The following is a 72,089-nucleotide window of genomic DNA, read 5'->3' as shown; positions in this document are numbered from 1 at the left end:
TATATTTCCCTCATCGCTGAAACATGCACTGGTCACACCCATCCTCAAAAAACCTTCCCTTGATCCGACCTCCCCATCCAACTACCCCCCTATTTCCCTCCTCCCTCTTGCATCAAAGCTTCTTGAAAAACTAGTTTATGCACGCCTATCCCATTTCCTTACAATAAACGTCCCCATCACTCCACAGAGACAGCAATTGTTAAGGTTACCAAAAGTCCTACTTACAGCAAAATCAAAAGGCCACTTCTCTCTTCTTATCCTCCTTGATCTGTCCGCAGCCTTTGACACTGTTGACCACCCTCTTTTGCTCCAAACCCTCCAATCCTTCGGCATCTGTGACACAGCCCTCTCGTGGCTCTCTTCCTACCTGTCAAACTGTACCTTTAGTGTAGCCTTCTCTGGGGCCTCCTCTGCCCCATCACCACTTTCTGTCAGAGTACCGCAAGGCTCTGTCCTCGGTCCCCTTCTCTTCTCAATCTACACGTCATCACTAGGTTCCCTAATAAAGTCCCACGGTTTACAATATCATTTGTATGCCGACGACACCCAAATCTTCTTCCCTGCACCAGACCTATCTCCTTCCTTGCTAACCCGTGTCACTAACTGTCTTTCTCACATCTCTAACTGGATGTCCTCTCACTACCTCAAGCTAAATCTCTCCAAAACCGAGCTCCTTATTTTCCCCCTTCCTCAAAACTCTCCACCCCCAATCTCTCTATAACTGTCGACAACTCCATCATTACCCCTACCCCGCACGCCCGATGTCTCTTGGTCACATTTGACTCAGATCTTTCTTTCACTCCTCACATTTAGTCCTTGGCTAAAGCCTGCCACTTCCACCTTAAAAACATCTCTAAAATTAGACACTTCCTTACACAAGACACAACTAAGATTTTAATCCACTCTCTCATTCTTTCCCGCCTTGATTACTGCAACTCTGTCCTCTCTGGTCTCCCCACCTGCCGCCTAGCTCCTTTATAATCCATAATGAATGCCTCTGCCAGACTCATCTTCCTTACTCGTCACTCTTCATCTGCTGCACCTCTCTGCCAATCCCTTTACTGGCTTCCTCTTGCCTCTAGGATCAAACACAAAATTCTCATTCTGACATACAAAGCCCTCAACTGCACTGCTCCCCCCTACATCTCAGACCTTGTCCCCAGATACTCTCCCTCCCGTCCCCTTCGCTCTGCTCACGACCTCCTACTCTCCTCCTCTCTTTTCACCTCATCACACTCCCGTTTACAGGACTTCTCCAGACTGGCTCCCATCTTGCGGAACTCTCTGCCTCGCTCCACAAGACTCTCCCCTAGTTTTGAAAGCTTCAAGTGCTCCCTAAAGACTGCATACAACCTATACTAACCTTTCCTAATACCAGTTCCTCTCCTCCATTGCTATCCCCTGAACTCCCTTAGCATGTAAGCCTAAGAGTCCAGCTGTTTGTAGATCACCTTCTTAAGAGCTGACTACAACAGTGCAACTCATGGCAGGGCCCTCTACCCATTTGATCCCTATAATTGTTTTGTTGTACTCCCCCTTTGTTTATAGCGCTGCGGAATCTGTTGGCGTTCTACAAATAACCGATAATAATAATAAATAATAAAAGTTTGTGGTTTCACTAAGCTTGTGGATATTTTAATAATCCAAAAAAGGATCACTTCATTTAAAAGAATTACAACATTCAGTTGTCATTTAGTGGTTATTGCATTTGTTTTGATCTTTAATAATAGGCAGCATAGCCTTAGGTTTTAAATATTAAGCTGCTATAAGTTATTAGAGTGTATAATACATATATACATATTGACTGGCCAGTCACATAGTATTATATACCTATTGAATCTAATTGAAGATATAGATGTTTATGCTTTATGTTTTATGTTCTATCATCTGTGCATTAATTGCATGTGGCATATAATTAAGTTTTGAATTTTTAAACTAATATTTTGACATATTAAAATAACCTAAATTAAGAATATCTCCTTTTTATTGTTATTTTTATTTTAATTTTTTCTTATTGGATTTTGTGTTGTCCATTTTAAGACTTATTGATAGCTATTTTGGCTAACAATTTAGGCGCAACCACACTAACTTTGTCTCCCAACTAGTTACAGAAAGACCCATTTACATATATGTTGATATAGCTTTTATTGAGTTTTCTGAGAAAGAAAATATACATAGCTTGATCATAACAAAACCAACATTGTTGCAATTAATGATTCTTGATTGTCATCTCCTGTTCACGAAGAAAGTTGAAAAGGACAATTACAAAATACATCCATCACTTGGTCTATACTGTATATATTCATATATAATTACAATCTGCTGCCCATCGCTGCTCAACTTACCTTCTTTGCTGCACTAGTTCCCATACTGTATCTCACAGCATGAGAACAAGGCTCCCAGCTCGTGAGAGCAAAGCTTCTAACTTGGAGTACAAATGCACATTAGCTAATAAGCTTTATCACCAAGTATGTTAAGGATTCCTTAGCCCAAGAAAATTCAAAGTTTGCCTTTATCATCTTTTTGGTGTGAGGGGAGAGAGTCAAGAGCAAAGCTTCACATTTATTCATATTTATTTTATATCCTGATATGTAGGCGAAGTCTTGGAGAATTTAGGAGAGATATTATAAGTAGTGATGTCCCGAACTGTTCGCCTGCGAACGGTTCACAGCGAACATAGGTTGTTCGCGTTCGCGTTTGTGGGCGAACACATGGCGATGTTCGATCCGCCCCTATGTGTCATCATTGTGGAAACTTTGACCCTTTATGTCACAGCCGCCTGACACATTAGAGCCAATCAACATCAGACACTCCCTCACAGACACTCCCAGCTACTCGGAATCCGCCATTTTAGACTCATAACGACCTTGCTTTTTTAATGAGAGGACGTGTTGTGTTTTTGCTCCTGACATTAATAGGAAAAACATAGCTAGGCTAGTGTATTTACAGTCCAGAAGGACTCCACTCATCTCTGCTGCAAGCACAGCACCCCAAAAAGCCCTTTTTAGGGCTATATTTCATGCCGTTTTTTTTTTTGTTTGTTTTTTTTTTATTAGCATTTGCCTGGCTTTCAGCTGTGTGTTTAAGGCTCACAGCATATGCTGTGACTACTGCCACCACTGGTATCTCCCTAACAACATTAGTTTAAATTTAACTAACCCAAAAATATAATTATTTTTCTAGTGTAATTTTTTTCATTTTCTATCAGGCCAGTGTCACACAGCATATACTCTGGTTCATTGCTCTGTGCCAGCCAGCAGCCAGCAGTGTTAATATCCGTTTATAACATTATTTTTAATTTAAAAAAAAAACACAAAAAAATATTTTTCTAGTGTAATCTAATTACATTTACTATCATGCCTGTGTCTGTCAGGCTCACTCAGCATTAATATACCTCTTTTTTTTCAGTCTTTTGGTTAATTGGTCTGTGCCAAGCAGCCACCCAGCACTCATATCTATTTTTCTTTCACCTTAATTTTAATATAAAAAAAAAAAAAAGTTTAAATTTGTTTGCTAGTGTAATCAAATCTAATTTTCTATCCGGCCTGTGTATTTTGCTGACATAGAGAGCCTACTGTGTTTACTTGCTGCCCTCCCTAGTCTATGAGCCACGACTCATATGTGTTTAACCTTTTTTTAATTTCCCCCGCCAAAAAATAATTTTAATCATTTTTCTAGTGTAATATAATAGTATTTTCTATCAGGCGTGTGTGTATCCGACATACATAGCCTACTGTTTTTAATAGCTGCCCTTCCAAGGCTATCATCCACGACTCATATGTATGTGCTTAACCTTTTTCTTAAAATTTACAAAAAAAAGTCTTTAAATCATTATGCTAGTGTAATCTAATTGTATTTCTATCAGGCCTGTGTCTAACTGTCTATCTGACTTACACAGCATACTGTTGTTATAATTGCTGCCCTACGTAGCAGCCAGCCAGTGCGACCACTCATAGAGTCATATGTGCATTGCACTTCTTAACATAATTTTAATATTAAAATCTAAAATTTTAAAATATTTTGCTAGTGTAATGTAACTTAATTTTCTATCAGTCCTGTGTTTTTGTCACTTACACAGCATACTGTGTTAAATTACTGCCCTACCTACCATCCACGACTCATATCTGCCAGCCTGTCTGCCAGGCCCAAGTAGCCAATTAGTGGCACCAATCACAATTCTTGTAACAGTAATAAAAAAAAAAAAAACATAATTTTTTGGACTGCAAATATTCAGTCTCCTAGGGCCATTGAATTTCATTTACCTCCTGCCTGCCACTGCCAGCCTTTTGTGCCAGGCCGTCTAGCCAACTATTTACACCAATCATAATTGTTGTCACAGTCAGACAGTATAGTTATTAATTTAAATAAAAAATTTTTTTAGTGTTGATCTTAACCCTCAGTTTGCTCGTGCCTTTGAATTGCACTTTTCTACAGCCTTCCAAGCCTGTGTGCCAGGCCTACTTCAAAAATATTTACACCAATCATATTTGTTGTGACAGTATTCTAATAATTACAAATTAAAAATTTTGGTAATAGTTGCTGTGATTTGAATCGTCAGTTTGCTGGTGCCATTGAAACGCACTTTCCTCCTGCCTTGCAGCCTGCTGTGAGCCAGGCCCCCACCTAGCCAATTGTTGTCAGCAATCATATTTCTGTTAACAGTATTGCAAAAATTGTCAATCATCACTGTTTAGACTGTCAGTAATCAGTCTCCTAGTGTCCTTGAATTGCATCTCCCTCCTGCCTGCCATCCTTTTGTGCCAGGCCGTCTTGCCAACTATTTACACCAATCCTAATTTTTTGTCACAGTATAGTTACTAATTAAAATTAAAAAAATCTTTATTGTTGATGATCTTAACCCTCAGTTTGCTCGTGCCTTTGAATTGCAGTTTTCTACAGCCTTCCAAGCCTGTGTGCCAGGCCTACTTAAAAAATATTTACACCAATTATATTTGTTGTGACAGTATTCTAATAATTAAAAATTAAAATTTTTGTTAATAGTTGCTGTGATTTGAATCGTCAGTTTGCTGGTGCCAATGAAACGCACTTTCCTCCTGCCTTGCAGCCTGCTGTGAGCCAGGCCCCCACCTAGCCAATTGTTGTCAGCAATCATAATTCTGTTAACAGTATTGCAAAAATTGTCAATCATCACTGTTTAGACTGTCAGTAATCAGTCTCCTAGTGTCCTTGAATTGCATCTCCCTCCTGCCTGCCATCCTTTTGTGCCAGGCTGTCTTGCCAACTATTTACACCAATCCAAATTTTTTGTCACAGTATAGTTACTAATTAAAATTAAAAAAATCTTTATTGTTGATGATCTTAACCCTCAGTTTGCTCGTGCCTTTGAATTGCAGTTTTCTACAGCCTTCCAAGCCTGTGTGCCAGGCCTACTTAAAAAATATTTACACCAATCATATTTGTTGTGACAGTATTCTAATAATTAAAAATTAAATTTTTTGTTAATAGTTGCTGTGATTTGAATCGTCAGTTTGCTGGTGCCAATGAAACGCACTTTCCTCCTGCCTTGCAGCCTGCTGTGAGCCAGGCCCCCACCTAGCCAATTGTTGTCAGCAATCATATTTCTGTTAACAGTATTGCAAAAATTGTCGATCATCACTGTTTAGACTGTCAGTAATCAGTCTCCTAGTGTCCTTGAATTGCATCTCCCTCCTGCCTGCCATCCTTTTGTGCCAGGCCGTCTTGCCAACTATTTACACCAATCCTAATTTTTTGTCACAGTATAGTTACTAATTAAAATTAAAAAAATCTTTATTGTTGATGATCTTAACCCTCAGTTTGCTCGTGCCTTTGAATTGCAGTTTTCTACAGCCTTCCAAGCCTGTGTGCCAGGCCTACTTAAAAAATATTTACACTAATCATATTTGTTGTGACAGTATTCTAATAATTAAAAATTAAAATTTTTGTTAATAGTTGCTGTGATTTGAATCGTCAGTTTGCTGGTGCCATTGAAACGCACTTTCCTCCTGCCTTGCAGCCTGCTGTGAGCCAGGCCCCCACCTAGCCAATTGTTGTCAGCAATCATATTTCTGTTAACAGTATTGCAAAAATTGTCAATCATCACTGTTTAGACTGTCAGTAATCAGTCTCCTAGTGTCCTTAAATTGCATCTCCCTCCTGCCTGCCATCCTTTTGTGCCAGGCCGTCTTGCCAACTATTTACACCAATCCTAATTTTTTGTCACAGTATAGTTACTAATTAAAATTAAAAAAATCTTTATTGTTGATGATCTTAACCCTCAGTTTGCTCGTGCCTTTGAATTGCACTTTTCTACAGCCTTCCAAGCCTGTGTGCCAGGCCTACTTAAAAAATATTTACACCAATCATATTTGTTGTGACAGTATTCTAATAATTAAAAATTAAAATTTTTGGTAATAGTTGCTGTGATTTGAAACCTCAGTTTGCTGGTGCCATTGAATAGCACTTTCCTCCTGCCTTGCAGCCTGCTGTGAGCCAGGCCCACCTAGCCAATTGTTGTCAGCAATCATATTTCTTTTAACAGTATTGCAAAAATTGTCAATCATCACTGTTTTGACTGTCATTAATCAGTCTCCTAGTGTCCTTGAATTGCATCTCCCTCCTGCCTGCCCTCCTTTTGTGCCAGGCCGCCTTGCCAACTATTTACACCAATCCTAATTGTTGTCACAGTATAGTTACTAATTTAAATAAAAAAAATCTTGATGGTTGATCTTAATCCTCATTTTGCTTGTGCCATTGAATTGCACTTTTCTACTGCCTGCCAGCCTGTGTGCCAGGCCCAACTATCCAATTAGTGCTAGCAATCATATTTCTTTTAACAGTATTGCAAAATTTGTCAATCAACACTGTTTTGACTGTCAATCTGCAGTCTACTAGTGCCCTTGAATTGCATTTTCCTCCTGCCTGCCTGCCTGTGTGCCAGTCCCAACTAGCCAATTAGTGCCACCACTCATATTTATTGTAACAGGATTGGAATTTTTGTTAATCATAACTGTTTTGACTGTGATTCTTCAGTCTCCTAGTGCCATTGAATTGCAGTTTCCTTTCTCCCAGCGTGTGTGCCAGACAGGCTCATTTGCCAAATAGTGCCAAACAATCATATTTGTTGCCACAGTACTAGTAATATTTCAAAAAATTAACAATTTGTGATTTTTAAAACATCTGTCTTTTTTGTTGTTGTCAGTCTCACAGCGTATACTGTGCCCACTTTCACAGTGCCACCACTCAATTGGTGTAATAGTATTGTTAGTGTCCATTTAAAAAAAAATGACAGGCAGAGGCAGGCCACCCCGCAGGTTCCGTGGTCGTGGTCGTGGTGCTGTGATTCCTTTAGACCCTACAAATAAGCACATTGTTCAGACGCCTGGTGCCAGGGGGGATGCAAAAACTTCTGAGGAGGACCTAGTTGAATGGCTAACACAGGAAACCCAATCTTCTTCAGCTTCCGCTGCTAGTCCTCCTAACCTTGACGCACCATCTAAGTCCAGCTGTGCTTTGGGCAGGTCTCAAGTGACCAGTGACACTCCGCCGCCTGTCGCCACTACCAACACTAGCACCACAGCCGCTTCACTTGATCTGTCACAGGAGTTATTGACACATCATTTTGAAGAAATGAGTGATGCGCAACCATCATTGACAGAGGATGTAGATAATAGTGATCAGTCTCAGTCAGGCAGCATTACCGACATGGAGGTACGGTGTGATGATGATGGTGATGTTGTACCCGCTGCTGCTTCCTTTCTTGATGTTTCAGATACAAGTGAAGCGGTTGATGATGATGTGTCGGTGGATGTCACGTGGGTGCCTGCTAGAAGAGAAGAAGAAGAGGGGGAAAGTTCAGATGGGGAGACAGAGAGGAGGAGGAGGAGACGATTTGGAAGCACGGGGAGGTCGTCTCAAGGAGCTAGTGGCAAGGTCAGACAGCATGCATCGTCACCAGGGGTCAGCCAGACAGCCCGCCGACGCCCATCAACGCATGCTGTTGCCACCACCAGAATGCCGTCATCGCAGAGCTCAGCAGTGTGTGTCTGCCTCTGACAACAGCGATGCCATTTGCAACCTGTGCCAAAAGAAACTGAGTCGTGGGAAGTCCAACAGCCACCTAGGTACAACTGCTTTGCAAAGGCACATGGTCTCCCATCACAAAGGCCGATGGGAAGAACACATGAGTAGAAGCAGCACACAAAGTGAAAGCCGCCCTCCTCCTCCTGCTCCAGCATCTTCAGCCACGTCAACCAGTGCTGTCCTCCTTGCCCCCTCTCAACCATCCTCCACTCAGTCTCTCTTACGTAGCAGTTCCTGGTCATCTGCCCACAGTCAGGTGTCTGTCAAGGACATGTTTGAGCGTAAGAAGCCAATTTCTCCAAGTCACCCCCTTGCCCGGCGTCTGACAGCTGGCTTGTCTGAACTCTTAGCCCGCCAGCTTTTACCATACAAGCTGGTGGAGTCTGATGCTTTCAAAAAATTTGTATCTATTGGGACACCGCAGTGGAAGGTACCTGGCAGAAATTTCTTTTCACAAAAGGCAATCCCAAACCTGTACTCTGTTGTGAGAAAGGAAGTTATGGCATGTCTGGCACACAGCGTTGGGGCAAGGGTCCATATGACCACGGATAGCTGGTCTGCAAAGCATGGTCAGGGCAGGTATATCACCTACACTGCGCATTGGGTAAACCTGCTGACTTCTGACAAGCATGGAATGCGTGGCTCTGCAGAAGAGTCGGTGACACCGCTACGACTTGCAGGCAGGCCTGCTGCTACCTCCTCTACTCCTCCTACTCCATCCTCTTCCATAACCTCTTCCTCGGCTGAGTACTCTTCAACTTCTGCATCTTGCTCCACATCTATGGCACACCCCCAGCTCCCCAGGTACTATGCTACATCCCGGGTACGGCAGTGTCACGCCATCTTGGGGTTGACTTGCCTGAAAGCGGAGAGTCACACCGCACCAGCACTCCTGACCGCCCTGAACGCACAGGTGGATCAGTGGCTGACTCCGCACCAACTGGAGATTGGCAAGGTTGTTTCTGACAATGGAAGTAATTTGGTGGCGGCATTGAAATTGGGCAAGTTGACACATGTGCCGTGCATGGCACATGTGTGTAATCTGATTGTACAACGATTTGTCCATAAGTACCCAGGCTTACAGGACGTCCTGAAGCAGGCCAGGAAGGTGTGTGGCCATTTCAGGCGTTCCTACACGGCCATGGCGCACTTGTCTGGTATCCAGCGTCGAAACAACCTGCCAGTGCGACAGCCCGACACGGTGGAATTCAACACTCCTAATGTTTGACCGCCTGCTCCAACAAGAAAAAGCTGTTAATGTGTATTTGTATGGCCGGGGTGCTAGGCCAGCGTCTGGGGAGCTGGGGATATTTTTGCCAAATTACTGGACGCTCATGCGCAATGCCTGTAGGCTCATGCGTCCTTTTGAGGAGGTGACAAACCTTGTCAGTCGCACCAAAGGCACCATCAGCGACATCATACCATTTGTTTTCTTCCTGGAGCGTGCCCTGCGAAGAGTGCTGGATCAGGCAGTAGATGAGCGTGAAGAGGAAGAGGAAGAGTTGTGGTGTCCATCACCCCCACAAACAGCCGAATCAGCATTGCTTGCTGGACCTGCGGCAACGCAGGAAGAGGATTGTGAGGAAAAGGAGTCAGAGGAGGAATGTGGCTTTGGGGAGGATGAGGAGGAGGAAGACCGAGCACAACAGTCATCCCAGGGTGCTAGTTGTTGTCACCTCTCTGGTACCCGTGGTTTTGTACGTGGCTGGGGGGAAGAAGATACCATCAGTGAGATCAGTGAGGAGGAGGAACGCGACATGATTAGCTCAGCATCCAACCTTGTTCAAATGGGTTCTTTCATGCTGTCGTGCCTGTTGAGGGACCCTTGTATAAAAAAGCTGAAGGAGAACGACCTGTACTGGGTGTCCACGCTCCTCGACCCCCGGTATAAGCATAAAGTGCCTGAAATGTTACCAAATTCCCGCAAGTCGGAAAGGATGGAGCATTTTCATAATAAATTAAAAACTATGCTTTATACAGCGTATAAGGGTGATATCACAGCACCACGGGAATGTAACAGGGGAAGAGATTAAATTAATCCTCCTCCTCCCACGACCACGGCGGCAAGGACCGGGCACTTTCCTGACGTCTTGTTGATGGAGGACATGCATACCTTTTTAACTCCCATGCACCATCAGAGCCTTTCGGGATCCAGCCTTAGAGAAAGACTCAACCGATAGGTAGCAGACTACCTAGCTTTAACTGCGGATCTCGACACTCTCAGGAGCGATGGACCCCTTGACTACTGGGTGTGCAGGCTGGACTTGTGGCCTGAGCTATCCCAATTTGCAATGGAACTTCTGGCCTGCCTTGCTTCAAGTGTCCTGTCCGAAAGGACTTTTAGTGCAGCAGGAGGTTTTGTCACTGAGAAGAGAAGTCGCCTAGGTCAAAAAAGCCTTGACTATCTCACTTTTATAAAAATGAATGAGGGCTGGATCCCGAAGGGACTGACATTGGGCGATACATTTGAATAAAAAACTACTGATGATGATATGAGCTGCCTTGGGCTACAACTGGTACACAGGCTGGCCTTTTTTTTTTGGTTATAAAGACTGAGGACTTGCTTGACTTATCCGCCAACAACTAGTGTTCAAGCCACAAGCTTTTAGGGCACTTTATAAATGTTTTACAAACATCGATTTTTCTGGCCGCTGCTACAGCAGTTGCTCCAACAATACCCCAATGTTTCAGTCATTTGTACATTCCTAATTTTTCTGGCCTCTGCTGCATCTCTGTGGGTACAAAACTCAAATAAAAAAAATAAGGCACATAACACTACGAATTGTACAACTTTACACACCACTCATATCCGGTGGACCATTCAATTGAACGCAAAATGCAACAAATTTGAAAGAGTAGGACCGACCAAGCATCTTTATCCGTCTCTTGGTTGATCTAAATTATCTCCGTGTTCCATCTATGACATACCTGTACTCTATTGTGCAAAAGGGTGGCATATGTTTTGTTTCATGCTGTTGTGCCCGTTGCGGGTCGTGGCCCATGATATAAAAAGGCTGAAGGAGAACGACCTGTAGTAATGGTTGCCCCATCCAGTTTTTATAAAAATGTTCCTGGTTCCTCTCAATTATCTTTGGGTTTCTAAAATGGATGCCATACCTGTACTCGCTTGTGCAAAAGGATGGCATATGTGGTGGTGTTTCCTGCAGTTGTTTCTGTTGAGGGTGCTGGACCCTCTTATAAAAAAGCTGAAGGTGAACGACCTGGAGTGGGAGTCCAAGCATGGTTTTTGGTGCTATTTCACTTTTACAAACAATTATCTGTGGGTTTCACAAATCAATGCCGTACCAGTACTCTATTGTTCCAAAGTATGCCATATGTTCTCTTTCCTGCTGGTATTTTGTTTGAGGGTCCTGGACACTCTTATAAAAAGGCCTAAGGTGAAAGAGGTGTACTGGGTGTCCACTCATTTTTATTTTCTATTTCTCATTTGACCTAAATTATCTCTGGTTTTGTAAAATCAATGCCGTACCTGTACTCTATTGTTCAAAAGGATGCCATATGTCCTCTTTCCTGCTGGTGTTTTTTTTGAGTGTCCAGGACCATATTATAAAAAGGCCTAAGGAGAAAGAGGTGTACTGGTTGGCCACTCATTTTTATATTTCTATTTAACAATTAACCAAAATGATCTCTGGGTTTGTAAAATCAATGCTGTACCTGTACTCTATTGTTCAAAAGGATGCCATACGTCCTCTTTCCTGCTGGTGTTTTTTTTGAGGGTCCAGGACCCTCTTATAAAAAGGCCTAAGGAGAAAGAGGTGTACTGGCTGTCCATCGAATCATTTTTTTTATTCAAATTTACATTTTAATTTTTTTTTATGGGTTTCTAAAATCTATGCCTTTCCTGTACTCTATTGTTCAAAAGTATGCCATATGTCCTCTTTCCTGCTGGTTTTTTGTTTGAGGGTCCTGGACCCTCTTATAAAAAGGCATTATGGATAAAGAATTGTACCTGGTGTCCATCCAATCTTTTTTTTTTATTCAAATTCACGGTTGCAACAAATTATCCCCGGGTTTCTAAAATCAATGCCTTTCCTATAATCTTTTTTTCACAAAGGATGCCATATGTCCTCTTTCCTACTGCTGGTTTTGTTGAGTGTCCTGGAGCGTCTGCTAAAAAGGCCGAAGGATAAAGAAGTGTACTGGGTGTCTATTCAATGTTTTTTTAGATTTCACAGTTGTAACTTATTTTTTCTGTCTTTCAAAAATCAATGCCTTTCCTGTAATCTATTTTTCAAAAGGATGCCATATGTCCTCTTTCATGCTGTTCTTTCTGTTGAGGCTCCGGGAGACTCTTTTAAAAAGGCCTAAGGATAAAGAAGTGTACTGGGTGTCCAATCAATGATTTTTTTCTATTTCCCGGGTCATATAACTGATCTCTGTGTTTCTAACATCAATGCCTTTCCTGTAATCTAATTTTCAAAAGTATGCCATATGTCCTCTTTCCTGCTGGTGTTTTTTTTGAGGGTCCAGGACACTCTTATAAAAAGGCCTAAGGAGAAAGTGGTGTACTGGGTGTCCATCGAATCATTTTTTTGATTCAAATTTACATTTGCAAAAAATTATCTATGGGTTTCTAAAATCAATGCCTTTCCTGTACTCTTACTGTATTGTTCAAAAGTATGCCATATGTCCTCTTTCCTGCTGGTTTTTTGTTTGAGGGTCCTGGACCCTCTTATAAAAAGGCATTATGGATAAAGAATTGTACCTGGTGTCCATCCAATCTTTTTTTTTAATTCAAATTCACGGTTGCAACAAATTATCCCCGGGTTTCTAAAATCAATGCCTTTCCTATAATCTTTTTTCACAAAGGATGCCATATGTCCTCTTTCCTACTGCTGGTTTTGTTGAGTGTCCTGGAGCCTCTGCTCAAAAGGCCGAAGGATAAAGAAGTGTACTGGGTGTCTATTCAATGTTTTTTTAGATTTCCTGTTTGTAACAATTTTTTTCTGTCTTTCTAAAATCAATGCCTTTCCTGTAATCTATTTTTCAAAAGGATGCCATATGTCCTCTTTCATGCTGTTCTTTCTGTTGAGGCTCCGGGACACTCTTCTAAAAAGGCCTAAGGATAAATAAGTGTACTGGGTGTATAATCTATGTTTTTTTAGATTTCACGGTTGCAACTAATGATCTCTGTGTTTCTAAAATCAATGCCTTTCCTGTAATCTAATTTTCTAAAGTATGCCATATGTCCTCTTTCATGCTGCTGGTTTTGTGGAGGGTCCTGGAGCCTCTGCTAAAAAGGCCTAAGGATAAATAAGTGTACTTGGTGTGTAATCAAAGTTTTTTGTGATTTCACGGTTGCAACTAATGATCTCTGTGTTTCTAAAATCAATGCCTTTCCTGTAATCTAATTTTCTAAAGGATGCCATATGTCCTCTTTCATGCTGCTGGTTTTGTGGAGGGTCCTGGAGCCTCTGCTAAAAAGGCCTAAGGATAAATAAGTGTACTTGGTGTATAATCGAAAGTTTTTTGTGATTTCACGGTTGCAACTAATGATCTCTGTGTTTCTAAAATCAATGCCTTTCCTATAATCATTTTTTTCAAAAGGATGCCATATGTCCTCTTTCCTGCTGCTGGTTTTGTCGAGGGTCCTGGAGCCTCTGCTGCGCATAATAAAGAAAAAAAAATTAATTTAACTTGACTTAATAACTGAAGCATGACTTCAGGAGTCAGGTGTGGTCGTAGGTAGTGGTTGTTGTTAGCAGATTATTTTTATTGCAAATTGCAATTGCCACAGCGTACATAAAATGTGCGTCACTAGTCCAAATTTAAAAAAAAAAAATTTCATTCAGGATTAGTTTGGGGTACGGCGCAATATTGGAAACGCAAAAAACAGGTCTCCGTACCCGTTGATATAAGGGGTGACTACTACTGCTTTTACCAGGCTCCTCTTGGATAGCCCCAGAAAGTGTGACTATGAATCCCAAAAAGAAAATTAAATTAAGGTTGAAAACTAACTCCAAAGTAACTTGTAAGACCTGGAGCTCCTCAAACACACGTCCTACCTTAACAGCTATAGGCTCCACAACCCACAAATCTTAACTTTTTCATGCCAATTGATATTGCCACAGCTGGAACAACAGTAAATAACATGTGCGTCACCACAGTCTCCGAAGCTGTTGTCGGATGTATACAAAAACACTGATAAAGTATTCCTTTAGGAGCGCAAAGAGATGGCTACCGGAACACCAGGAACTTCACAAGAGTGGCTGTATTGTGTTTCTGGTGATGTTTGAGACATCTGGGTAGTGTACAGGGAGGGCAAAAATCGTCTCCATCTCTGTGCACCAAAGGACATGACGTCCTTGTCATCCATAAGCACATGAAATTGCTGGCATTTTTGTTGCTTCAAGAAGTTCATTTTTTGTGGTGATAGATAGTACTGAATTAAATAAACTTTGGTTTCCTACCATACTCAAGACAATCTTGTATTTCAAAATTCGTACTTGCTGTGGGAAACAGTGGCCTGTCCATACCAGGAAGATGATTTAGACAGAAGTAACTAGCTCTGCTTGCAGGTGACACATGTTTATCGTAAATCATCAAAGGGGTTGCGTGCAGAATATGGCTGATGGCCCCTTATTCACATGTTTGTCCAGAGCCACAACATTTGCAAACAGCCAGAAGAAAGGTCGTTTCTCACCAGCCTAAGTTGAGCTTCATTTCACAAATGCTGATATTCAAAAAAATAGACAAACAGTGCCTTAAATAACACATTTGCGATATGGATTCACCAGAGCAAGGTCATTGCAAGTACTAAGTTCCCACGATAACAAAATTAAAATGCCACAACTATGCAATCTTCACCTTCAGATTATTATTGTCACACTCCATTGTACTCCTATGCCCAGCTCCCTGCTCTTGTTTTTGTTGAGGGTCCTGGAGCCTCTGATGAAAAGGCCTATGGATAATAAAGTGTACTGGGTGTCTGTTCAATTTTTTTTTTGATTTCCCGGTTGCAAGTAATTATCTCAGTGTTTCTAAAATCAATGCCTTTCCTGTAATCTATAATTCAAAAAGATTGACATATGTCCTCTTTCATGCTGTTGTTTCAGTTGCGGCTCCGGGACCCTCGTATTAACAAGGCCTGAGGATAAATAAGTGTAACCGGTGTCTAATGAATGTTTTTTTCTATTACACGGGTCATATAAATGATCTGTGGGTTTCTAAAATCAATGCCTTTCCTGTAATCTTTTATTCAAAAGTATGACATATCTCCTCTTTCATGCTGTTGTTTCGGTTGAGGCTCCGGGACCATCGTATTAAAAAGGCCTGAGCATAAATAAGTGTCACGGGTGTGTAATCAATTTTTTTTTCTAATTTCACGGTTGCAAATAATGATCTGTGGGTTTCTAAAATCAATGCCTTTCCTGTAATCTTTTATTCAAAAGGATGACATATCTCCTCTTTCATGCTGTTGTTTCGGTTGAGGCTCCGGGACCATCGTATTAAAAAGGCCTGAGCATAAATAAGTGTCACGGGTGTGTAATCAATTTTTTTTTCTAATTTCACGGTTGCAAATAATGATCTGTGGATTTCTAAAATCAATGCCTTTCCTGTAATCTTTTATTCAAAAGGATGACATATCTCCTCTTTCATGCTGTTGTTTCGGTTGAGGCTCCGGGACCCTCGTATTAAAAAGGCCTGAGCATAAATAAGTGTGACGGGTGTGTAATCAATTTTTTTTCTAAATTCACGGTTGCAAATAATGATCTGTGGGTTTCTAAAATCAATGCCTTTACTGTAATCTTTTATTCAAAAGGATGACATATCTCCTCTTTCATGCTGTTGTTTCGGTTGAGCCTCCGGGACCCTCGTATTAAAAAGGCCTGAGCATAAATAAGTGTCACGGCTGTCTAATCAATGTTTTTGTGTAATTTCATGGTTGCAAATAATGATCTGTGGCTTTCTAAAATCAATGCCTTTCCTGTAATCTTTTATTCAAAAGTATGACATATCTCCTCTTTCATGCTGTTGTTTCGGTTGAGGCTCCGGGACCCTCGTATTAAAAAGGCCTGAGCATAAATAAGTGTCACGGCTGTGTAATCAATTTTTTTTTCTAAATTCACGGTTGCAAATAATGATCTGTGGGTTTCTAAAATCAATGCCTTTACTGTAATCTTTTATTCAAAAGGATGACATATCTCCTCTTTCATGCTGTTGTTTCGGTTGAGGCTCCGGGACCCTCGTATTAAAAAGGCCTGAGCATAAATAAGTGTCACGGCTGTCTAATCAATGTTTTTGTCTAATTTCACGGTTGCAAATAATGATCTGTGGCTTTCTAAAATCAATGCCTTTCCTGTAATCTTTTATTCAAAAGGATGACATATCTCCTCTTTCATGCTGTTGTTTCGGTTGAGGCTCCGGGACCCTCGTATTAAAAAGGCCTGAGCATAAATAAGTGTCACGGCTGTGTAATCAATTTTTTTTTCTAAATTCACGGTTGCAAATAATGATCTGTGGGTTTCTAAAATCAATGCCTTTACTGTAATCTTTTATTCAAAAGGATGACATATCTCCTCTTTCATGCTGTTGTTTCGGTTGAGGCTCCAAGACCCTCGTATTAAGAAGGCCTGAGCATAAATAAGTGTGACGGGTGTGTAATCAATTTTTTTTTCTAAATTCACGGTTGCAAATAATGATCTGTGGGTTTCTAAAATCAATGCCTTTCCTGTAATCTTTTATTCAAAAGGATGACATATCTCCTCTTTCATGCTGTTGTTTCGGTTGAGGCTCCGGGACCCTCGTATTAAAAAGGCCTGAGCATAAATAAGTGTCACGGCTGTGTAATCAATTTTTTTTTCTAAATTCACGGTTGCAAATAATGATCTGTGGGTTTCTAAAATCAATGCCTTTACTGTAATCTTTTATTCAAAAGGATGACAGTACTACCAAAATACAGCCAATGAAGGGCCTTAGGAAGACTGAGCCAAGGTTGGATTGTAGTATTTGGTTAGGCTAATCATGATGGCCATGTAGACCACCACCACCGAGAGTCCTGGAAGTAACAGGGATGATGAGATGAAAGAGCTAAGAATAGTAGAACTTGAAACAACAGAGTTAGCCATGGGTGTTAGTGCAAAACCGCTTGGCTTTTTTTTGGCTTTGGGTGCGGCTATTCATGCAGGCCATATAGAGCTGACAACATTCGGTGTCGTATCAGCTATTAAACTAATAAGAACAGTACTACCAAAATACAGCCAATGAAGGGCCTTAGGAAGACTGGGCCAAGGTTGGATTGTAGTATTTGGTTAGGCTAATCATGATGGCCATGCAGCCACCACCACCGAGAGTCCTGGAAGTAACAGGGATGATGAGATGAAAGAGCTAAGAATAGTAGAACTTGAAACAACAGAGTTAGCCATGGGTGTTAGTGCAAAACCGCTTGGCTTTTTTTTGGCTTTGGGTGCGGCTATTCATGCAGGCCATATAGAGCTGACAACATTCGGTGTCGTATCAGCTATTAAACTAATAAGAACAGTACTACCAAAATACAGCCAATGAAGGGCCTTAGGAAGACTGGGCCAAGGTTGGATTGTAGTATTTGGTTAGGCTAATCATAATGGCCATGTAGACCACCACCACCGAGAGTCCTGGAAGTAACAGGGATGATGAGATGAAAGAGCTAAGAATAGTAGAACTTGAAACAACAGAGTTAGCCATGGGTTTTAGTGCAAAACCGCTTGGCTTTTTTTTGGCTTTGGGTGCGGCTATTCATGCAGGCCATATAGAGCTGACAACATTTGGTGTCATATCAGCTATTAAACTAATAAGAACAGTACTACCAAAATACAGCCAATGAAGGGCCTTAGGAAGACAGGGCCAAGGTTGGATTGTAGTATTTGGTTAGGCTAATCATGATGGCCATGTAGACCACCACCACCGAGAGTCCTGGAAGTAACAGGGATGATGAGATGAAAGAGCTAAGAATAGTAGAACTTGAAACAACAGAGTTAGCCATGGGTGTTAGTACAAAACCGCTTGGCTTTTTTTTGGCTTTGGGTGCGGCTATTCATGCAGGCCATATAGAGCTGACAACATTCGGTGTCGTATCAGCTATTAAACTAATAAGAACAGTACTAGCAAAATACAGCCAATGAAGGGCCTTAGGAAGACTGAGCCAAGGTTGGATTGTAGTATTTGGTTAGGCTAATCATGATGGCCATGTAGACCACCACCACCGAGAGTCCTGGAAGTAACAGGGATGATGAGATGAAAGTGCTAAGAATAGTACTACTTGAAACAACAGAGTTAGCCATGGGTGTTAATCCTAGACCGCTTGGATTTATTTTTGTATTGGGTGCAGCTAATCATGCAGGCCATATAGAGCTGACAACATTCAGTGTTGTATCAGCTATAAAAATAATAAGAACTGTACTACCAAAATACAGCCAATGAAGGGCCTTAGGAAGACTGGGCCAAGGTTGGATTGTAGTATTTGGTTAGGCTAATCATGATGGCCATGTAGACCACCACCACCGAGAGTCCTGGAAGTAACAGGGATGATGAGATGAAAGAGCTAAGAATAGTAGAACTTGAAACAACAGAGTTAGCCATGGGTGTTAGTGCAAAACCGCTTGGCTTTTTTTTGGCTTTGGGTGCGGCTATTCATGCAGGCCATATAGAGCTGACAACATTCGGTGTCGTATCAGCTATTAAACTAATAAGAACAGTACTACCAAAATACAGCCAATGAAGGGCCTTAGGAAGACTGAGCCAAGGTTGGATTGTAGTATTTGGTTAGGCTAATCATGATGGCCATGTAGACCACCATAGTAATAAGAACAGTACTAGCAAAATACAGCCAATGAAGGGCCTTAGGAAGACTGAGCCAAGGTTGGATTGTAGTATTTGGTTAGGCTAATCATGATGGCCATGTAGACCACCACCACTGAGAGTCCTGGAAGTAACAGGGATGATGAGATGAAAGTGCTAAGAATAGTACTACTTGAAACAACAGAGTTAGCCATGGGTGTTAATCCAAGACCGCTTGGATTTATTTTTGTACTGGGTGCAGCTAATCATGCAGGCCATATAGAGCTGACAACATTCGGTGTTGTATCAGCTATAAAAATAATAAGAACTGTACTATCAAAATACAGACAATGAAGGGCCTATGAAGACTGAGCAAAGGTTGGATTGTAGTATTTTGTTCGGCTAATCATGATGGCCATGTAGACCGCCCGTAACAGGGATGAAAGTGCTAAGAATAGTACTAATTGAAACAACAGAGTTAGCCATGGGTGTTAGTCTAAGACCACTCGGCTTTTTTTTGGGTTTGGGTGCAGCTAATCATGAAGGACAGATAGACCTGCCACCATTTGGTGTTGTAACAGGTATGAAAATGCAAAGAACAGTACTACATAACACAACCTACTTACCATGGGTCCCAGAACATATGTTTGGTTGTTATATTTTGTAAGGGTAATCATGCAGGCCATATAGACCTCCACCGATAGGGTGAGTATGAGTAACAGCTATTAAAATGCGAAGGACATTACTAATTAACACAACATAGTTACCATGGGTCGCAGACCAAGAGCAGACGTCTTATTATTATATTTTGTATGGGTAATCATCCAGGCCGTATAGACCTCACCAAATAGGGGGAGTTACAGAGATTAAAGTGCTAAGAATGGTAGTACTTAAAACACAACCTCGTTAAAATAGGTAGCAGACCACATGTCTTATTATTATAATTTTTCAGGGTAATCTGGCAGGCCATAGAGAACTCCCACGATAGGGGGGGGGGGGGAACAGGGATTAAAGTGCTAAGAAAAGTACTAATTGACACAAGCTAGTTGGGTCCAAGAACGCATGTTTGATTATTAGAATTTATTAGGGTAATTATATATCTAACAAATATATCTATTTCTCTTCTATCGATTCTATCTAACTATCAATCTATGTATATCTATCTATCCTATCTATCACTATCAATCTATCTTCTGTCCGGGATGTTTTGAGACAGCCACTTTGGGAATGTTAGTTGATTTAGACCCATTATGGCTTAAAAGCAGACTCTGCATCAACTATGTAATTTTCCATGGGAGTTTTGCCAGGGATCCCCCTCCAGCATGCAACAGTCCAGGTGTTAGGACCCTTGAAACAACTTTTCCATCACTATTGTGGCCAGAAAGAGTCCTTGTAGGTTTTAAAGTTCGCCTGCCTATTGAATTCAATGGCGGTTCGCGCGGTTCGCGCGTTCGCGAACAATACCGGAAGTTCGAGTCCGCGGTTCGCGAACAGAAAATTTTAGGTTCGCGACATCACTAATTATAAGTTTTGTCAGAGTCAATAACTTATTTTATATTCCAAGCCACATACTTTAAGACCCAAAATATCTGGAGAATTCCTGATATAAGATGCCAAGGGCTTAATACATATAGTAAAAAGCAAGGCGGACAATGGGCAGCCTTATTGGGTACCATTCAATATGTCTATGATTTTTAATTGGTGGCCCACCGCTTGAACTCTCACTGTTTAATATGCTGGGATGTAACTAAATGCAGTTTATCCACTATACACATATTACATTAAAATTTCCCAAAATCTTATCACACTAAATACTTGGCAAATCTCACACCAGATTGTATTGGTTATTTTAATAGTTTTTAATCTGTTTTTTTTTTTAAACTATAGAAATTATAATTTAATAATTGATTTCAACACACAAGTAATATCTCACATTAATGGTGTACATAACAGTGTCTATTTAATAAAGTTTTTATAAAAAATAGCACACATTTCATTTGTATATTACTTTTTTGTGCCATTTAATATTTTAAAGTTTAAAACAAATGCATATAACATACCATAGAGAAAATATTTTTAAAAAAACACAATTACCAAACCATTAAACAATTTTATTGAATGAGGATAGAAGTTCCATGCGTCTGGTACAGTGAACACTTGAAAAAAAAAATCACTGCTATTGCTTAGAAATATGGATTGGGTGTTTTCAATTTGATTAATTTAGAATGTAAGCATGATAACTTAACGGGACAGTCTACACCAGAATTTTTATTGTTGTAAAAGATAGATAATCCCTTTATTACCCATTTCCCAGTTTTGCATAACCAACACAGTTATAATAATATACTTTTAACCTCTGTGATTATCTTGTATCTAAGCCTCTGCAAACTGCTCCTTTTTTCAGTTCTTTTGACAGACTGGCAGTCTAGCCTATCAGTGCCTGCTCCCAGATAACTTCTCATGCACGAGCACAGTGTTATCTATATGAAATACGTGAACTAACACCCTTTAGTGGTGAAAAACTGTTAAAATGCAATCTGAAAGAGGTGGGCTTCAAGGTCTAAGAAATTAGCATATGAACCTCCTAGGTTAAGCTTTCAACTAAGAATACCAAGAGAACAAAGCAAAATTGGTGATAAAAGTAAATTGGAAAATTGTTTAAAATTACATGCTCTATCTGAATCATGAAAGTTTATTTTGGCCTAGCCTGTCCCTTTAATTTAACACAAATGAAAAAGGGTCATTTTTGATCATTTTGAATGCCAAACATTCACTCATTTGTCACGGGTAATGATAGACGGACTTAAATCCCATGAAGTCAACAAGTTGACGCTTTGATAAATGGAGCCAAATGCATTTTCAATTTTCTAAGGTTACACAAACAAATGTGTCTCTTTTCCTACAACATTTTATGCAGTCCTATGTAGTATGCTATTTAAAAAAAATAATTTTACTAAAATTCATTTTATATTTTAATACAGTTTTAATATTTTGTAGTCATATAAGGTAATATAGCAATTTATAATGATGACATAGTCCTATGAGGTATTTTAACACTTCTAACATTACACTATGTTTGACTTTGATGCCAGTTATGACATTTTTATGTATAATATTAAGGGGGGGGGCCAGATTATGAATGGAGAGCTAACAGATACTCATTTCCTCGCATCGGGTTCACGCTCATATTACAAGTTGAAAGTAAATGCGATCGATTAAGTGCAATCACGATTTATGCTCGAATGATCCAATCAGCCAATAGGATTTTTTCTACCTTAATTTCGATTGGCTGATAGAATTCTATCAGCCAATCGGAATCTAAGGGATGCCATCTTGGATGACGTGACTTAAAGTGATATTCATTCGGAAGTAGACGTCGTTTGAAGAGGATGCTCCGCGCCGGATGTCTTGAAGATGGAGCCGCTCCGCATCGGAAGGATGAAGAAAGAAGATGCCGTCTGGAAGAAGACTTCTGCCCATCTGGAGGACCACTTCTGCCCGTCTGGAGGACCACTTCTGCCCGTCTGGAGGACCACTTCTGCCGGCTTCGTTGAGAACATCTTGCCCTTGGATGAAGACTTGTCCCGGTAAGTGAATCTTCGGGGGTTAGTGTTAGGATTTTTTAAGGGTGTTTTGGGTTGGTTTATTTTTTAGGTTAGGGACTTTGGGCCTGCAAAAGAGCTAAATGCCCTTTTAAGGGCAATGCCCATCCAAATGCCCTTTTCAGGGCAATGGGGAGCTTAGGTTTTTTTAGTTAGCTTTTTATTTGGAGGGTTGTTTGTGTGGGTGGTGGGTTTTACTGTTGGGGAGGTTGTTTGTATTTTTTTTTACAGGTAAAAGAGCTGATTTCTTTGGGGCAATGCCCAGCAAAAGGCCCTTTTAAAGGCTATTGATAGTTTAGTTTAGGCTAGGGTTTTTATTTTATTTTTTTTTGGGGGGGGGGGGTATTTTGATAGGGCTATTAGATTAGGTGTAATTAGTTTAAAGATCTGTAATTTATTTTCTGTAATTTAGTGTTTGTTTTTTTAGTGATTTAGCTAATTTAATTTAATTTATTTAATTGTATTTAATTTAGTTAATTTATTTAATTGTAGTGTAGAGTTTTGGTTTTGTGGAGGGTCCTGGAGCCTCTGCTAAAAAGGCCTAAGGATAAATAAGTGTACTTGGTGTATAATCAAAGTTTTTTGTGATTTCACGGTTGCAACTAATGATCTCTGTGTTTCTAAAATCAATGCCTCTTTCATGCTGCTGGTTTTGTGGAGGGTCCTGGAGCCTCTGCTAAAAAGGCCTAAGGATAAATAAGTGTACTTGGTGTATAATCGAAAGTTTTTTGTGATTTCACGGTTGCAACTAATGATCTCTGTGTTTCTAAAATCAATGCCTTTCCTATAATCATTTTTTTCAAAAGGATGCCATATGTCCTCTTTCCTGCTGCTGGTTTTGTCGAGGGTCCTGGAGCCTCTGCTGCGCATAATAAAGAAAAAAAAATTAATTTAACTTGACTTAATAACTGAAGCATGACTTCAGGAGTCAGGTGTGGTCGTAGGTAGTGGTTGTTGTTAGCAGATTATTTTTATTGCAAATTGCAATTGCCACAGCGTGCATAAAATGTGCGTCACTAGTCCAAATTTAAAAAAAAAAATTTCATTCAGGATTAGTTTGGGGTGCGGCGCAATATTGGAAACGCAAAAAACAGGTCTCCGTACCCGTTGATATAAGGGGTGACTACTACTGCTTTTACCAGGCTCCTCTTGGATAGCCCCAGAAAGTTTGACTATGAATCCCAAAAAGAAAATTAAATTAAGGTTGAAAACTAACTCCAAAGTAACTTGTAAGACCTGGAGCTCCTCAAACACACGTCCTACCTTAACAGCTATAGGCTCCACAACCCACAAATCTTAACTTTTTCATGCCAATTGATATTGCCACAGCTGGAACAACAGTAAATAACATGTGCGTCACCACAGTCTCCGAAGCTGTTGTCGGATGTATACAAAAACACTGATAAAGTATTCCTTTAGGAGCGCAAAGAGATGGCTACCGGAACACCAGGAACTTCACAAGAGTGGCTGTATTGTGTTTCTGGTGATGTTTGAGACATCTGGGTAGTGTACAGGGAGGGCAAAAATCGTCTCCATCTCTGTGCACCAAAGGACATGACGTCCTTGTCATCCATAAGCACATGAAATTGCTGGCATTTTTGTTGCTTCAAGAAGTTCATTTTTTGTGGTGATAGATAGTGCTGAATTAAATAAACTTTGGTTTCCTACCATACTCAAGACAATCTTGAATTTCAAAATTCGTACTTGCTGTGGGAAACAGTGGCCTGTCCATACCAGGAAGATGATTTAGACAGAAGTAACGAGCTCTGCTTGCAGGTGACACATGTTTATCGTAAATCATCAAAGGGGTTGCGTTCAGAATATGGCTGATGGCCCCTTATTCACATGTTTGTCCAGAGCCACAACATTTGCAAACAGCCAGAAGAAAGGTCGTTTCTCACCAACCTAAGTTGAGCTTCATTTAACAAATGCTGATATTCAAAAAAATAGACAAACAGTGCCTTAAATAACACATTTGCGATATGGATTCACCAGAGCAAGGTCATTGCAAGTACTAAGTTCCCACGATAACAAAATTAAAATGCCACAACTATGCAATCTTCACCTTCAGATTATTATTCTCACACTCCATTGTACTCCTATGCCCAGCTCCCTGCTCTTGTTTTTGTTGAGGGTCCTGGAGCCTCTGATGAAAAGGCCTATGGATAATAAAGTGTACTGGGTGTCTGTTCAATTTTTTTTTTGATTTCCCGGTTGCAAGTAATTATCTCAGTGTTTCTAAAATCAATGCCTTTCCTGTAATCTATAATTCAAAAAGATTGACATATGTCCTCTTTCATGCTGTTGTTTCAGTTGCGGCTCCGGGACCCTCGTATTAACAAGGCCTGAGGATAAATAAGTGTAACCGGTGTCTAATGAATGTTTTTTTCTATTACACGGGTCATATAAATGATCTGTGGGTTTCTAAAATCAATGCCTTTCCTGTAATCTTTTATTCAAAAGTATGACATATCTCCTCTTTCATGCTGTTGTTTCGGTTGAGGCTCCGGGACCATCGTATTAAAAAGGCCTGAGCATAAATAAGTGTCACGGGTGTGTAATCAATTTTTTTTTCTAATTTCACGGTTGCAAATAATGATCTGTGGGTTTCTAAAATCAATGCCTTTCCTGTAATCTTTTATTCAAAAGGATGACATATCTCCTCTTTCATGCTGTTGTTTCGGTTGAGGCTCCATTACCATCGTATTAAAAAGGCCTGAGCATAAATAAGTGTCACGGGTGTGTAATCAATTTTTTTTTCTAATTTCACGGTTGCAAATAATGATCTGTGGATTTCTAAAATCAATGCCTTTCCTGTAATCTTTTATTCAAAGGGATGACATATCTCCTCTTTCATGCTGTTGTTTCGGTTGAGGCTCCGGGACCCTCGTATTAAAAAGGCCTGAGCATAATTAAGTGTGACGGGTGTGTAATCAATTTTTTTTTCTAAATTCACGGTTGCAAATAATGATCTGTGGGTTTCTAAAATCAATGCCTTTACTGTAATCTTTTATTCAAAAGGATGACATATCTCCTCTTTCATGCTGTTGTTTCGGTTGAGCCTCCGGGACCCTCATATTAAAAAGGCCTGAGCATAAATAAGTGTCACGGCTGTCTAATCAATGTTTTTGTGTAATTTCATGGTTGCAAATAATGATCTGTGGCTTTCTAAAATCAATGCCTTTCCTGTAATCTTTTATTCAAAAGGATGACATATCTCCTCTTTCATGCTGTTGTTTCGGTTGAGGCTCCGGGACCCTCGTATTAAAAAGGCCTGAGCATAAATAAGTGTCACGGCTGTGTAATCAATTTTTTTTTCTAAATTCACGGTTGCAAATAATGATCTGTGGGTTTCTAAAATCAATGCCTTTACTGTAATCTTTTATTCAAAAGGATGACATATCTCCTCTTTCATGCTGTTGTTTCGGTTGAGGCTCCGGGACCCTCGTATTAAAAAGGCCTGAGCATAAATAAGTGTCACGGCTGTCTAATCAATGTTTTTGTCTAATTTCACGGTTGCAAATAATGATCTGTGGCTTTCTAAAATCAATGCCTTTCCTGTAATCTTTTATTCAAAAGGATGACATATCTCCTCTTTCATGCTGTTGTTTCGGTTGAGGCTCCGGGACCCTCTTATTAAAAAGGCCTGAGCATAAATAAGTGTCACGGCTGTGTAATCAATTTTTTTTTCTAAATTCACGGTTGCAAATAATGATCTGTGGGTTTCTAAAATCAATGCCTTTCCTGTAATCTTTTATTCAAAAGGATGACATATCTCCTCTTTCATGCTGTTGTTTCGGTTGAGGCTCCAGGACCCTCGTATTAAAAAGGCCTGAGCATAAATAAGTGTGACGGGTGTGTAATCAATTTTTTTTTCTAAATTCACGGTTGCAAATAATGATCTGTGGGTTTCTAAAATCAATGTGTAACCTAGTGTAACTTAGGTTAGGTTTTATTTTACAGGTAAATTTGTCTTTATTTTAGCTAGGTAGTTATTAAATAGTTAATAACTATTTAATAACTATTTTACCTAGTTAAAATAAATACAAACTTGCCTGTAAAATGAAAATAAACCCTAAGATAGCTACAATGGGTTTATTTTATAGGTAAGTATTTAGTTTTAAATAGGAATAATTTAGTTAATGATAGTAATTTTATTTAGATTTATTTAAATTATATTTAAAGGGACATAATACTCATATGCTAAATCACTTGAAACTGATGCAGTATAACTGTAAAAAGCTGACAGGAAAATATCACCTGAGCATCTCTATGTAAAAAAGGAAGATATTTTACCTCACAATCTCCTCAGCTCAGCAGAGTAAGTTCTGTGTAAAAAGTTATACTCAGCTGCTCCCAGCTGCAGGTAAAAAAATTAAAAAAAATGAAGAAATGAACAGCAGCCAATCAGCATCAGCAGTGCTGAGGTCATGAACTCTTACTGTGATCTCATGAGATTTGACTTAACTCTCATGAGATTTCATAGTAAGCTTCCTTTACCTGATTGGTGAAATAATATGAGAGTGCACGATGCTAGTCCATTCAGATGTCCCAGGACAAACACACTAAAATGCTGCTTAGAAATCCTTTACAATGGGAGGTGGCTACTGAGGAACTTTTGAGGTAAAATATCTTTCTTTTTTACATAGAGATGTTCAAGTGATATTTTCTAATCAGCTTTTTACAGCTATGCTGCATCACTTTCAAGTGTTTAAACATTTGGGTATTATGGCCCTTTAAGTTAAGGGGTGTTAGGGTTAGACTTAGATTTAGGGGTTAATACATTTAATATAGTGGCGGCGACGTTGGGGACGGCAGAATAGGGGTAGGTGTCGGCGATGTTGGGGGCAGCAGATTAGGGGTTAATAAATATAATGTAGGTTGCGACGATGTTAGGGGTGGCAGATTAGGGGTTAATAAATATAATGTAGGTTGTGGTGATGTTAGGGGCGGAAGATTAGGGGTTAATATTATTTAACTAGTGTTTGCGAGGTAGGAGTGCAGCGGTTTAGGGGTTAATATGTTTATTATAGTGGCTGCGATGTCCGGAGCGGCAGATTAGGGGTTAAAATTTTTATTGTAGTATTTGCAATGTGGGAGGGCCTCTGTTTAGGGGTTAATAGGTAGTTTATGGGTGTTAGTGTACTTTTTAGCACTTTAGTTATGAGTTTTATGCTACGGCATTGTAGTGTAAAACTCATAACTACTGACTTTAGAATGCGTTACGGATCTTGGAGGTAGAGGGTGTACCGCTCACTTTTTGGCCTCCCAGGACAGACTCGTAATACCGGCACTATGGAAGTCCCATAGAAAAAGGGTTTACAAAGTTTACGTAAGTTGTTTTGCGGTAAGGCCAAAAAAGTGTGCAGGGCCCCTAAACCTGCAAGACTCGTAATAGCAGCGGTAGTGAAAAAGCAGCATTAGGATCTGTTAACGCTGCTTTTTCAGCTTAACGCACAACTCGTAATCTAGCTGAATGTTTTATGTTTATAATATAATCTAATTCTCTATATTATTATTTAACTAAGATTTATACATTGTTGAATCCTCTGTGCATTCCATTATTTAAATCATTAATTTCACTCACATGCAATTTTTTACAAAACATCACTTACCGGTTATCATTTAAAAAAAGAAATACGGTAATCACAATGAGTTCTAATATGAAGGGCACAAATAATTTAGGAGGTAATCACAATTTATCGTTTGGAAAAAAGTGCTGCCAATAGTCAATGAAAATGGCTGATTGTGATTGGGTTAACATTGAAAAGGTATGCCGGCAATTATCAGTTTGGTGATAAACAGACCTTTTCCTCACATGTGCCTGTCTTGTTTTTCTGATCACAATCCAAATTCTATAGACTTACTTAACAACACATTTACGGGGGCCATTTTTAAATTATTGAATTCCACAGCTAAAGTGACTTGATAAATCCAGGACAGCACTTTTCAAATGTTTGGGAATGTAAGATTGGTCTTGTGCATGGGCAAAACACCACCATGGATGAAATTAAGAAAAAACATCACCAGATACTAATGCTATCTGCTCAATACATTTTAAAAATTAAACTGAAAAATTTAAAATAATTACTTTTTTACACTAATAAACATTAGCAAAATAAATAACTCTGCAAACACAAGTGTCCATTGTACTTTTATGCCCCTGATGTCCCTTATTGGAATTATTATTCAAATTAACGCCTAGATTTAGAGTTCTGCGGCCAAAGGGGTGCGTTAGCTACGCATGCTTTTTTTTCCCCCGCACCTTTTAAATAACGCTGGTATTTAGAGTTCTCAGAAGGGCTGCGTTAGGCTCCAAAAAGGGAGCGTACAGGCATATTTACCACCACTTCAACTCTCAATACCAGCGTTGCTTACGGACGCGGCCAGCTTCAAAAACGTGCTCATGCACGATTCCCCCATAGGAAACAATGGGTCAGTTTGAGCTGAAAAAAAAACCTAACACCTGCAAAAAAGCAGCGTTCAGCTCCTAACGCAGCCCCATTGTTTCCTATGGGGAAACACTTCCTAAGTCTGCACCTAACACTCTAACATGTACCCCGAGTCTAAACATCCCTAACCTTACACTTTTTAACCCCTAATCTGCCGCCCCCACTATCGCTGACCCCTGCATATTATTTTTAACCCCTAATCTACCGCTCCGTACACCGCCGCAACCTACGTTATCCCTATGTACCCCTAATCTGCTGCCCCTAACAACGCCGGCCCCTATATTATATTTATTAAACCCTAATCTGCCGCCCCCAACGTCGCCACCACCTACCTACAATTATTAACCCCTAATCTGCCGACCGGACCTCACCGCTACTCTAATACATGTATTAACCCCTAAAGCTAAGTCTAACTCTAACCCTAACACCCCCCTAAGTTAAATATAATTTTATTCTAACAAAATAAAATAATTCTTATTAAATAAATTAATCCTATTTAAAGCTAAATACTTACCTGTAAAATAAACCCAAATATAGCTACAATATAAATAATAATTATATTGTAGCTATTTTAGGATTAATATTTATTTTACAGGCAACTTTGTATTTATTTTTACTCGTTACAATAGCTATTAAATAGTTAATAACTATTTAATAGCTACCTAGTTAAAATAATTACAAAATTACCTGTAAAATAAATCCTAACCTAAGTTACAATTAAACCTAACACTACACTATCAATAAATCAGATAAATAAACTATCTACAATTATCTACAATTAAATCAACTAAACTAAATTACAAAAACAAACAAACACTAAATTACAAAAAAATAAAAAAAGATTACAAGAATTTTAAACTAATTACACCTACTCTAATCCCCCTAAAAAAAATAACAAAGCCCCCCAAAATAAAAAAATGCCCTACCCTAATATAAAATAAAAATTTAACAGCTCTTTTACCTTACCAGCCCTTAAAAGGGCCTTTTGCGGGGCATGCCCCAAAGAAAACAGCTCTTTTGCCTGTAAAAAAACATACAATACCCCCCCCAACATTACAACCCACCACCCACATACCCCTAAGCTAACCCTAACCCCCCTTAAAAAACCTAACACTAAGCCCCTGAAGATCTTCCTACCTTGTCTTCACCACGCCGGGTATCACCGATCCGTCCAGAAGAGGGTCCGAAGTCTTCCTCCTATCCGGCAAGAAGAAGTCCAGAAGAGGCTCCGAAGTCTTCATCCTATCCGAAAAGAAGAGGAGATCCGGACCAGCAAACATCTTCATCCAAGCGGCATCTTCTATCTTCTTCCATCCGGCGCGAAGCGAGACCATCTTGAAGCAGCCGACGCGGATCCATCCTCTTCTAACGACGTCCTAAGTCCGAATGAAGGTTCCTTTAAATGACGTCATCCAAGATGGCGTCCCTCGAATTCCGATTGGCTGATAGGATTCTATCAGCCAATCGGAATTAAGGTAGGAAAAATCTGATTGGCTGATTGAATCAGCCAATCAGATTCAAGTTCAATCCGATTGGCTGATCCAATCAGCCAATCAGATTGAGCGCGCATTCTGTTGGCTGATCGGAACAGCCAATAGAATGCGAGCTCAATCTGATTAGATCAGCCAATCCGATTGAACTTGAATCTGATTGGCTGATTCAATCAGCCAATCAGATTTTTCCTACCTTAATTCCGATTGGCTGATAGAATCCTATCAGCCAATCGGAATTCGAGGGACGCCATCTTGGATGATGTCATTTAAAGGAACCTTCATTCGGACTTAGGACATCGTCAGAAGAGGATGGATCCGCGTCGGCTGCTTCAAGATGGTCCAGCTCCGCGCCGGATGGAAGAAGATAGAAGATGCCGCTTGGATGAAGATGTTTGCCGGTCCGGATCTCCTCTTCTTGCCAGATAGGATGAAGACTTTGGAGCCTCTTCTGGACCTCTTCTTGCCGGATAGGAGGAAGACTTAGGACCCTCTTCTGGACAGATCGGTGATACCCGGCGTGGTGAAGACAAGGTAGGAAGATCTTCAGGGGCTTAGTGTTAGGTTTTTTAAGGGGGGTTTGGGTTAGATTAGGGGTATGTGGGTGGTGGGTTGTAATATTGGGGGGATATTGTATGTTTATTTAAATGCAAAAGAGCTGTTTTCTTTGGGGCATGCCCCGCAAAAGTCCCTTTTAAGGGCTGGTAAGGTAAAAGAGCTGTTAAATTTTTATTTTAGATTAGGGTAGGGCATTTTTTTTATTTTGGGGGGCTTTGTTATTTTTTTAGAGGGCTTAGAGTAGGTGTAATTAGTTTAAAATTCTTGTAATCTTTTTTTATTTTTTGTAATTTAGTGTTTGTTTTTTTTTGTAATTTAGTGTTTGTTTGTTTTTGTAATTTAGTTTAGTTGATTTAATTGTAGATAATTGTAGATAGTTTATTTAATTAATTTATTGATAGTGTAGTGTTAGGTTTAATTGTAATTTAGGTTAGAATTTATTTTACAGGTAATTTTGTTATTATTTTAACTAGGTAACTATTAAATAATTATTAACTATTTAATAGCTATTGTACCTGGTTAAAATAAATACAAAGTTGCCTGTAAAATAAATATTAATCCTAAAATAGCTACAATATAATTATTATTTATATTGTAGCTATATTAGGGTTTATTTTACAGGTATTTAGATTTAAATAGGAATAATTTATTTAATAAGATTTATTTTATTTCGTTAGATTAAAATTATATTTAATTTAGGGGGGTGTTAGGGTTAGGGTTAGAGCTAGCTTTAGGGGTTAATACATTTATTAGAGTAGTAGCGGCGAGGTCCGGTCGGCAGATTAGGGGTTAATACTTGAAGTTAGGTGTCGGCGATGTTAGGGAGGGCAGATTAGGGGTTAATACTATTTATTATAGGGTTTTTGAGGCGGGAGTGAGGCGGATTAGGGGTTAATACATTTATTATAGTAGCGGTGAGGTCCGGTCGGCAGATTAGGGGTTAATAATTGTAGGTAGGTAGCAGCGACGTTGGGGGGGGGGGGGCAGATTAGGGGGTAATAAATATTATGAAGGGGTCGGCGATGTTAGGGGCAGCAGATTAGGGGTACATAGGGATAATGTAGGTTGCGGCGGTGTGCGGTCGACAGATTAGGGGTTAAAGAATTTAATAGAGTGGCAGCGATGTGGGGGGGGGCCTCGGTTTAGGGGTACATAGGTAGTTTATGGGTGTTAGTGTACTTTAGAGCACAGTAGTTAAGAGCTTTATGAACCGGCGTTAGCTCAGAAAGCTCTTAACTCCTGGCTTTTTTCTGCGGCTGGAGTCTTGTCGTTAGATTTCTAATGCTCACTTCAGCCAAGACTCTAAATACCGGCGTTAGGAAGATCCCATTGAAAAGATAGGATACGCAATTGACGTACGGAGATCTGCGGTATGGAAAAGTCGCGGCTGGAACGTGAGCATTAGACCCTTTCCTGACTGACTCTAAATACCAGCGGGCGGCCAAAACCAGCGTTAGGACCCTCTAACGCTGGTTTTGACGGCTAACACAGAACTCTAAATCTAGGCGTAAGATATTTATGTGTTCGACCAACAAAGGGAGTTTGTTGGTTATTTCATGTTAACATATGGTGACCAGAAGTCCCCGATTTTAAGGGACAGTCCCCGGATTGAGGACAAATTTTGTCCCCGAAAATGTCCCCGGTTAGACGGTCAGAATCCCGTGCATGTTAGATGTGTTTGTGGGAAGTTCATAGATTTATCTGTTTTAGACACTGATTAGTTGCGTAGAGCTACAGCAGCGGTTTTGCTTCCGTTGGATACTTCACTGCTGGCGCTCACAGCACAACTGAAGCTAAAAGCTTCAGGCCACTCTCTTTATAGATCGTGAGGTGCTGCATGGGGTTGCTAGCCCCGCTTTGCAAGGGCTCAAAGGTGCAAGATAAGTTCTTATTAGTTGTTAGTGTTTAGTTAATAGCGGGAACATGATATATATGTGCAGGTGCAATGGAATCGAGTGGCTGAGCCCTTGTTAGGTAGGACTTTTTTTATCAAAAGATAACTAGAGAATGATGAAAATGTAACAATAGAAGTAAACTAGAAAGTACCTTAAAATTGCATGATCCGTCTAAATGATAAAATAAAAATGTTGTGTTTTATGTCCCTATAAATTTGCAATCATCTTTTTCAGCCAAGTTATTTTTTTTTTCTTACCAGCAATATCACAGTCTATGCATTAGTCCACCTAAAATATATTGCCTAAAATTCTAGGGCATCTGAATTTTATGCATTTTTACTAGGTAAGAGTGTGAAAAGCTATATCTAACAGGTCCTTTCCCAAGCTTTCTACAGACCATAACTGTAGCCATATATAGCAGCGAATCATAAAGCAGAACATCACAAATGCCTACATTACTGTTGATGATTGCATTATGTATTTAATTGCTATGGTCTTCCAATAAGCTTAATTCATTTTATACATGCAATTAACTTTTCCTTATCATTTTGTGTCAGTATAGGTTTACATTTTGATAAAGTTAAAACACGTGCAATTGCAAACAAGAGCAAACATTCTGATGTTAGTATTATATTTGTAATCATGTTTCACAAAAATGTGTTCACTATTTTAACTAATGAGTTAAGCTAGGAAATGATCATCGGCATGATTAGTGTAAGTGTTGCGGTACGGCTTTTAATGCTAAAAAAAATGGCCATTCCAGTGTAATGGCCAGGAACGCATATTATGAGTCGTGTCGGTAAAGCTGTAACACAAGCATTTTAGCCTGTAATGCAACGTCCATTCCGCACTCAAATAATTTATGTTTTTGTGTGGGATTTTCAATGTGCCGGTATTACAGGTTGTGCGTTCAGGCTAAAAAGCTTACGTTACAGCCTATACCGACACGATCCATACCGTCATCTGAAAATAGTAGTTATGGATTTTGCGAAACAAAAATATTTCACAAAACTCATAACTAAACTGTTACAAAGTACACTAACACCCATAAACTACCTATTAACTCCTAAACCGCCACCCTCCTGCATCGCAAACACTATTTAAAACTTATTAACACCTAATCTGCTACCCACCCACATTGCTATAATCCAATAAACCTAATAACCCCTAATCTGCCGCCCACCCCCATCGCCAACACTATGTAAATATATTAACCCCTAATCTGCCGCTCCCCGACATCGCCACCACTATGATAAAGTTATTAACCCCTAAACCTCCGGCCTCCCACATCGTCACTTCTATAATAAAGTTATTAACCCCTAAACCTCTGGCCTTCCACATAGCCACCACTATAATAAAGTTATTAACCCCTAAATCTACAGCCTCCCACACCACCGCCACTATAATAAAGTTATTAACCCCTAAACCTCTGGCCTCCCACATAGCTGCCACTAAATAAACCTATTAACCCCTAAACCGCCGCCCCCCACATCGCAAAACACTAAATTTAACTATTAACCCCCTTAACTTTAAATTAAAATTACAATATAACTATATTTAAATAAATAAAAACTTACCTGTGAAATAAAAATAAACCTAACATTAAACTATAAATTAACCTAACATTACTATTCTAATAAAATAAAAAAAATACTACCTTGCATTCCCATTGGCTGATTTGAGTCTTGAAATTCAAATCAGTGAATAGGATGAGAGCTTCAGAAATCCTATTGGCTGATTTGAACAGCCAATAGGTTTTCAGTAGCTCTCATCCTATTGGCTGATTTGAATTTGAAGAATCAAACAATTTATTTATTATTGTAAGCTTAGTGTTTTTTATTTTTCATAATTTAGTGTTTATTATTTTTTGTTATTTTAGATTTATTTATTTTTTCGTAGTGTTAGGTTTTTTTTAAATTTGTAATTTAGATTTTTAATTGGTAGTATTTTTTATTTTATTAGAATAGTTATGTTAGGTTTATTATTTAAATAGTTTTTATTTATTTAAATATAGTTATATTGTAATTTTTATTTAAAGTTAGGGGGTATTAGGTTTAGGGGTTAAAAGCTTAATTTAGTGTTTTGCGATGTGGGGGGGGGGCGGCGGTTTAGGGGTTAATAGGTTTATTTAGTGGCGGCAATGTGGGAGGCCAGAGGTTTAGGGGTTAATAGCTTTATTTAGTGGCAGCGATGTGGGAGGCCAGAGGTTTAGGGGTTAATAACTTTATTATAGTGGCAGCGATGTCGGGGAGCGGCGGATTAGGGGTTAATAGCTTTTATTAGTGTTAGCAATGTTGGGGAGCGGTGGAATAGGAGTTAATAACTTTTATTAGTGTTGGCGATATCGGGAGCTGCGGATTAGGGGTTAATAACTTTATTTAGGTGTCGGCGATGTCGGGGCGGCAGATTAGGGGTGTTTAGACTTGGGGTTTATGTTAGGGTGTTAGGTTTAAATGTAACTTTTTTCCCCGTTAGACATCAATGGGGTTGCGTTACGGAGATTTTTCATTCCGCACTTCAGGTGTTAGTTTTTTTTTTCTAACACTCTCTCCCCATTGATGTCTATGATAGAAAGCGTGCACAAGCACTTCAAAGCAGCCCTTGGATTTTGTGCGTTATGGAGCTTAACGCCATCATATCGCACGCACAAGGAGGCTTTTCAGTAACTCGTAATGGCAGCGCTATGGAGAGTGAAATAACGCAACTTTTTTAGCATTAGTTTCGCACCCTGCTTATCGCAAAACTGCAAATGTTGGTGATAGTTTGTTAATATTAACTGGCCTAAAATACTAAATATTTGTTTTTTAAACGAGAAATTACTACAGTGAAAACTATTTGTTTTATTTTAATAGAACCTGCAGCTTTGTATTATATGGTCAGTATCTATTTTGAACAGTAGATGGCACACTCTATTCACAATATACAAATTTTACAAAAATATATCTAAAGATAGAAAATTCATACACATACACAATACACTTCTTTTTGCAATTCATTTACTAGCAAAACACCCATGCACATACATTCTTTATTAAATGTGGGATACCACTTTCAAATAATTTTTTGTTGTATTTTTCATCCCTTAAGGTGACTGGCTTTTTTTTACACCTTATTGTTAGTTATAAGTTATAACCAAGTGTAAGGTCTAAAAAAAAGCCAGTCACCTTATATTCACTATTTTTACCCATTACTTAGCGAATTTTTGTATAAAAAAGGGTCAAGTCAGGAGAATCTACTATTTTGCGCAGATGAAAGTCACATGATGCTTATAAACGTAATAGGCCTTGCAAAATGTTGCATACTTGCTCTTTTATAATTACAATAATCTGTTTCATGAGTTGTCAGGGACCTTAAAATGTTAAACTGTAAATGAATGAATGGTATTATACACCAAGTAAAAAAATTTCATGAATTTGCTTCACAGAATTTGTGAGCATATCTTGTATGAAATTATTAACAGCCAGATTACGAGTGGCGCGCTAAATATTCAGCGAGCAAAAAGGGGTTTATCGCGGATGTTTGCACTACGTGTTTAGTGCTTGTATTTCAAGTTGAAAGTAAACGTGAATGCGTGAGTGCAATCGGGGTTGCACGCAAGTAGGGTATAGGGTTTTTTCCACTTTTTTTGCTCCATTGACTTCTTGGGAGAAATACGTTAGCGTGAGCACGATATTCTAAGTTCGTCTATTAATGTGCTTTGGGTTAGCACGTGTGCGAAAACGTTTTGCTGTTAACTTGTAATAAGAGCCCTACCCAACGTACGCAAAATCCTTATTTCTAGCGGAGTTAGCACACAAGCGGGAGTGTTAAATACCGCTCCACTTGTAATCTGCACTAAGTAAGCAATTATAACTGTTAAGATTCCTCCACTGCAAGACAGACAACCCAAAAGATAATTGAATGTAAATGTTCCTTTGCTGCAGGTGAAGTTTCACCTGTAGTTTTATACTTACCTATAACGCACTGGGGGTGGGAGTCGCGCTAATCCTGACCAGGGGCAAAACTACAGGGGGTGCAGAGGTTGCAATTGCGACTGGGCCCCCAAGGGTGGGGGCCCAGCTTAAAAAAAAAATATATATATAAAAAAATGTTGACCTGCCGCTGCCTGCACTGATGATATGTGAGTGTGACATGATGCTTCACTAGTGTCTCTGACTACAGGGGTTAGTGTTTCTGTTTTACCCATTGGTGTTTATGTGTGTGTGTGTGTGTATGTTTGTGGAACCAGCAAATTACAGACCTTGTTACTACAGCATGGGGGGAGAGGGTAAACAGTGTCACTATACAGTACCACTATATACAGTACGGGGGGGCTGGACTATGTCACAGACTACTGTGGTCACTTTATAAAGTACTGGGGCGGGTAGGGTCAGGCCAGCCATCTCACCGGCAGATTACAAACTGTGTCACTGACTCACTATATACAGTACTGGTGGGTTAAACAGTGTCACTATATATAGTAATAGGGGGTCAGACCATCTCACAGACTGTAGGCACAGGGTACCTCCTTTTGCAGACATGTAATCTGATTCACATTTTTCTTCTGTGATAAATGTTAAAAAAAATAAAGAAAATTATATGTATCAAATTTACTTTTTTGTGTGTGTGTGTGTGTGGGGGGGGGGTGTTGGGGTGTTGGGGGCCCTTCTTAGATTCTTGCACATGGGCCCTGTGGTTTCTAGTTACGCCTCTGATCCTGACCCTTCTTTACAGAGCCTAGGAACGCACTAATAGGAAGCTTAGCGATGCGGATCCCAGAGCCTGTGGTAAACATCCTTTACTAGACCTCCTATTAGCTTGGCCCTGAGCTCACTAAAAAAAGTCGAGATTAGCATGACTCCCCAGTGCGCTATAGGTAAGTATTTAACTTTGAAAGCTAATTCAAAGGAAGCAAATATATATAGCGAATTTCATTACTATATATTCGTTTTCTTTAAAATTAGTGCATTCGTTCAGATATTCATTTCGTGAAAATTAAATGAATTTCCGTGTTTTTTTCTAAGTGAAGAACATAGGAAAGTGAAGTATTCCTAAAGCACATTCGGCTTTAGCGCAGTTGTTCTATTGCAGTCTTGGATCAGTGCACAAGAGATAAAATGAAAAGGCTTTCTGTAACGGGTCCCATAAAAGTTTATGGGGAGAGGGAGTTAGCATGGTTGCGGTATCTGAAATCCTGAAGTTAGCACACCTGAGTCCTTGAGGCCTATTTATCAAGCCGTCAACCGCAAATACGCTGGAATTCCACAGCGTAATTGTGGCGAGCCTGATTCGCCCCCTTTTTATTAAAGCCTACAGACCGGCAAAAGTGGAAATCTGTGACGTAACATACGATCCGCCGGTCTCAATCCAACACAGATCGATATTTACGTCATTACAGATTTTCCGAATACACATTCGACACTATCTGACAACTTTTGCAAGTTATCAAACTTCTAACAGATATGCTTGCCACTATTCCGGCCCAGCATACCTGCTTTTCAATCCGCCACCCTGGAGGCTGCGGATGCCATAGGAATCAATGGGAGTCTGAAAGCAGCGAAAGCTTATCTTCGATGCTGCCAGATATCCCATTGATTTCTATGGTAGAATAAAAGTTACGTTTACACCTAACGCCCTAACATAATCCCGAGTCTAAACACCCCTAATATGCCGCCCGACATCGCCGCCACCTACGTAATGTTATTAACCCCTATCCCGCCGCTCCCATACCCCACCGCAACTAAATAAAGTTATTAACCCCTATTCCGCCGCTCCCGGACCCCATCGCAACTAAATACATGTATTAACCCCTAAAACCCTGCCCTCCCACATCACTACCACTTACTAAACCTCCAGCCCCCCACATCGCCATAAACTAAATTAACCTATTAACCCCTAAACCTTTCAACCCGCTAACTTTACATTAAATATTAACTCATCCCTATCTTACAATAAATTTAAACTATAAATTAACCTAACATTACTATTCTAATAAAATAAAAAAAATACTACCTTGCATTCCCATTGGCTGATTTGAGTCTTGAAATTCAAATCAGTGAATAGGATGAGAGCTTCAGAAATCCTATTGGCTGATTTGAACAGCCAATAGGTTTTCAGTAGCTCTCATCCTATTGGCTGATTTGAATTTGAAGAATCAAACAATTTATTTATTATTGTAAGCTTAGTGTTTTTTATTTTTCATAATTTAGTGTTTATTATTTTTTGTTATTTTAGATTTATTTATTTTTTCGTAGTGTTAGGTTTTTTTTAAATTTGTAATTTAGATTTTTAATTGGTAGTATTTTTTATTTTATTAGAATAGTTATGTTAGGTTTATTATTTAAATAGTTTTTATTTATTTAAATATAGTTATATTGTAATTTTTATTTAAAGTTAGGGGGTATTAGGTTTAGGGGTTAAAAGCTTAATTTAGTGTTTTGCGATGTGGGGGGGGGCGGCGGTTTAGGGGTCAATAGGTTTATTTAGTGGCGGCAATGTGGGAGGCCAGAGGTTTAGGGGTTAATAGCTTTATTTAGTGGCAGCGATGTGGGAGGCCAGAGGTTTAGGGGTTAATAACTTTATTATAGTGGCAGCGATGTCGGGGAGCGGCGGATTAGGGGTTAATAGCTTTTATTAGTGTTAGCAATGTTGGGGAGCGGTGGAATAGGGGTTAATAACTTTTATTAGTGTTGGCGATATCGGGAGCTGCGGATTAGGGGTTAATAACTTTATTTAGGTGTCGGCGATGTCGGGGCGGCAGATTAGGGGTGTTTAGACTTGGGGTTTATGTTAGGGTGTTAGGTTTAAATGTAACTTTTTTCCCCGTTAGACATCAATGGGGTTGCGTTACGGAGATTTTTCATTCCGCACTTCAGGTGTTAGTTTTTTTTTTCTAACACTCTCTCCCCATTGATGTCTATGATAGAAAGCGTGCACAAGCACTTCAAAGCAGCCCTTGGATTTTGTGCGTTATGGAGCTTAACGCCATCATATCGCACGCACAAGGAGGCTTTTCAGTAACTCGTAATGGCAGCGCTATGGAGAGTGAAATAACGCAACTTTTTTAGCATTAGTTTCGCACCCTGCTTATCGCAAAACTGCAAATCTTGGTGATAGTTTGTTAATATTAACTGGCCTAAAATACTAAATATTTGTTTTTTAAACGAGAAATTACTACAGTGAAAACTATTTGTTTTATTTTAATAGAACCTGCAGCTTTGTATTATATGGTCAGTATCTATTTTGAACAGTAGATGGCACACTCTATTCACAATATACAAATTTTACAAAAATATATCTAAAGATAGAAAATTCATACACATACACAATACACTTCTTTTTGCAATTCATTTACTAGCAAAACACCCATGCACATACATTCTTTATTAAATGTGGGATACCACTTTCAAATAATTTTTTGTTGTATTTTTCATCCCTTAAGGTGACTGGCTTTTTTTTACACCTTATTGTTAGTTATAAGTTATAACCAAGTGTAAGGTCTAAAAAAAAGCCAGTCACCTTATATTCACTATTTTTACCCATTACTTAGCGAATTTTTGTATAAAAAAGGGTCAAGTCAGGAGAATCTACTATTTTGCGCAGATGAAAGTCACATGATGCTTATAAACGTAATAGGCCTTGCAAAATGTTGCATACTTGCTCTTTTATAATTACAATAATCTGTTTCATGAGTTGTCAGGGACCTTAAAATGTTAAACTGTAAATGAATGAATGGTATTATACACCAAGTAAAAAAATTTCATGAATTTGCTTCACAGAATTTGTGAGCATATCTTGTATGAAATTATTAACAGCCAGATTACGAGTGGCGCGCTAAATATTCAGCGAGCAAAAAGGGGTTTATCGCGGATGTTTGCACGCTACGTGTTTAGTGCTTGTATTTCAAGTTGAAAGTAAACGTGAATGCGTGAGTGCAATCGGGGTTGCACGCAAGTAGGGTATAGGGTTTTTTCCACTTTTTTTGCTCCATTGACTTCTTGGGAGAAATACGTTAGCGTGAGCACGATATTCTAAGTTCGTCTATTAATGTGCTTTGGGTTAGCACGTGTGCGAAAACGTTTTGCTGTTAACTTGTAATAAGAGCCCTACCCAACGTACGCAAAATCCTTATTTCTAGCGGAGTTAGCACACAAGCGGGAGTGTTAAATACCGCTCCACTTGTAATCTGCACTAAGTAAGCAATTATAACTGTTAAGATTCCTCCACTGCAAGACAGACAACCCAAAAGATAATTGAATGTAAATGTTCCTTTGCTGCAGGTGAAGTTTCACCTGTAGTTTTATACTTACCTATAACGCACTGGGGGTGGGAGTCGCGCTAATCCTGACCAGGGGCAAAACTACAGGGGGTGCAGAGGTTGCAATTGCGACTGGGCCCCCAAGGGTGGGGGCCCAGCTTAAAAAAAAAAAATATATATAAAAAAATGTTGACCTGCCGCTGCCTGCACTGATGATATGTGAGTGTGACATGATGCTTCACTAGTGTCTCTGACTACAGGGGTTAGTGTTTCTGTTTTACCCATTGGTGTTTATGTGTGTGTGTGTGTGTATGTTTGTGGAACCAGCAAATTACAGACCTTGTTACTACAGCATGGGGGGAGAGGGTAAACAGTGTCACTATACAGTACCACTATATACAGTACGGGGGGGCTGGACTATGTCACAGACTACTGTGGTCACTTTATAAAGTACTGGGGCGGGTAGGGTCAGGCCAGCCATCTCACCGGCAGATTACAAACTGTGTCACTGACTCACTATATACAGTACTGGTGGGTTAAACAGTGTCACTATATATAGTAATAGGGGGTCAGACCATCTCACAGACTGTAGGCACAGGGTACCTCCTTTTGCAGACATGTAATCTGATTCACATTTTTCTTCTGTGATAAATGTTAAAAAAAATAAAGAAAATTATATGTATCAAATTTACTTTTTTGTGTGTGTGTGTGTGGGGGGGGGGGTGTTGGGGTGTTGGGGGCCCTTCTTAGATTCTTGCACATGGGCCCTGTGGTTTCTAGTTACGCCTCTGATCCTGACCCTTCTTTACAGAGCCTAGGAACGCACTAATAGGAAGCTTAGCGATGCGGATCCCAGAGCCTGTGGTAAACATCCTTTACTAGACCTCCTATTAGCTTGGCCCTGAGCTCACTAAAAAAAGTCGAGATTAGCATGACTCCCCAGTGCGCTATAGGTAAGTATTTAACTTTGAAAGCTAATTCAAAGGAAGCAAATATATATAGCGAATTTCATTACTATATATTCGTTTTCTTTAAAATTAGTGCATTCGTTCAGATATTCATTTCGTGAAAATTAAATGAATTTCCGTGTTTTTTTCTAAGTGAAGAACATAGGAAAGTGAAGTATTCCTAAAGCACATTCGGCTTTAGCGCAGTTGTTCTATTGCAGTCTTGGATCAGTGCACAAGAGATAAAATGAAAAGGCTTTCTGTAACGGGTCCCATAAAAGTTTATGGGGAGAGGGAGTTAGCATGGTTGCGGTATCTGAAATCCTGAAGTTAGCACACCTGAGTCCTTGAGGCCTATTTATCAAGCCGTCAACCGCAAATACGCTGGAATTCCACAGCGTAATTGTGGCGAGCCTGATTCGCCCCCTTTTTATTAAAGCCTACAGACCGGCAAAAGTGGAAATCTGTGACGTAACATACGATCCGCCGGTCTCAATCCGACACAGATCGATATTTACGTCATTACAGATTTTCCGAATACACATTCGACACTATCTGACAACTTTTGCAAGTTATCAAACTTCTAACAGATATGCTTGCCACTATTCCGGCCCAGCATACCTGCTTTTCAATCCGCCACCCTGGAGGCTGCGGATGCCATAGGAATCAATGGGAGTCTGAAAGCAGCGAAAGCTTATCTTCGATGCTGCCAGATATCCCATTGATTTCTATGGTAGAATAAAAGTTACGTTTACACCTAACGCCCTAACATAATCCCGAGTCTAAACACCCCTAATATGCCGCCCGACATCGCCGCCACCTACGTAATGTTATTAACCCCTATCCCGCCGCTCCCATACCCCACCGCAACTAAATAAAGTTATTAACCCCTATTCCGCCGCTCCCGGACCCCATCGCAACTAAATACATGTATTAACCCCTAAAACCCTGCCCTCCCACATCACTACCACTTACTAAACCTCCAGCCCCCCACATCGCCATAAACTAAATTAACCTATTAACCCCTAAACCTTTCAACCCGCTAACTTTACATTAAATATTAACTCATCCCTATCTTACAATAAATTTAAACTTACCTTTAGATTTAAATTAAACTATATTAAACTATTAATTAACCTACCCTGTTATACTAAAATTACATTAAACTACAAATTTAATTAACTATATTACATATTTAAAAACCTAACACTACTCAAATTATTTAAATCTACAATAAAAAAGTTACAAAAAAATAACAACTAAGTTACACAAAATATAAAACACTAAGTTACAAAAAATAATAAACACTAAATTACACAAAATAAAAAACACTAACAGCTAGATTACGAGTTTTGCGTTATGAGGGGTGAGGTATTAACTTCCACGTTATTCTCACCGCTCACTTACCTACAGCGCTGGTATTACAGGTTTTTCTAAACCCGGAGTTAAAAGACAAGAAGTGAGCATAGAGCAAAATTGAGCTCCATACCGCACTCCAATACCAGCGCTGCTTAAGTCAGCGGTGAGCTGGTTGTACGTGCTTGTGCACGATCTCCCCATAGACATCAATGGGGAGAGCCGGCTGAGAAAAAGTCCTGCTAAAAAGCAACTTAAAGCTCCGTAACGCAGCCCCATTGATTCCTATGGGGAAACAAATTTTATGTTTACACCTAACACCCTAACATGAACCCCGAGTGTAAACACCCTTAATTTTACACTTTTTAACCCCTAATCTGCCGCCCTCAACATAGCCGACACCTACATTATACTTATTAACCCCTAATCTGCTGCTCCGGACATCCCCGACACCTACATTATACTTATTAACCCCTAATCTGCTGCCCCCAACATCGCGAACACCTACATTATATTTATAAACCCCTAATCTCCCGCCCCCAATGTCACTGCAGCCTACCTACACTTATTAACCCCTAATCATCCGCCCCTAACGTCGTTGCCACTATAATAAACATATTAACCCCTAAACCGCCACACTCCCGCATCGCAAACACTAGTTAAATATTATTAACCCCTAATCTGCTGTCCCTAACATCCCCGCCACCTACCTACATTTATTAACCCCTAATCTGCTGCCCCCAACGTCACCGCCACTATATTAAATTTATTAACCCCTAAATCTAAGTCTAACCCTAACACCCCCTAACTTAAATATAATTAAAATAAATATAAATAAAACCTACTATCATTACCTATTTAAAACTAAATACTTACCTATAAAATAAACCCTAAGCTAGCTACAATATAACTAACTAGTCCTAAAGCCCGTTCACACGGGCCATTTTTTGCAGTACAGCGGTCCCACCCCTTGCGCTCTCTCCCTCCCCCTCTCTTTTGCTCTCTCTCCCCCCTCTCTTTTGCTCTCTCTCTCCCCCTCTCTTTTGAGCTTTCTCTCTCCCCCCTCTCTTTTTAGCGCTCTCTCTCCCCCCTCTCTTTTGCGCTCTCTCTCTCTCCCCCTCTCTTTTGCGCTCTCTCTCTCCCCCTTCTCTTTTGCGCTCTCTCTCTCCCCCTCTCTTTTGCGCTCTCTCTCTCCCCCTTCTCTTTTTCTCTCTCTCTCCCCCTCTCTTTTGAGCTCTCTCTCCCCCCTCTCTTTTGAGCTCTCTCTCCCCCCTCTCTTTTGCGCTCTCTCTCTCCCCCTATATTTTGTGCTCTCTCCCCCCTCTCTTTTGCGCTCTCTCTCCCCTCTGTTTTGCGCTCTCTCTCCCCTCTCTTTTGCACTCTCTCTCTCCCATCTCTTTTGTGCTCTCTCTCTCCCCCATCTCTTTTGCGCTCTCTCCCCCATCTCTTTTGGGCTCTCCCCCCCTCTCTCTCTCCCCCCTCAACATTGCTCAAATGTGGCAGTGTGGTGGAGTGGGCATTTGGGTGGTGGGGTGTTGGGGGGCTACCTTGGGGTACAGAATTTTTTTTTTTTTTTTAATAAACTTAAGAATTTTTTTTTCTTTAAACATTTTTTAAAAAGTGTAATACCCAGATAGGACAGGGGAGGCGCTGCCTCACCTGCCTCCTATGACAGCACATCACTGCTACAATTAAATAAATTCCCTAAATTAAATACAATTAACTAAATTCAATACAATTAGCTAAATTACAACCAACCCCCCCCAAATAAAACCCTAACTAAAAAAAACCTAAGCTCCCCATTGCCCTGAAAAGGGCATTTGGATGGGCATTGCCCTTAAAAGGGCATTTAGCTCTATTGCAGCCCAAACCCCTAATATAAAAATAAAACCCACCCAATACACCCTTAAAAAATCCTAACAGCTCTCTCTCTCTCCCCCCCCCTCTCTTTTGCACTCTCTCCCCCTCTCTTTTGTGCTCTCTCTCTCCCCCCTCTCTTTTGTGCTCTTTCTCTCCCCCCTCTCTTTTGCTCTCTCTCTCTCCCCCCTCTCTTTTGCGCTCTCTCTCTCCCCCTTCTCTTTTGCGCTCTCTCTCTCCCCCTCTCTTTTGCTCTCTCTCTCTCTTCCCCTTCTCTTTTGTGCTCTCCCCCCTCTCTTTTGCTCTCTCCCCCTCTCTTTTGAGCTCTCTCTCCCCCCTCTCTTTTGAGCTCTCTCTCTCCCCCCTCTCTTTTGCGCTCTCTCCCCCTCTCTTTTGCGCTCTCTCTCTCCCCCTATATTTTGTGCTCTCTCCCCCATCTCTTTTGCGCTCTCTCTCCCCTCTCTTTTGCGCTCTCTCTCCCCTCTCTTTTGCGCTCTCTCTCTCCCCTCTCTTTTGAGCTCTCTCTCCCCCCTCTCTTTTGCGCTCTCTCCCCCTTCTCTTTTGCGCTCTCTTTTAACCCCTCTCTTTTGCGCTCTCTCTCTCCCCCTTCTCTTTTGTGCTCTCTCTCCCCCCTCTCTTTTGCTCTCTCTCTCCCCCTCTCTTTTGAGCTCTCTCTCCCCCCTCTCTTTTGAGCGCTCTCTCTCCCCTCTCTTTTGCGCTCTCTCTCTCCCATCTCTTTTGCGCTCTCTCTCTCCCCCATCTCTTTTGCGCTCTCTCCCCCATCTCTTTTGGGCTCTCCCCCCTCTCTCTCTCCCCCTCAACATTGCTCAAATGTGGCAGTGTGGTGGAGTGGGCATTTGGGTGGTGGGGTGTTGGGGGGCTACCTTGGGGTACAGAATTTTTTTTTTTTTAATAAACTTAAGAATTTTTTTTTCTTTAAACATTTTTTAAATAGTGTAATACCCAGATAGGACAGGGGAGGCGCTGCCTCACCTGCCTCCTATGACAGCATGTCACTGCTACAATTAAATAAATTCCCTAAATTAAATATAATTAACTAAATTCAATACAATTAGCTAAATTACAACCAACCCCCCAAATAAAACCCTAACTAAAAAAACCTAAGCTCCCCATTGCCCTGAAAAGGGCATTTGGATGGGCATTGCTCTTAAAAGCTCTATTGCAGCCCAAACCCCTAATATAAAATAAAACCCACCCAATACACCCTTAAAAAATCTCTCCCAGCTCTCTCTCTCCCCCCTCTCTTTTGCACTCTCTCTCTCCCCCTCACTTTTGCGCTCTCTCTCTCCCCCCTCTCTTTTGTGCTCTTTCTCTCCCCCCTCTCTTTTGCTCTCTCTCTCTCCCCCTCTCTTTTGCGCTCTCTCTCTCCCCTCTCTTTTGCGCTCTCTCTCTCCCCTCTCTTTTGCGCTCTCTCCCCATCTCTTTTGCATTCCCTCTCTCCCCCATCTCTTTTGTGCTTTCTCCCCATCTCTTTTGGGCTCTCTCCCCCCTCTCTCTCTCCCCCCTCTATTTTGCGCTCTCTCCCCCCTTTCTTTTGTGATCTCTCCCTTGCCCTCTCTTTTGCGCTCTCTCTCCCCTCTCTTTTGCACTCTCTCTCCCCCCTCTCTTTTGCGCTCTCTCTCTCCCCCCTCTCTTTTGCGCTCTCTCCCCCCTCTCTTTTGCACTCTCTATCCCCCTCTCTTTTGCACTCTTCCCCCTTTCTTTTGCGCTCTCTCTATCTCCCCCTTCTTTTGCTCTCTCCCTCCCCCCTCTCTTTTGCGCTCTCCCTCCCCCCTCTCTTTTGCGCTCTCTCCCCCTCTCTTTTGTGCTCTCTCTCCCCCCTCTCTTTTGCGCTCTCTCTCCCTCCTCTCTTTTGCGCTCTCTCCCCCCTCTCTTTTGCTCTCTCCCCCCTCTCTCACCCTCTCTCCCCCTCTCTCTCTCCCCTCTCTCTCTCCCCCTCTCCCCCCTCTCTCCCCCCTCTCTCTCTCTCTCTCTCCCCCCTCTCTCTCTCCCCCCCTCTCTCTCTCTCTCTCTCTCTCTCTCTCTCCCCCCTCTCTCTCCCCCCTCTCTCTCCCCCCTCTCTCTCCCCCTCTCTCTCCCCCCTCTCTCTCTCTATCTCCCCCTCTCTCTCTCTACCCTCCTCTCTCTCCCCCCTCTCTCTCCCCCCTCTCTCTCCCCCCCTCTCTCCCCCTCTCTCTCCCCCCTCTCTCTCTATCTCCCCCTCTCTCTCTCTACCCTCCTCTCTCTCACCCTCTCTCCCCTCTCTCCCCCCTCTCTCCCCTCTCTCCCCCTCTCTCTCCCCCTTCTCTCTCCCCCCCCTCTCTCCCCCCCATCTCTCCCTCCCCTCTCTATCTCTCCCCCCTCTCTATCTCTCTATCTCTCTCCCCTCTCTATCTCTCTCCCCTCTATTGCGTCACCGCACCCGGCCACGCCCCTTCACGCCCAGTCACGCCACCTTCACGGCCATTCATGCCCGGACACGCCCCCCGCTCACGCCCAGCCATGCCCACTTCTGCCGCAAATCAGCTAGGGACTCAAAGGCCAGGTGTGTTTGTCCTCGTGCTGTCTCTACTGCGCATGATAGCTTCGGACAAACACACTTGGCCTTTTATTATATAGGATAGTTACATTGTATCTAGCTTAGGGTTTATTTTTATTTTACAGGCAAGTTTGTATTTATTTTAACTAGATAGAATAGTTACTAAATAGTTATTAACTATTTAATAACTACCTAGCTAAAATAAATACAAATTTACCTGTAAAATAAAACATATCCTAAGTTACACTAACACCTAAACTAACCCTACAATTAAATAAATTCCCTAAATTAAATACAATTTAGATTAGGGGGTGTTTTTATTTTGGGGTGGCTTTTTTATTTACATAGGGATTAGGTTTAATTTTTTTATTATTATTTTGGATAATTTTGTTTATTCTTTTCTGTAATGTTAGACATTTTTATTTTTTGTAATCTTAGATTAATTTAATCTTAGTTTTTTTATTTTTAAGTAATGTTAGCTTTTTTTTTTAAAATTGTTTGTAACTTACGGCTAGATTTAGAGTTGGGCGGTAGCCGTCAAAACCAGCGTTAGAGGCTCCTAACGCTGGTTTTTACCGCCCTCTGGTATTTGGAGTCAGTCAGGAAAGGGTCTAACGCTCACTTTGCAGCCGCGACTTTTCCATACAGCAGATCCCCTTACGTCATTTGCGTATCCTATCTTTTCAATGGGATCTTTCTAACGCCGGTATTTAGAGTCGTGGCTGAAGTGAGTGTTAGAAATCTAACGACAAAACTCCAGCCGCAGAAAAAAGTCAGTAGTTAAGAGCTTTCTGGGCTAACGCCGGTTTATATAGCTCTTAACTACTGTGCTCTAAAGTACACTAACACCCATAAACTACCTATGTACCCCTAAACCGAGGTCCCCCCACATCGCCGCCACTCTAATTAAATTTTTTAACCCCTAATCTGCCGTCCGCACGCTGCCGCAAGCTACGTTATACTTATGTACCCCTAATCTGCTGCCCCTAACACCGCCAACCCCTATATTATATTTATTAACCCCTAATCTGCCCCCTCAACGTCGCCTCCACCTGCCTACACTTATTAACCCCTAATCTGCCGACCGGGGTTAATAAAGTTATTAACCCCTAATCCGCCTCACTCCCGCCTCAATAACCCTATAATAAATAGTATTAACCCCTAATCTGCCCTCCCTAACATCGCCGACACCTAACTTCAAGTATTAACCCCTAATCTGCCGACCAAATCTCGCCGCTACTCTAATAAATGGATTAACCCCTAAAGCTAAGTCTAACCCTAACACTAACACCCCCCTAAATTAAATATAATTTAAATCTAACGAAATAAATTAACTCTTATTAAATAAATTATTCCTGTTTAAAGCTAAATACTTACCTGTAAAATAAACCCTAATATAGCTACAATATAAATTATAATTATATTATAGCTATTTTAGGATTAATATTTATTTTACAGGCAACTTTGTATTTATTTTAACCAGGTACAATAGCTATTAAATAGTTAAGAACTATTTAATAGCTAAAATAGTTAAAATAATTACAAAATTACCTGTAAAATAAATCCTAACCTAAGTTACAATTAAACCTAACACTACACTATCAATAAATTAATTAAATACAATACCTACAAATAACTACAATTAAATAAACTAACTAAGTTACAAAAAATAAAAAAATATTTACAAACATTAGAAAAATATATCAACAATTTTAAACTAATTACACCTACTCTAAGCCCCCTAATAAAATAACAAAGACCCCCAAAATAAAAAAATGCCCTACCCTATTCTAAATTAAAAAAGTTCAAAGCTCTTTTACCTTTGCGGGGCATGCCCCAAATAATTCAGCTCTTTTGCCTGTAAAAAAAAAACATACAATACCCCCCCCAACATTACAACCCACCACCCACATACCCCTAATCTAACCCAAACCCCCCTTAAATAAACCTAACACTAAGCCCCTGAAGATCTTCCTACCTTATCTTCACCATGCCAGGTTCACCGATCCGTCCTTTGAAGTCTTGATCCAAGCCTCCGAAGTCTTCATCCAAGCCCAAGCAGGGGCTGGCGATCCATAATCCGGCTGAAGTCTTCTATCAAGCGGCTGAAGAGGTCCAGAAGAGGCTCCAAAGTCTTCATCCTATCCGGGAAGAAGAGGAGATCCGGACCGGCAACCATCTTGATCCAAGCGGCATCTTCTATCTTCATCCGATGACGAACGGCTCCATCTTGAAGACCTTCAGCGTGGATCCATCTTCTTCTTCCGACGTCCAACTGAAGAATGAAGGTTCCTTTAAGGGACGTCATCCAAGATGGCGTCCCTCGAATTCCGATTGGCTGATAGGATTCTATCAGCCAATCGGAATTAAGGTAGGAAAATTCTGATTGGCTGATGGAATCAGCCAATCAGAATCAAGTTCAATCCGATTGGCTGATCCGATCAGCCAATCAGATTGAGATCGCATTCTATTGGCTGTTCCGATCAGCCAATAGAATGCGAGCTCAATTTGATTGGCTGATCCAATCAGCCAATCGGATTGAACTTGAATCAGATTGGCTGATTCCATCAGCCAATCAGAATTTTCCTACCTTAATTCCGATTGACTGATAGAATCCTATCAGCCAATCGGAATTCGAGGGACGCCATCTTGGATGACGTCCCTTAAAGGAACCTTCATTCTTCAGTTGGACGTCGGAAGAAGAAGATGGATCCGCGCTGAAGGTCTTCAAGATGGAGCCGTTAGTCATCGGATGAAGATAGAAGATGCCGCTTGGATCAAGATGGTTGCCGGTCCAGATCTCCTCTTCTTCCCGGATAGGATGAAGACTTTGGAGCCTCTTCTGGACCTCTTCAGCCGCTTGATAGAAGACTTCAGCCGGATTATGGATCGCCAGCCCCCGCTTGGGATTGGATGAAGATTTCGGAGGCTTGGATCAAGACTTCAAAGGACGGATCGGTGAACCTGGCATGGTGAAGATAAGGTAGGAAGATCTTCAGGGGCTTAGTGTTAGGTTTATTTAAGGGGGGTTTGGGTTAGATTAGGGGTATGTGGGTGGTGGGGGGGGTATTGTATGTTTTTTTTTTACAGGCAAAAGAGCTGAATTATTTGGGGCCTTCCCCCGCAAATGGCCCTTTTCAGGGCTGGTAAGGTAAAAGAGCTTTGAACTTTTTTAATTTAGAATAGGTTAGGGCATTTTTTTATTTTGGGGGTCTTTGTTATTTTATTAGGGGGCTTAGAGTAGGTGTAATTAGTTTAATATTGTTCTAATATTTTCCTAATGTTTGTAAATATTTTTTTATTTTTTGTAACTTAGTTCTTTTTTATTTTTTGTACTTTAGTTAGTTTATTTAATTGTAGTTATTTGTAGGTATTGTATTTAATTAATTTATTTATTGATAGTGTAGTGTTAGGTTTAATTGTAGATAATTGTAGGTAGTTTATTTAATTTATTTATTGATAGTGTAGTGTTAGGTTTAATTGTAACTTAGGTTAGGATTTATTTTACAGGTAATTTTGTAATTATTTTAACTATTTTAGCTATTAAATAGTTCTTAACTATTTAATAGCTATTGTACCTGGTTAAAATAAATACAAAGTTGCCTGTAAAATAAATATTAATCCTAAAATAGCTATAATATAATTAAAATTTATATTGTAGCTATATTAGGGTTTATTTTACAGGTAAGTATTTAGCTTTAAATAGGAATAATTTATTTAATAAGAGTTAATTTATTTCGTTAGATTTAAATTATATTTAAGTTAGGGGGGTGTTAGTGTTAGGGTTAGACTTAGCTTTAGGGGTTAATAAATGTATTATAGTAGCGGTGAGATCCGGTCGGCAGATTAGGGGTTAATTATTGTAGGTAGGTGGAGGCGACGTTGGGGGCGGCAGATTAGGGGTTAATAAATATAATATAGGGGTCGGCGGTGTTAGGGGCAGCAGATTAGGGGTACATAGCTATAATGTAGCTTGCAGTAGTGTACGGAGCGGCAGATTAGGGGTTAATAATAAAATGCAGGGGTCAGCGATAGCGGGGACGGCAGATTAGGGGTTAATAAGTGTAAGGTTAGGGGTGTTTAGACTCGGGGTACATGTTAGGTGCAGACTTAGGAAGTGTTTCCGCATAGGAAACAATGGGGCTGCGTTAGGAGCTGAACGCTGCTTTTTTGCAGGTGTTAGGTTTTTTTTCAGCTCAAACGCCCCCATTGTTTTCTATGGGGGAATCGTGCAAGAGCACGTTTTTGAAGCTGGCCGCGTCCGTAAGCACCGCTGGTATCGAGAGTTGCAGTGGCGTTAAATATGCTCTACGCTCCCTTTTTTGGAGCCTAACGCAGCCCTTCTGTGAACTCTAAATACCAGCGGTATTTAAAAGGTGCGGGAGAAAAAAAGCACGTGTAGCTAACGCACCCCTTTGGCCGCAGAACTCTAAATCTAGCCGTTAATTTAGGTAATTGGGGTTAATTTAGGGATGTTAGGTTAGGGGGTTTAGTAATTTAATTAATTATTTGCATTGTGTGGGTTTGGCGGTTTAGGGGTTAATAGTTTTATCAGGATTATTGCGTTGTGTGGGTTTGTCAGATTAGGGGTTAATAGGTTAATCAAGTCTATTGCGTTGGTGGGGAATGGAGGTTTAGGGGTTAATAGTTTTAATAGGTTAATAGTTTATTAAGGTATATTGCGTTGTAGGGTGATGGCGGTTTAGGGGTTAATAGGTTAATTAGATGTTTTGCAATGTGGGGGTTGGCGGGTTAGGGGTTAATATAGTTTATTAGTTATTGCGTTCGGGGATTGCGGTTGACAGGTAGATATTGAGCATGCGTTAGGTGTTTGTTATTTTCAGGAGGTAGATAGATATTGCGCATGCGTTAGGTGTTTCAGGCAGTTACGGGAGTTATGGTGCTTACATACTCAGCGCAAGTCTTGCTGCGCCTGCCTATGTGTAGCAAGGTGAAAATGGAGTAAAATATCTCCATTTTCGCTGCGTAAATCCTTGCGCTGAATATGTGATACCGATTTGCAACGAGTTCTATGTTAGCTTATAGGAGTACAAATTGTGGCCGATGGGTGAAATATACTCTATATATGATACCAAAACCGTGTAAAAACCAGCGTCACCGGCATTTGCGGGCACCGCTGCATGTGCTTAAAGGGACATTAAACCCACATTTTTTTCTTTCATGATTCAGATAGAGAATACCCTTTTAAACAACTTTCTAATTTACTTATATTGTCTAATTTGCTTAAATCTCTTTATATTCTTTCCTGAAAAGCATATCTAGATAGGCTCAGTAGCTTCTGATTGATGGTTGCACATAGATGCCTCATGTGATTGGCTCACCTATGTGCATTGCTATTTCTTTAACAAAGGATATCTAAAGATTGCAGCAAATTAGATAATAGAAGTAAATTAGAAAGTTGTTTGAAATTGTATTCTCTATCTGAATCATGAAATAAAAATGTTGGGTTTACTAGCCCTTTAACCCCTCTGTTGGAGGTGAATTTATAGTTTTTTTTTTCAAGCAATAGATCAATATTATAATGCCCAAGCACATTAAAGCATTTTATTATTGTAGCTTTATGCTTCTTTAAAAAAAAAAAAATGTTTCCTACAGAAGTAACAAGAATAAGTCAATAAGTAAAATAAAATAAATGCTTTAAAAACTTTGTTTTATTCACAATAAAATAAGCAAATAAACAAATCACTCCTACACAGAGTGTTCCTTCAGATAAATAATTTCCTGTTCTAGAAGGTATACACTTCAAAAACCCTTTAAAATGATAATAATAAAACAAAAAGCAGCTGCTGGTGTATAACTAATCAAAGCAAGAAATAGATCATACTATTAATATTTCATTAGGAGAGAATGACACATCAAAGTGGATGAGAAGCTTCTCTGCTTCAGATAACTGCATTATATATTCTCCATCAGACAGGCAGTTCTATTTTACATTTATAGGTTTTTATAGTAGAAAGATGGTCACATGGTTGTTAAGGTGTATCAGTAAAATAGTTTTGCTTTTATACGTAAAACACTCAATTTTATGCATATATTTTGTATCTTTTTATAGGTTTAATAACGTATTCTATTTCTTATAAGAACATCTTTTCCGTTTCGTATGCTGGTTTTCAAACCTGTCCTCAGACCTCCCTAACAGGCCAGATTTTCAGGATTACTCTGGGCAAGAGCAGGTAAAATACCCATGTTTACTAATCAGCTGATTATTCCACATGTGCTCTAGTTTAGATATCCTCAAAATCTGGCGCGTTAGGGAGGCCTGAAGACAGTGGTTTAACATATAGTGGAGATAAAGGGCTCCATTAATCAGTTGACAGGCAGACATGGTTCGCTGTCATGAACCTATTTCACCCAGCCACACTCTGAGCCGCTGCTTGGGCAATGCCGCACCCTCTTTGTGCGCGGCCAGTTGCACGAAGGCAGGGGCTATCAGTCACCCTTATCAGATATGAACGGGATGATTGACATCTGCCACACATTAGGTGACAGAGAGGTGAAGTAGCAGCTCATGCAAACCTGAAACTATAGAACTCTGAAGCTGCCCTTGCAGCTTGATAAATGGAGCCCAAAATCTTTATCAATTGTTGAATTAACCATATTGTATTTGCAGCTCTAAATTTTACTTGATTTGCTTGCTGTAATGTTATTGTTTTTTTTAGTTTGGTTTTAAATCTCGCAGGAATAAGAATTTCAACACATCAGTTACCAAATACCAAATACAATTTATTGTTACCAATATCATTTTTTTTATTAAAAAATGTTATTCCATCCAAATTATAAAAACCTGTAACTTTGTTGTTTTGGTAAATTATAAAAGAGACACCCAAATCTTTTTGTCTGATTGGCTGGTTGGTAATTGGGGAATCATTATGCCTGTCATATGGCTCCCGCTTTTTGTCACATGCGTTTATCGTTCACTTGTTTGCTAATCTCAGAATGTATTATTTTCACGAAGCATGTCATTTGTTTTCTTGTGCAAGCTACCTGTTTTTCACCAATTTAACTATAACATGGTGTCAGCGCTATTTTACCCACACTAACGATAACACCTCAAAATAAAGAGGTTATAATCACTTTTTAGTTAAACATTTCATAGAATGTGTTACTATGAAATAAATGAATTTTATTAGTAGTATATACTACTCAAACTGGAAACATTTGGAACAAGTACACATGTCTAATTATCTGATTAGAAGCGTGGAACTGCTTCTTCAACAACAAATTACTGATTTCTGTTTTCTGTTCAGTGATGCTGAGGGCCGCTGAAATACACCCTGGAAGCCCAGATGTGACGGAGGGTAAGTAATTTGGGTAGCCATGCTATGGAACAAGTTATTACCATAGTGCTTGGTGAAAAGTTTAACACATAATTCTAGTTTGCTTACTGTGAACTATACTCTATTTAGAGCAAGTCATACATATTTTACTGGCGGGCCATTTGTTGCCATTCCTTTGAAACCAACTTTTGAGTGTGGAGTGACCAGATGGTCAGGGAGCACAGTAAGTGGGTGGGACAATGGAGGAGCACCAGAAGCCAGCATCTCCCCCCTCCATACCAAGTTCTGGGGGGGAGGGAGAGCTGCTGGCAGAACAAATGGAATAGGCAGGGATAGGGGGAGAAATAGGAAGAGGCTAGGGGAGGGACTAAAAAAGAGTAAGGTAGAATAGGGACTTAGCAGAGTAGGAGGTTCAGTTAACAGCTTGTCTGCGGGCCATTTATTGCCAATACTTTGAAATCAACTTTTGAGATTTCCCCGGGCTGATGCTGAGATAACCATAAAATCACCTTAAATATTGGGACTCAGGGTTGTGAAAAGGTATTGGTAGACTGTATAAGTTCCTTGCTCTGTATCAACACCTCAAGGCGGAATTGCAGCTAATATCTAAGTCTAAATGGTTATGTACCTGAGTGAATTTTCTAATCCTTTATATACGTTCTGTCCAATGATGTTTTTCAGAGTCCTAGGAGTTTGTCAGCAGAATGACAATTTTTTAGAGGTAACTTTGAGGACTTGCTATCACAGTTTAGTTTGCTTTCCTTCTACCACTATGGGATTATGTAGTGTAAAGTTGTTTTTTTCAATGAACAGGTAAAGATGCCCAATGTCCGTGGAGCCATATTTTTTTTATCTATGTGGCATTTGAGGCACCCCAATCTCAAAAGAAACTTTATATGAACTGCACACTGTTACACACTGTGATGATAGCAGGATGTGATGTCACTAGCATGTGGGCGGGGCTTAGGTCCGGTGTCTGTGTCGCAGTTAGTTTTAGTACAATCAACCTGTCTGGATGTGTATTGCTATGCTCTGTAATAAAATAGAGTTGTACCATCATTGCTGTGTCCTGCATATGTCCTGCATCTCATGACATGGTGTCAGAAGTTCTGGACTACGCTTCTGTTTCTGATGATGACGATGTCAAAGTTTACCCCACCTGAGCCTTTTGACTTTTCTCAGCCTGCAGCTTGGCCCACATGGCGTCAGCGGTTTCAGCGCTTCAGGATTGCTTCCAAACTGAACAAGGAGAGTGGTGAAGTACAAGTTAATTCTCTTTTATACTCTATGGGGAAAGATGTAGAGCCAGTGTTCAATGCTTTTACTTTCCAAGAAGGGGAAGAAGTTAACTTTGATATAGTTATGGATAAACTCAGTGCCCACTTTGTGCCCAAAAGAAATGTGATTCATGAGAGAGCTTGTTTTCACAAACGTAATCAGCGTGTGGGAGAATCTGTGGAGTCATTTGTGCGCAGCCTGTATGAATTAGCTGAATTCTGTGAGTTTGGTGTTGCTAAAGAAGAGCAAATCAGAGACAGAATAGTTATTGGAATTGCAGATGCTGAAGTCTCCCTGAAGCTGCAGTTAGAGCCTGATTTAACATTAGACGGGGCTATTAGGATGGCCCGCCAGAGTGAACTGGTGAAAAAGCAAAGTGCTGATCTGAGGTCTGAGAGTATTGTGGATGAAGTGCAACAGTCTAGGAAAATTACTAGTGAAAGGCACAGTGTGAGCGGTAGATCTAAAGTACTGGAAAGGCCTAGAAGTGGATGGGCGCAACATGGCCGATGCAGACGGTGCTACCGGGCTCATGATCAGAGTGCTATATGCCCGGCCAGAGATAAAAGATGCAGAAAATGTAACAGAATAGGCCATTTTGAAGTGGTGTGTAAAACTGAATACATTAAGGAGATGCAGGTGGACAGTGACCAGGAGGGTCAGGAAGTGTCTTTTGTGGGGTCTGTTGTGGAACGGACAAGCTCAGAGGAAGATTGGAAAGTTACCTTTACTGTAATGGGAGCCAATGTTGATTTTAAGATTGACACAGGAGCTGATATCACTGTAATGTCTTTTGCTGAATTTATGAAACTGCCTCGACAGCCCCAGCTGGCGAAGGTTACTACAAATGTTCATAGTCCTGGTGGCCGCATTGATTGTGTGGGGAAATTTCTGGCCAGCTGTGAGTACAAACAAAGGAAGTTCACCATGTGGGTGCATGTGATCCGAGGTCAGTGTGTTAACAGTTTATTGAGCAGAAAAGCAGCCTGTGACTTGGGCCTCGTGGCCAGAGTGAATGAGATCTCTGAAGATATGTTTGGCGAGTTGGGCCTACTGAGCTGCAAACCTGTCCGTATAGCACTTAAAAGTGACGCAGTCCCGTACAGTATTTCTACTCCTCGTAGAATTCCGTTCCCGCTCATGCCTCAAGTGGAGAAAGAGCTCATGCGCATGAAGTCTATGGGGGTTATTGAAGAGGTTGTTGAAGCAACTGATTGGTGTGCCCCCATTGTTCCAGTTGCAAAGAAAAACGGAAAGGTGCGCATCTGTGTGGACCTGAAAAGGTTGAATGAGGCAGTAAAGAGGGAGAGATTTGTGCTGCCGACACTGGAAGATATAGCCCCGAAGTTGGCTGGGGCGAAGTTCTTTTCCACATTAGACGCTTCTAGCGGCTTTTGGCAGATCCCCCTGGATCCAAAGTGCCGCAAACTGACTACCTTTATCACTCCGGTAGGTCGGTTCTGTTTCTGCAGACTTCCCTTTGGGATATCCTCCGCTCCTGAGATCTTTCAGAGGGAAATGAGTTCTCTCCTGAGTGGCCACGTGGGCACAGCAGTCGTCATGGACGACATTCTAGTGTATGGGTCTACAGTGGAGGAGCATGATCAGCGTTTGAGTTGTGTGCTGCAGGCTATCAAAGAGTCTGGGCTGAAGCTGAATAAAGAAAAATGTCATTTTAGGAAAACTGAATTATGCTACTTTGGGCATATCATCAACGGGGATGGCATCAAGCCGGACCCCGAGAAAATTCGGGCTATCGAACAGATGAAAAGCCCTTCTGATGTACATGAGCTGAGACAGATATTGGGCCTTGTAAATTACGTGGGCAAGTTTCTTCCAGATTTATCTACAGTTTTGCACCCTATCACAGAGTTGCTTAAGAAAGATGTTGCCTGGGTCTGGGGACCCTCACAAGAAAAAGCGTTCCTGCATGCTAAGTCCCTGCTGGGGTCTGCCCCAGTGCTGGGGTTCTACGACCCTTCAAAAAAGACTGTGGTTAGTGCTGATGCAAGCAGTTATGGGTTGGGGGCTGCACTCCTGCAACTGAATGACAACAAACTACAGCCCATCGCCTACTGTTCCCGCACACTGACGGCTGCGGAGTCAAAATACGCTCAAATTGAGAAAGAGTGCCTGGCTGCAGTTTGGGCCTGTGAGCGCTTTCAGCGCTATCTAGTGGGTTTGGAGAAATTTAGTCTGGAAACTGACCACAAACCGCTAGTCCCTCTTATCAATTCTTATGACATCGACAAAACACCCTTGAGATGCCAGAGACTTTTAATGAGACTACTCAGGTTCAATGTTCAGGCAGTGCATGTGCCGGGGAAGCAGCTGGTTGTGGCAGATACACTGTCCAGGCTCCCGCTGGCTGCTGCTGAAGAATCCTCCACAGAGTCAGATGTAAAAGTGTATGTTGATTCAGTTCTGGCCTCTAAGTCCATTTCTTAAAGGAAACTGGAAGAGATAAAGAAAGAGACATATTTGGACACAGATCTGAAAGAAGTTATAAAGTACATAAGAGATGGCTGGCCCGAGAGCCGGGCAGCCTGGATGTCTTTAAATGCTTACCAGCCAGAGAGGTCGCAGCTCACGGAGCTGGAGGGGTTGGTGCTGTTCCAAGACCGTATTGTAATTCCTGTCAGCATGAGGAAGGAGATGTTAAACAGGATTCATGATGGCCACTTAGGCATTACAAAGTGCAGAGAAAGAGCAGCTACAGCTGTGTGGTGGCCTGGGATCAGCTCCGACATTGCAAATCATGTGTCTAAATGTGCCTTTTGCCGGGAACGCCGGCCTACTCAGAGAAGGGAGCCCTTAATGTCTACTCCGCTGCCTGCGGGGCCGTGGCAGAAAATAGCTGCTGATTTGTGCGAACTGCACGGGAAAAAGTTTCTTGTTGTTATCGACTACTATTCCAGGTATTTGGAAATAGCACCCCTGAATGATATCACAAGTCAGGCCGTTATCATTCGCCTGAAGAGCTTGTTCGCCCGCTGGGGCATTCCAATGGAGCTGGTGAGTGATAATGGCATGCAGTTCGCTTCTACAGAGTTCAGTGCTTTCAGCAGGGAATATGATTTTGTACATTCCACGTCAAGTCCACATTATCCGCAGGCCAACGGAATGGCTGAAAGGGCAGTTCAAACAACAAAATTCATCCTAAAGCAATCTGAACCATACCTAGCCCTCTTGTCATACAGGGCGACGCCCATTCAAGCCACCGGGTTTAGCCCGGCACAGCTGATGCTAGGACGCCAGATTCGCACCACTTTACCCTCAGTGGGTGTCTTCAAGCCGCCTGGCCCTGTTCCTCGGGACGAAGTCCTTAGGAGGGATGAAGAGGCCAAAAAGGGTTATCGTTTCTTCTACGACAGGAGACATTCTGTCAGGCCTTTACAGGAACTGAAAGCGGGCCAAAGTGTCAGAATTAAACTGGATGATGAGAAGAAATGGAAGACGCCTGCTACGGTAGTGGGCCGCTCTCCAGAACCAAGGTCTTACACAGTCCTTACAGAGGGAGGGACGGTTACACGCCGTAACCGAAGACATCTTCAGCCTGTACCTGAGAGTCTGGAACCGGATACCTCAGTACCACCGCCGGTGGGATCTCCTGTTCTAAGAGAGGTGCCTTCCCCTCAGCAAGATCATAGCGGGGATATATCTTTGCCTCCAGCAGACTCTTGTTCACCATCTTCTGTATCAGAGGACAGTTCATGCAAAGTTACATCAAGCGGAAGAGTGGTGAGGCTTCCGGCCCGATACAGGGACTGACTTTAGCTAGAACAGTGACCGGAAGTATGGGCAGAATAATCCCATGGTCACTGTGGACTAGGGTAGTCTACCCCGATGTCCAAGTCAGGATGTAATTTATTTGTTCATGTTTTCTAATCTATCTGTTTTTATAATGTTCTAAAACAAAATGTTGTTGTATACCCTGTTGGTGTACCTTGTTATTTAATATATGCAAATGTATGCTTTGCCTTTGAAAAAGGGGAAGATGTGATGATAGCAGGATGTGATGTCACTAGCATGTGGGCGGGGCTTAGGTCCGGTGTCTGTGTCGCAGTTAGTTTTAGTACAATCAACCTGTCTGGATGTGTATTGCTATGCTCTGTAATAAAATAGAGTTGTACCATCATTGCTGTGTCCTGCATATGTCCTGCATCTCATGACACACACAATCAATATTCTAAGGGTTTGTAATCATTCCATCCAACGTAAGTTTAAACAGCATTCCTTAAAAGCCATGACTCGAGCACAAGTTAGCTTAAATCCTTCTGATAAAAACATCTCACCATATGGAAATTAATATATCATAAAGTTCTCACCACTTAAAAATTTGAATAAGGATAGACACTCACACATTTGCCATTATATTTTCATAGTGTGCTTCAAATAAGCAAAGACATTACAATGCAAATGCCAACATACAAGACATTATAATACAAATTGTGCCAAAAAACATTAAAGGGATACTAAACCCAAAAAAATTATTCTAGTATTAATTTTTGTTGGTTCTCTTGCTATCTTTATTTAAAAAAGAAGGTATCTAAGCTAAGCTGGACAGCATTTATTTACCAATCAGCAAGGACAACCCAGGTTGTGAACCAAAACTTACATTCTTGCTTTTCAAATAAAGATAGCAAGAGAATGAAAAAACATTGATAATAGGAGTAAATTAGAAAGTTGCTTAAAATTGCATGCTCTATCTAAATCATGAAAGATAAAATTTGGGTTCAGTGTCCCTTTAAGTTGTGATTGCTTCAGTATTAAAACCATGACTGCCGATTCAATCAATCAGAATTCCTGAGGCAAATTATTGTATGGAAGTTTAGATGATTTGAGATTTATTTTATCAGGTACTTTAATCCATAAGAAGAGCCTCGTTTTAAATTGGAAAAACAAATTGAATTAGTAAATTATACAACAGCAGGATGTAGTTAAACACACATCAAGCAAACATAAATTAGGGTAGTGCAGAGTTTTCAATGGGGATTTGTACATGGATTTCCACAGACCTTCATGTAAGGAAATATGGCCAAAGCAAAAGTAAAAGATGACGGACAACACATTTTCTTCTCTTAACCATTAATAATAAATGAATGACGTGCAATTAATAATTTCATCAAATTTTATTAATTTTATTATTAGCATGTTTAACCCCATATGAATGTGGATACTATGTCATACACAGAACTTTGACCAGCGTACTGTGTTGACGTAATATGTGCGTCCAGAACAGAGGCACATGTTGCGGTCCCTACTGTCAGCTTAGACCGCGGGAGTGGCAACCAGTGGAGAAATGCACCCTTACTATATGAAGCCAGATCACCGGTCATCCGTTGGTGCCGAGTGGGAGCAGTGGAAGGGAAGGAGGGAGGTATATGGGTGGCCCAGCAGCGGAGGGAGAGGTGGGGTGGCTTTCCCTACACTAGGAACAATCATTTTGAAGGGAGAGGGAGGGATGGGGTCCTACACTACAGAAAAATATCGGGGGAGGGGGGACCTTTATACTAAAGAAAAAAGTGTTTCGGTGGGGGAGGGAATTCCCTTCATTATAGAAAAAAGATACATTGAATTTAAAATAAAAAATAAGAATAATTTGTTACTGTCAGAGTAACTGCCAGTAACAAGCATGGCTGGTAGAAGTGTGTGTGTGGGGGGGGGTGGGGTTAAAGAACTGTTTGGAGGAGGGATCAGGGAGGTGGGTGGTTGAGGAGGGATCCCTACACTAAAAAAATAAATAAAGCCTTAACCTGCATACTGACAGACTGTCTACCAGTACCTAAGATGGTAGTGACCAGAGGAGAAGGAGGAGGGAAGCAAGCTGTTTGGGAGGGATCAGATAGAATTTATGGAATGGGAAGTGTTATGTGTGGGAATAATCCCTACACTTCAGCAAATAACCTTACAAGTTATCTAATTAACCCCTTCAATGCAGGAATTTCAGCTGCAATTAGTGGCCTTGTAATTTTCAAAAAAACTATGGCAAAGCCATGCATGTCTGCTGTTTTTGAATAAAGGGCACCCCAGAGACGCTTTTACAACCATTTGTCTTATTACTGCAGTAGTTGTGTGTAAATTATTTCAGTGAGAAAACCAACATTTGCAGAAAATTAAACTAGAATAATAATTTTATATGATCAATACCTGGGTTGACAACTTTTCATAGGTAAAAAAAACAAAGGCTCTATTTCTGTTTAAATGGAGTGATAGCAAAAATGCTAAAAGTTCTCTGATACTTTGTGCAAGTTTTTCTCTGAAATTCCAGGTAGTGAAGGGGTTAAACCTCCAAACACATTGTTGCAGTCATAATTTAAAAATGTGATTTTCGCTATATTTTTACTTTTTTGAAAAATAACGATGATGTTTTTAGAATGTCTGGCATGATAATGGATTAAAATAGGTAGCAATATCTGGATATAAAAAAATAAACTGAAAAACTAAACATTTATATAAACTGCTACAGACATAGCTTCTGAGAATGGATTTAGGTGCACTGTTGTCACATTATTTAATGTGACATTGATTTATACTTAGGTTTAATACTCTGTAATTACTAGCATGTATTTCACTTTAATGGCATAATGATGAATTGCTCATTTGACATTAGTAGATGTACAAAATCTAAAACAAAACAGTGCTTAACTGGAATCAAGCTAATAATATAACAATTTTTTAATAAAATATGTCTCTAAAATTGGCTTAAAATACATATTTTTTATGTGAAGTGACAGACATTGACCTATAAGTCACAAATTTATAAATGGAAATCAAGGAAGATGATTGTAATCCCCCTTTATTGTCAAGGGCAACATTGTGTTGTCCTCCTGGGAGGTCCCCTCTTCTCATATAGATCCAGAGAACCTCCTTACTACTGCAGGCTTTTTCCTCATCCCCATACAAATGGCAACAACCTGCTGCATTGAGAACAGTGGCTCCAATGGAGCCCCTATCCCCAAAAGATAGCATTCAACAAACATACACACAATACCTTACACATAGCAGATAATTGCCATAGAAATTACAATTACCTGTCTAGTAGGTTACGCTTGCAGTGCTCTGGGCTTTAAAGGTAACACTAGCACCACAAAATAAGCAGTACAAATGGCAAATTGGAATTACAAGTCCATGGAAAGTAGAATTACTAAAGAATGTTAAAGGGACAGTTTACTCAAAAATGTTCTCCCCTTTAATTTGTTCCCAATGATCCACTTTACCTGCTGGAGTGTATTAAATTGTTTACAAGTATTTCCTTTACCCTCATATTGGCATTTGAAATAGTTTATTTAGCCTGTGGTATCCCCACCTATCCTGAAAGTTTTTGGCCTCGAGGCCAAGCTGTGTAAACACAGCCAGTAGAAGAAATTACAATCCCAGTGGGTTATAGAAGAGATAAGGTAATAAAATGTTAAACTTCCATTGTTCTCTCCAAGTATTGGTGATTGATTTATGGACAGATATAAGATAAAGAAGCAGGTATATGTACACAATGTGATACAGTAATGAGATCTGATTATACCTACAAGCTCAACCCATTTTATTAGGTTGTGGCTTCAATACACAAAATCGGCTAATTCATATACACAAATAAGCCTTAAAAAAGCAAATCTCATGCATTTTATACTCTGCATCTGATAAAAAAAGTTAATGGAAAAACATTAAGGGAGAAATAATTTTATGGTGTACTGTCCCTTTAAGCACCCGGTATTCCTTTAGCACGCCCTATACTTTCAATGGATATCGCGGCTGCACTTAACATTGCTCATATTACAAGTTGAAAGCTAACAGCGATAAAAAAGTTAGCACGGGGGGGCGTGTCCAAGCAGCGGCTCTGAGAAGTCGTATTTTTTGGAGCTCCGGGAGAAGAGATTGAAATCCGCCGATAAAAGCTCAACATTCACAGCTCCTTACAAAAGCACGACTGGCTTCGTGTTAACACTTGTTGAATAACTTAAAAACCAATTTCGGAAGCTGTATTAATGACCCCAGAGACCGAAACGGACCATAGAGGCCTGTAGCGGCAGCTAATACACAGGCGACGTTCCCCCCTGGTCTTCCAGGGTAATTAGCCAGAACTGACTTATATCCACCTTCATTCTAACATCTTAGAGTGACCATTACTTCTATTTTCTCACCTACCAGAAGCTTACATCTGCTCTGAACCACCACGAGACAGAACCCGATCCTAACCGCAACCATGCGGGCTAACAATGCTCCCGACTCATGTGATATACTACTCCTCAAACTGGAGGCACTCTTCCAACCGTTACTAGAGAAAGCACTCTCAACACAGGAGCTACAACGGCTCATGGACAAAGCACCTATGGCCATATCGGAGAAACAGATAACGCTGAAGTCAACCCACAAACTTGTTACATCTACAGGACTCAAGAAAACTGAAGAATCTCTCAAGCAGACACCCAGGGATTTTGCGCCACTGTCCAGCCACCTCAAAGCAGCACTCATACCTGCAATAAGGAGCAATAAAAATATTGTAAAAAACAGCTAACGGAGTGATGTCCAAGACGGATCATCTCTCCCACAGCTAGATGATCTGGTGCAGATATTAAATAACAAACATATAAAAATGGTGCTAGTACAGATAACAAAGCCGGACATTGCCAATTATAATATAGGGGAATGGGACACACCTCTTGACATCTGGGATTGCTCTGGGACATTGAATCCATGCAAGCCAAGAGAACAGGAACTGGATCTATTACGGCCTCTTGTGGGTCTAGGGGGGTGACAATCCAAGGGAAATAGCCATTAATGGATTACAAGGAGCAGTATTCTGAATTTCACCTGAACACCATACATAAGATGTTGGCATATGCAATTTAATCTTATTCAGTTCTGGCTATTTGCATCTTCTCTTCAATATTGTCTAACCTGATATATCAAAGTTATAATCTTCTTTAAAGATGCAAATTTTTCTTTTTGTTTTGGTTCAATGTTTGTTATGTTTTGTCTATTATAACCCCCAGCTTTAAATCACCATTTTATTGCAGGTCCAAGAGTGGCCAATCAAGTTCAAGGGGTCAAAAATACAAGGACTATAATATCCCGAGTACATAATACATTGTTGAAAATATCTGAGATGTACCATATATTATAAATGTTCTTTAATAATTTTGTACTGTCCTTGATAAAAATAAAATTAAAAAAAAAAAAAAAAAAAAGTTAGCACGACTCGAGACCTAAAGTAAAGTGTTATATATTAAATCAATACTCTGAAAGTCAGTACTCACAGGACTTCAAAAAAATAAAACATATCTTTTTTTTTTTTTTTTTATATTTTTTTTATTGAGGTTCTCATATGAGCATACAAACAATTATCAACAGTAGATTTGGAAACATAACATAGCGACAGGTAATAGTATGCATCTAAAATAAACACACATAGGAAGAAACCTCATGTTTTAACAGTTATCTTAGAGATGTTCCCCTTGGTGAGCATTTAAGACCTCTTGGGTCCAACTACCTATATAAAAGTTGCATGGGGAAATGTAGTTAATTAAACTATAATGAGTATAAGGAACAATGCGCTGAAGCCCAGAATGATACATTAGAAAAAAAAAATTGCAGTATGTAGCTTACAATATATAATAGTAAAAAAGAAAAATTGTTAAGTTAAAGGAAATGAAACCACTTAAATTTTGGGCATTTAGGCTAAAAGTAACTGTAGCTATGGAAAGATGCGGCATAGGCAAGAAAAGCCGCTAAGTTAGTCCTCCTTATCGAGGAGGCACATTAAGGGGGGGGGGGGGTGTAGAGGGTGGTAAATTTGAATACAATAAACAAGGCGTGTCAGAGAGTCGTGCACTTCCAAAGAAAACAAAATACGCTACTGCATCTTAATTCAAGACTAACAAGCTATATTAAAACAAAATATGAGTTGAGACCATGTCTAATATAATGAAGCATAGTACTCTGAGGTGAAGCATATAACAGCAGTTGTGCTCCTAAATTATGATGATATGTGTAGAGGAACGGCACATTAAGGCTCCAGTACAGGTCCAGCCTGCCTTCGGTCTATAAAAGTACCTAGCTTGTTAGTAGTGTGGGGACACAAAGGGGATCCCTAAGCAGGGATAGAAGGGAAAAAATAAGGGCCAGTATCCATCAATATCACCAAATACACATCTAGGACTCTCATGTAAATAACCATTAGACATACTCATCCTTTATATATACGTAGGGAGTCTGGAGATTCACTGCTAGGTAACACAGGCGGGAAAATGAGAAATAAATCTTCCACAAAACAGGGGCCTCACGGACTCTCAGGAGGCTAACAACCTCAACAGGAAGGTTTTTCTAGAAATTGAATTTTCTGTAATTTGCAAGCAATCAATAACTGATGAGAGAAGAGAGCAGCACGATACTATATGAACTATAACAGACTGGTCCAAGATAATTATATAAGTGACAGTTAGTAGGGAGAATAGTGCAGGCCATTGAAGCTCTAGAAAATCCTATTAAGGTATAGATACCCATATGGGGCTGCCCTGACTTCTGTTATATCCGTAGGGTAGTCTCTATATGATCCTGGGTGAATCTATTCTAGTGGGGTTAGTTATATTAAAAAAAAAAAAAAAAAAATAGTAGCTAGGGGTAGACATTTGGGGAAGCCACAAAATATGTATATAACATATTGGAACCTAATCTGTAAAGCAATGCATGTTTGTGCGTATATTGAAGCCAATGTAAGGTTGCCACATGAGCATGGGCCCTATACCCTGCGGCAAAAAATGTAGATTCAAGCAGTGAGTTTAGTGTCTTACATGGCTAAACATTTTTGGAAGTCAGGTATCAAATGGGCACAAAGCAGTTTCACAATCCTTCAAGATATCATAACGGTCAGCAGCTGTAATACTATCCCCCCTTAACATATATATAAGCTTATCAACCAGCATGATATTACAACCCCATATTCATCAGTTAAGGAATCTTTAGCTATATGCAAAATAGATTCTGATTGATCTCCTCAATGTACATTCATGCAAATGTAATCTAGCTAAGCAGCTCAATTCAGGAACTCTTTTTTTTTTAAAAAAAGAAAAACAAAAAAAAAACAGTACACTCCCAGATATATCTATTGAGCTTTCAAATACGTTCCCACTAAACAGGATCTTTATAAAATACAATGCTCCCCACCATGCTTCTATGGAGCTTGCAAAATATAATCTAACCAAGCAACTCGGTTGAGGATATCTACATAGTATAGTGACAATATTGGCATAGACCTTCTCAACATTAAAATCTATGTAACTATTTGAACAATCTTAAAGGATAAAGACTAACAAAGAACCAATCTATAAGCATAGAGGGGGAAACAGTCTGTCCGGTATGAGGGGTATCACACATTTAAAGTTAGAGTTCTCCATTGTGGGCTCTCTGGGTTTATAGTATGTAAAAATAAACTGTCAGCTTAACCTACTCCAACCTTGCTAAGTGTCCACTGCGTTTGTTGATAAAGTGCCCCCAGAGCTTTAGGGCTATCCAAGGAGCCTCTGAGCTTTGAGATCAAGCCGGGAAACAACAGGACAGTCCAATGATGAGAGTTCATATTCCAGCAGCTAGGTATTATTAATCCGCCGAAATATAGCGGATGCAATGGCGCAAAAAAGTTCAGATGAATACCTGGCGTGGCCTTAACTAAGGTGCCCAGCTCGTGAGAAACTTCCTCGCTCCCAAACAGCATGGCTCCGTTTTGTGTACTCTTGCTGAAAATCATTTCAGTGTTCTTTCCAATGGCGTCATCGCTAGAGGCACACGGCTCTGCTGGTAGCGCTGGATAGACATTGGGTAGAAGGTTCCTCTCAAGGACAGTCAGGAAGACTGGTTTCAGCTGTAGGAACTGAGCGTGTAGCTGCTGCAGTATTTCCTCATCCCACGAGTTAGTCGCCATCTTGGGTTTCAGTAGTCCCCAACAGCCACTCAATCAGTGTTATATGGAGATCCTCAAAACTAATAAAAATCAGTCCCTCTGTTACTTGAGGAGTAATTTTTCAGTCGTTGATAGCCTGCAGACTCCTGATTATATCTGCTGAGTAGGTTATTTTCAGCTAGTCTTCGTGAGACGCACGGATCTCAAAATGTACTGCTTAGCTGGTGTAGTTGTTCTCTTCATAACTCCGGTTTATATGATGTTCCTACTGGTGGTAATATATCTTTTTGTGCAGGGCCATGTTAACATTTCCATTCTACAGGGATAAGGAGCTTTTAAATAGGAAAAATAATAGAAAATAATCTAAAACTATGCCATTAAGACAGAGCACTAGGAAAGCACGTCTGCTCTCTCTGGATGCCAGCTCCGCTACCCCCCCCCCCCCCATAAAACATATCTTTTAATTACATGTAAAGATTAACAAAATCTTTATCTTCTATTAAATTTGTTTTAGTTTTTTGAAGTCCTGTGAGTGCTGACTTTCAGAGTATTAATTGGATGTGGAACTGTTTTATGCACCCAGGCAATTTATGTGTGTGTCTGTGTCTTTGCATTTGTATGTGTGTATGCGCAGTATATATGTGTTTATATGTGTATATTTTCATGTGCACACATAAATAGATATATACACACACATATATTTATATATACACACTTTTGAGCCCTTCCCAGTCAAACACCTTGTCATATAAAATATATAAAATAACACTTTCTTGTGCGTGAAGAACAAATGTGTTTGAAGTATTTCTTAATGCGCATTCGGCTTTAGTTCACTTGTCCTATTGTACCTTTTGGGTTAGAGTGCAACCCTCATAGAATTCTAGGAGGAAAATAGTTAGCACAGCCGCGCTGTCCAACCTCCAGATGTTAGCGAGTGCTTCTAATATTATTGAGCTCCACTTATAACATAGCCCTGTGTGTAGATTTCACTGAAAGCTTTACATAAGGTTATCAGTAAATATTTTGGAACATTGCTTTTATTTGTTTGCTATTTTGTGATAAAAAATACTAAGCCTATTTGCTTCATACTGCAGTATTTAATGGAACTGACAATTCAAACTTTCAAACCATGTCAGCTACATTCAAAGCAATATATTTAACAAGGCTAACTAGGAAAGATTTCTATTTTATGTTGCTCTGTGGTCTACTAAAACTGTGGTAATACCAAGGATCCATTTACCATCATACAAACAAATTTTGTACAATAGATAGTATACGTTCAATGTGCAATGTAAGCATTATTTACCATACATCATTACATTTTCTATAGAATTTATCATCTTGTACTCTAAAGGGTACATTTTATCAATAATAATGAGATATTTGATTAAGAACCATTAGCTATATATATTCATTAATTATATATGTTGTCATCTATTGACTATGAACATGTATATAACTTCCAATTCAAAGCTCATAAACTATATTTTATTTTTTCCCTAGTCTTAAAAAAATGTCAGTATTGAAGATGAATTGCTTCTAGAATATTACATAATGCAGAAGACAGGGGAAATGTATTTCAAAATTAAAATAGATGGCCCTCTAAGGATTTAACTACACACTGGACTTCAAGGTGTAGTATATTTGTACAATATGTTACATTGCCAAAAATATAGACAGTCAATGGTTCTTGTCTTTCATGATTATATTATACTATGAAAAGACAATATTTTGATAGTATTAAAGATAATATATGGTTTTTGTTATGACTGTCTACAAAGCAAATATTGAAGCTTTTAATCAATTTTATGAGAACACAATATAAACTGTAAGGAATTGGTGTAGAAAACTCATTGTCTAGGCATACTGAATATAGTATTTTTTCTTTATTAATCTTTTTATTGAAAATTTTTATGAATAAAACCAATACAAAATCATAGAGTGCAACATCAACACTGCGATTACGCATTTCTTGACATGACAGTAAAATAAGAATCAAACTCAAGGTCATCAAATCATTTCAGTATTACAGCTGTTGTGTTCTAAGTCCATTCACACAATTAGAATTACTACACTGATAAGATTCTGGGGTTTGATGTAGTCATGGTCACAGCGTTGGCATTAGTATTACCATGTGAGTATAATAACAAAAATATAACAAAAAACACGGAACAACTACTTCCTGCAAAGAGCACCTTATCTTGTTATTATCTATCTAATATTCGGGATTGGCTAGTCAGGTAACTAAAGAATTTGTGATCTATATGTGTTTAAAGTTGTTTGATAGCTCCGAAATAAGACTCCCAGTAGAACCACATGTCATTGTATGATGCCAATTGGTTTGTTTTAAAAAAATAATATCTTTCTAGCAATAGGGCTCCTTTCACCTTTTCCCTCCACTCATCTATTGTAGGGATCTTGTCAGTTCGCCATGCAGCTGCTATGAGCTGCTTAGCTGAATTAAGCATAATATGGCCAAGGTTCCTTCTTATTTTACATTTAATATTACTTAATATGTTGAATAGACAGATTTGGGGTGAGATGGCAACATCACATGCTAAGGCCAAATTTATTTCATCTATTATCTTTCCCCAATATGTGTTTATTGTAGGACATGACCACCAGATGTGGCCCATAGTGCCTATTTCTTCCCTACATCTCCAACATTTTTCATTGGCTAAGGGAAAGAGATGTTTCATTCTATTTGGTGTTAGATACCAACGGAACAATACTTTGTAATTTGTTTCTAAAGCTGCCGTAGTGTGTGCCGAGTGAGCTATGGTCCTAAATATATTTTCCCATATCTTAGGATCTTGAGGTCCCAGTAGATCTCTCTCCCAGCTTTTCACAAAATTATGGGGGTTGGGTTTTGTGGCTGAAAGCAACAGTTTATACATAGAGGAGATAATCCCTTTTGGTGGAGAGCTAGATATGCACATCTGTTCAAATAACGTTAGGGGCCTTGTCAGCATTGTTCTGTTCCTATGTGTCATGATGTAGTGGCGTGTCTGATGGTACCTCATCCACTGACTAAAAAACCGCCCACCCAGTTCTTGTAGGTCATCAATAGGCAACAATTTCTCCTTTTTGAGTAATGTTATGACTGGAATGTGGCCCTTTAGACTATTGTCACCCTCTGTGTTATACTTTTGGCCTTCTGGAAACTCTGGGTTAGCTAGAATTGGTGTCAAAGGTGAATGGGCACTGGAGATTCCCTTATATCTATTCCGGGTGTATATCCAATCTGATATAGTCGACCCTACAGTAGCTGTGAAAGTGTTCTGTGATTTAGCTAAAGCTGTAGGCAACCAGCACATGCCTCCTAGTTGGGGTACCCCTGAGATGTCATGTTCTAATTGTATCCAGTGTTTATAATCACAACTATTATTTCTACTCCATTCTAAGATTCTTTGTAGGGATATAGCTTGTTTATATAATAAGATATTAGGTACTCCCAATCCTCCCGAGTCTTTATTAGCATATAGTGAGATTTTGGATACTCTTGGCGGTTTCCCTTTCCAAATAAAGCTGTTCATTACTTTCTGTATTTTTCTTATGTATATGAGAGTATGTGGTAAGGGTAAGGTTTGTAATATATACAAGACTTTTGGCAGAAGTACCATCTTAACCGTATTCATTCTCCCTATCCAGGATATATTTTTAGACATCCAGGATGATGCCTGAGTAGAGATTGTTTGTAATAGCTTAGTGTAGTTAATAGTGCGAATTGAGTCTAGACTGCTTGTTAAATGTATACCCAGATATTTTATGGTTTTCGTCTGAATTGCGAAATCACATTCATTTTGTATAGTAGTGATGGTGTTTTGGGGAATATGTAGTGGCAAAAGTTC

The sequence above is a fragment of the Bombina bombina genome, chromosome 6 (genome assembly GCF_027579735.1).
Source record: "Bombina bombina isolate aBomBom1 chromosome 6, aBomBom1.pri, whole genome shotgun sequence".
Lineage (NCBI taxonomy): Eukaryota > Metazoa > Chordata > Amphibia > Anura > Bombinatoridae > Bombina > Bombina bombina.
Note: the sequence above shows the minus strand (reverse complement) of the source record.